At 53.8% G+C, this 70,630-nt stretch overlaps 1 protein-coding gene across 1 annotated transcript; it reads right to left on the reverse strand.

Annotated features, from left to right (window-relative positions):
* Nucleotides 1-7,115: 7,115 nt before the first annotated feature.
* On the reverse strand, nucleotides 7,116-44,986 carry AJAP1 (adherens junctions associated protein 1). Its single transcript, XM_063417187.1, has 6 exons — nucleotides 44,686-44,986; nucleotides 27,836-28,509; nucleotides 20,592-20,679; nucleotides 17,624-17,866; nucleotides 16,341-16,471; nucleotides 7,116-11,760 (listed from the first exon to the last, which is right to left on the reverse strand). Exons 1-5 carry the CDS (start codon nucleotides 44,712-44,714, stop codon nucleotides 16,399-16,401), a joined length of 1,107 nt encoding a protein of 368 aa, XP_063273257.1. The 5' UTR covers nucleotides 44,715-44,986; the 3' UTR covers nucleotides 7,116-11,760; nucleotides 16,341-16,398.
* Nucleotides 44,987-70,630: the final 25,644 nt, after the last annotated feature.

The following is a 70,630-nucleotide window of genomic DNA, read 5'->3' on the forward strand; positions in this document are numbered from 1 at the left end:
CCTCAGTGTTTGCATCTTACTGAGCATTGGGAAACTTCTGCGCCTCCTCGAGCTGTGCCAGAAAAACCTGACATTCCTCCTAATGATTCACCTGCCTCCACACTGCATCAAAGACATCAAATGGGTCTCATAGCAACTGCCAGATTAGCACTTCTCCCTAAGCCAGGCTTATCACCACGAGCGGGAGGGCTGGAAGGGAATGTGTGTGATGCCAGCTGGGGAACAGGAGCAATTCCCCCTGACTGCCACATACCTGCAAGGGATGAGCTGCCACCGGGCCCCTAGAAAGGACAAGCAGGGGCTGAGCTCCAGGCAGCACTGGCTCCTTAAATAACCTCTCCCCTGGCCTAATCAAGCCTGGGAGGCTCCTGCCCCACAGGCAGTTTCCTTCCTGTGTGCCTGTCTGTGAGAGGAGCTGACTTTCAGAGCTCTGCTTTGGCTCAGCTGTCTCCAGCTGTAGCCTCTGGCACATCCCTGTGTGCCATGTTCAGGATTCCCTCGGCTTCCCACGGTCCATGTGAGCAGGGAGAGGGTCTGCAGCAGCTTCCTGTGCCTGTGCCCATGCTCCATGTGCACTTGTGTCTGACGTGGGAGTGCTGACAGCGGATGTCAGCCCCGTCCAGCTGCAGGAAGGATTTAGAACCACAGAATTGCAGCCTGGTTTGGGTTGGGAGGGACCTTGAGGTTCATCTTGTTCCAACTCCTTGCCATGGGCAGGGACACCTTCCACTAAACCAGGTTGTTCCATGGCTCCTTTTACTCCAAGGGTCCTGCTGGAACAGCCCCAGCCCAGGCTGGCTGGCTGGAAGTGCTGGTGGGAGAGGGAGGCCAGCTGTGCTAAGCGCTCCTGGCAGTGAACACGGGGGTGGACAAGCACATCCAACTCCACTCCAAATCCATTTTAGATCAAAGGCATTTGACTCTGCCTTATTTCAAAGAGCCATCCCACCTCCCCAGTCCAACTGCAGGGCTTCCCAGGCACAGCTCTAATCCTGCTGCTGCCCCAGCACGGAGTGTGGGTCTGCCTGGGGGTGCCATGGGTCCCATCTCCTTGGCAGTACTGTGGCAAGAGGGGACAAGTCCAGAGCAGTCCAGACAGTTTCTGTGGCTTTTTTGGAAAGGGCTGTGGAAATCCTGTTCTTTGGGTCTCCCTGCTGCTGCTTTCCAGAGCATTTCCAGCCTCTCCTTCATCTCTGGGATTTACCCTGCACTCTACACCACTGATCAGGGAGTGTGGCAGGACCTTGTGACCCCAAGTCTATCGTGCCACAGCTCTGTGGATTTTGCTTGCCAGGGCAGCTGGATACAGAGACATCTCCAACGGGAGCGTTTAACAGCTCCTCACAACAGATTACTGAAGGGTGCTTTAAACCCCAGGGCCATTATCTGAGCCTAATTTTCCGTTCCAGCCCCTAACATTTCAATTTCCCCGTTCACTGATCTCTGGCTTTAATGGCCCTCCCAAACTTTCCTCAAGTTGAGAAGTCCCCATTTGGTACCGTTCCTGCTGCATCCTACCAATGCCTCATCTTCTTTCTCCTACCCCTTTCCCTTTTCTCATCCTTTTCACCTTGAAAACACAACCTCAATGTCCTCACTTCCCTGGGAATTGCAGCACTGGCCCTGCCCCTGCAGAGGATGCTGCATTCCCCCTCTTGGCTTCCTCACATGGGGCTGCAGCTGGACCCTGGGAAGGAATTTCATGGAGCTTGGGAACCTTCCCTTCCCCTTTTCTTTGCAAGCCAGGCTGGAGCTGACACTCTGGGTCTCTCTGGCGGGACTGAGGGCATTTCTTGGCCACCAAACCACTCCAAATCCATTCAGTGGGGCCCAGCAGCACTCGGTGGTCTCCAGTGGCTCGGGGGGCTCCTTTCCCCCTGCTTTGTCTGCTCTGTCCATGTGCCCAGGGCTTTTGGTTGGCTGCCACCAGTGAGGCTGCACTGTCCGGTCTCTTCCCAGCCCCCTGGGGGTAGGATGCCCCCGGGCTTTGGCAGCTGCTGCTTGGTGTCACTCAGTGTCACTGCCTTTGTCACTGCCAGCAGGCTGTCTCCTGGGAGAGGGGCTTTCTCACCCTCTCCCAGTCTCCCCGGCACTAAGCAGATCTGTGGGCTCTGTAGAGAGGTTTTTTTGGGCTCGTGGCTGCTTCTTTTCCCATCCTGCAGAGTTGTTCCTCAGGCAGAGCCAGCTCTGGGGTACGTGCATAGCCCAGCACCGCTCTGCCCTCTGCTCAAGGAGAGGTGACCTCAGTGCCTTTGGGAGTCAATTATTCAAAGCCAGACAATTCTAAAACCTGCCAACACTCAGGGTGAGGGTTTTATTGGCATTTAAACTATTAGTCCTGGCACCTGGTTTTCAGCCACGCTCTCTGTGGGACTTGGAAAAATTCTGGTGGGACAAGGGACACTGAGCCAGCTTCTGCTGGGACACGCAGCCACAGCAAAGCTGCAGCATGCCAGACTCTGCCCAGGAGGGACAGATTTTGAAGGTTCCCGTCTCCTTAACCCCTGGGAAAACGCCAGGGCAAATATACCAGCCCAAACATTAACGCCATCCATGGGTGCAGAATGGTTTTGGCTAAGAGGCTCTCGGGGCTGATTGAAAGCAAATTGGTGAATGTGGGGCTCTTTCTCTCCCAGGGGCTGAGCATGCCTAACTGCTCGGATGGACAGCTTTATGGACTGTTACATGGATATGGCTCTTCCCATGGCTTCACAGACCCATTTCACAAATGGTGCTGGCTGCAATCCACTGCTCTGTGCCGAGCTGCTGGTTGGGACATCGTCGCGGAGGCTGAAGCGATGAGAAGGAAAACACGGATGAGAAATAGATAGGGAAAAACAAATGTCAAGCTGTGCTTTTTATAGTGCCAGGGCAGAGTACTGGCTGGGCTTTTAAGAAGAGAAGGATGTGCTGGTAATTGGAAAGGCACTGGGGGGAGGGTGGCAGCCTGGCTCCTGTACCTGCAAGCACTCAGGACCCCTGGCCAGCCAGCCCACTCTGACTGCCCACATGGAGCCTGGCTGAGAACAAAGGCACTGTGTCCCTCACAGTGCAGCCCAGGCATGGGCCAGGCCTGATCAACCGAGTCCTGGAAGGTTAGAGAGAGGAGACTCAGAGGAAAGGACCGAGCTGGACCCCAGTTTTCAGGCAGGGTTGGCCCTGTTGTCATCACAAGCAGAGAAGCCCTCTGGGTTAGCAGAGAGCTTGGAAACACTCACTGGCTGCCAGAGGCTGAATTGGAGTCACTTAACTGTGGCTTTTTCTGGGAAACTAAACCCCCAAGGCCACACGTGGCCGTACCTGTTAGTGCTGTCCATGGGACACATCAGGCGATGTGCTCCTGCCAGTGAATCCTGTGACCTATTCCTAAACACAGTGTTATCGAAGGCCAGAATGAGTATCAGGCAGAGAAATCAACTGTTCCCTGATCTAAGCCGACTGGAATCAATTGCTGCAGGGGGAAAGTGTGGTCAGCCACCTCGGAGCCCTCTGACAGGTCAATAAATACACCTGGGAGGACACGCTCGCCTGCAGAGGTGGATGTGTTTCCCCTGGCATTGCTGCTTGAGTGATGCCCTGCTGTGCTCTGCTGCTGCTGAGCTGGGTGTCACATGGGCTTCACACAGGGCTTCACACTGGGGTGTCACCTTGCCCCCAAGTGCCACCAGGGATTTTGCTCCTACTCCTTCTGTGCTGGTCCTGCTGTGGCAGAGGCAAGGAGCTGGCTCCCAGGACACCCACCTCCAGCTCCCGCCTCCGTTCTCTGCGCCAGTCACAGCACTTATTCACGCTTGAAAATTTGCAAGAGAAAGATAATAAACCCCCCAAGAAGTCTGTCCCCGTTTTGGCCTGACAAGGGACTAAGATAAATGTCAGTTTTCAGTTAAAATCATGCTTGGAAGATGAGCAGGAACAACGGGGATTTCATTCTGCTACTTTTATTAAACACATAGAGACATGTCACTGCTGGCAGAGCCAAGCAGGTCCCACAGCCCTGGGGCTCAGTCCCTACCAGCATCAGAAATACCCAAGATTAGATCCAACACGAGCCTGACATTTGAAACCTGGGAGCTGCATCTCCATGTGCTTCCTGAGCCCTTAGGAGAAGTCCCACTGGAAAGCCAGTCCACAGCACAAGTCACGGGTGGGTGGAGACTGTGAGCTGAGCCCACTCTGGACCGAGCCCACCACGGACAAGCCCCACCGCAGACCGAGCCCACCGTGGGCTGTGCCAACAGAGCCACGCAGGTCTCCTCCACTGCGGCATCCTCAGGGCTCTTCCTCTCCAAGCCCTCCTGCCATAACTCATCTCTGCTGGGAGGCATCGCTGCCTGGAACTGCTTATTAGCACAAATTGCCTGGCAGATACAAACTGCTCTCTCAGCGCTCGTCACTCACCGAGCGCGGTGACGGAGCCGGGCGCGTCGGCAGCTCGCTCTGCCGTGGGGCACCGCGGGGCTCGGCACGGCCCACGGGCTGCTTCAGCCACGAGAGCAGTGATAAACCCTCCCTGCTGCAGCAGAACTTACTGATGGGTCACTTAATTCCAATTCTAGTAAGAGGTTTTGTCCAGACGTGCTTGGGCCACGCTGTCTGCCAGGAGCTGGACACGGGCTGGGGGCTGGTACCTGTCTGGGGAGGGGGAGGCAGTGAGTAGGGATGAGCTGCTGGACAACCTTATCCATCTGTGTTCCCTCTGCTTTGCCACAGAGGCACTCTGCCTGCCACCACGGGCACCTACCTGTGGCCTCACATTGCTGTCCCCCATCCCCTTGAGGACCTAAGGGCACTCAGAGGGGTGCAGAGCACGGAGATCTTGGCTGTGAGATCCATCAGCTGGGATGATGTACTCACACTTTTAATAAGAAATAGCACTTGATATAGAAGTGTTGCAGCATTTATTGAACCGAAGTGCCTTCCGCTGCTTCAGTGCAGAGCCCTGAAGCCTGTCCTGGATGATTTAAGAATGATCCATCTGGAAAATGATGCGGACAATTTGTTACATCCAGCCAGAGAGCCATAGAAACCACCATAACAAGCTTAAATGATTTCAGCATCACTACATCATCCAGCCTCAGCCAATCTTCCTCACAGCCACTGCTGAGCTGGGGTTGCCCATCCTGCATGTCTCCTCTTCCTGAAGCTGATGCTGCTCCTGCAGCCCATCCTGTTGCTGGATCCAGACTTCTAGTCAATGCCTTGTGGGACATGAGGGACCCCTTTCCACCTTTCCACTGCTTGTATCAGCCCCCACCATCCCAAATCCCTGTTTTAAGACAAGAAGCTCCAAGCAGCTCACCAACCCTCCCGGTGGGCTCCTCTGGCTGCCAGCAGCACGGGTGCTTGTTGATGGTTACCACCTCACCCCGAGTAAATCAGGGCTTCGCTTTTCAAAATAGCGTGTTGATTGAAGCTTAAAATATCCCCAGCAATTACTTCGCCCCGGTATAATTATAATAATTAAACTTGGATAATGCTTAGTCCTACTTTTTATCAGAACTGTGTGCTGCGGCACCAGTGTGTGGTGTTTTGTTTCCAGCCTCATTTTCCAGCCTCGCCCCGCTGAGCAGCGCTGGAAGGGACATGAGCTGGCAGTCTCCAGTGGTGACAAGGGGATGGTGACCCTGTCACGGCCCCTCCAGCCCAAGGGACCACTCGTGGCACCGTTTAACCCAGGGTGTGTGGTGGCCATGCCCTGGCCCTTGCTGCACAGCAGGATGAGTGGCAGGAGGGGATGCTCCCAGCTCCATGCTGGGGCAATGGGTGCTGGATGGAGTAGGGATGCTGGTTCTTCCCTTTGCCTGCTTTCCTCGTCCCACCCCAATCCCTCTCCCACAGCTCAGCACAATATTTCTCCTCCACGCTCCCAGCAGCGACGTTTGGAACAGCTCAGGCTGGTGAGTACGTTTCCGGCTGTGATAAATAGCAGGGAAAGGAATGAGAACCTAACACTGTATTTCATGCCCTGAAATCCCACTTGCATCTGGAAATGAACAGAGTTCTCCAGCTGATATATGCAGCTCTGAGGCCATTCGCATCCTGTTCGCTTGTACACATTGTCTCGGTGATTTAAGCTGGCAATTTGGCCCTAAAATGAAGAGCAGCTCAATTTGTCCCTCCCCATTTTTCTATATATTTTCCTGCAAAATGAAGCTTTTGGAGATTTGGCTGGGCTGGGCATCATCTCTGATCTTGATTTTGTGCTGGCCTGGCACGGAGAGTTGTGGAGGGTCCTGGCACTGCCCAAAAGCTGCTGGGAATGCAAGTGGCAGGTGGCTGTGCTGGTCTCTGTCTTCCCAGCCCACCTCTCTTCAAAGCCACCAGGACACCAGTGAAGGCTTTTCCCGTTTCTTTCCAGGTCAGATGGCATTGTGAGGATGACAGCCGTGCTGTCCCACAGTGCCCTGGGGAAGGGGGATGCTGTGGGAGCAAGGGGGGCTAGGGGAGCTGTCCCTGCTGCCTGGCAAGAGCCCTCCTTGTGCTGCTCAGTCCCCACATCTGTCTGTCCATCTGTCTGTCCATCTGTTGAGCAGCACTGCAGCAGGGCTGGCCTGATTGTGACCCATTGTCACCCGCTCCACACCCAGTGTGCAAACCAGAGCCACCACTTACCAGGGGCCTGCTCACGGCCAGGACTCCTCCTTGGGTAAAACACATAGCTGGGTGAAATGATTTCGTAGCAGAGCTGTTTAAGGCATCATTAGTGATGTTTAATTAACCCTCCAACAGTCTTATTCAATGGCTTCCTTCTTCCAAGCAGCTGTCCCAAGGCACACAGGGTCCACAGTGTGCCAAATGTCCCCAGGCAGCTGTCCCAAAGCCCTGGGGGACACTGGGTGAGCCTGGGGACCTGGCACCCTCCTGCCTGTGCCACAGGGTGTGGAGGTGGTGCTGCTGTGGCGGGGGCTCCAAGGGGATGCACAAGACCCAGGATGAAGGCAGGGCTATTTCCCCGCTGCTCACCCGAGGTGTGCACAGCTGGGAACAGCAGGATTTCCCCAGGGAAGCCTCTAGACTCCTTGCTGAGACATGGATCCCCCTGGACACCAAACCAACGCCGTCCCCTCGCCGTGGCTGCCCGCGGAGGAACCCAGTCACCACCGGCTGCGCGGTTCTCATATCAGTTTTAATAGCAACATCAGAGTACTAAATATACAGAGGGCAAAGGGGACAGGGTGGCATTTACAGTGCTTCCAAATACACGGCTTCCACGGACAGAGACAAATTAAAAACCGCTCGGGAAGAAAAGGTCCTTTTGGCACTGCCCCACCTCGTGGGCAGGGCAGCCACAATGCCAAAAGGCGACGGTGCTTCCACTGGATGCCTCCTGGAGCAGGGTTTTCCCAGGAAAAGAAAGAAGTACTCAGTGATGTAAAACCGGTTACAAAGTAAAACTGTCTCATGTTAGAAAACGGGTTTTGGCAAAATAAAAATAAAGTGTAAACTTCACTGTACATGTCCTATCAAACAAAAAAATAAACCCCTTGGAACCTAAAATAGAAGTATCTGGGTCAGAAATCTGTGCCCTTAGTGTACATTTTTGTGCAACATATACTTTTTTCAAAGTAAATATTATCTCCACTCGTGACACTATTAAAAATGTACCTACAAATGCCGAGAGTAATTCTTAAAAATGGGTGAGAAGCGTTAGATGAGCTCGGGAGACCAAACCCACAGACTTGGAAATGGCAAGGGATTTCTTGCTGGTTTTGAAAAAACTCGCGTACAGATTTAATATCTGGTTGAACAAAAATTCCAACCACATTCATCCTGAAATGGGCGGGCTGAGATAGGATAGATATATTTTTTGTTCTATTTTATTTTTTAGGTTTTTTTTTTTACAAAATATATATTATGTGTAGAATATCTACTATTTAACTACCGTTTCAGCTGAACTACCTTCCTTCGCGACAAGCTGCCAGTGGAGAAGAGGTAACCTGAAATCCGTCCCCGCGCCAGCTCTGCTGTGGCTACGGTGACCTCCTGGCAGGCTCGGTGCCCTTGACCCCACGGAGCACTGGTGCCCTGTGGAGCACTGGTGTTCTCTGGAGCACGGCTCCTGCCACCACCACCGGCCGCCCTTTCTCCAGCTGGGAAGACAGAGTGAAGGTAAACGATCGGATCTGGAGAGATGGGCGGCTGCCCAGGACCGGCTCTGCCTGGGTTGCTGTGGGGTGAAGCCGCCCTCGGGGGACCCCGGCTTCCAAAGGCCGGGGATTGAGGACCAAACTCTGCCCGCCCTACCTGTTGGTGCCATGACATGGGAGCTCGGATCTGGAGCCTCTGGAGCTCAGTTTGGTGCAGGATAAAGCCCACTGGTGCTGGTGGCAGCAGTGGCACCCACAGCCACACATCCTGTGCCTCCTGCTCAGGGTTTGCAAGGGATGTGGAGGGAGGAGAGTCTTGGATGGCCCTGGGAAGCCTGGGCTTGCTGCAGAGCCCAAGCAGAGCCAACCTCTCCTTGCCGTGGGTGGCTTGTCCTACACCACTTTCTCTAGGACAGAGCCACACACAGACACTCCATGACATGTCTGGGGAATGTGGCAGCCTCTTGGCTGCCATGGTGTGTTTCCCAGGAACTATTCAGGGGCTAAGGAGTCTGGAAAATGAACTGAAAAGAAACAAGCAGCAGTGGGCTGAGGGCTTACAGCAAAGCAAGGAGCAAAACTTTTCTTTTGTCAAGCTTCCAGGACCTCGGGGTGAGATGATGTGCCCAAAACATGACAAAGCTCCCACGGGAGCATGTCTGAGAACACCATGCTTGCCTACTTTTCCACGGTGGGAAGATCTACTCAATAGACTATGCCATGGAAATGTGACTTTCTATTTTCATTTCTTTCTTGTTTTTTGGCTTTCATCAATAGGAGGGAATGAAATCACCACACTTCATTGCTCTTCACTGTGCAAAACCTAGGGATGCCTGGATCCTGCTTTGTACATCATTGCATCAGCGGCTCCATCCCAGCCCTTCCTCCTCCTCCTCTCCCTCCACCAGTGGCCCAGCAGGGATGGGGGGAGGCTTCCTCTGATAAAGTGCAAGTGCTGTTGGTCCTTATAAATAAGGGAAGATTGTGCATCTACTTTTGTTCCCTGGTTCACCGCTCAGCTCTGGGGAGACCAGGACATGTCCTGCTGCAGATTGGGGGGGAAGCTCATGCAAGTCCTGCCTTCTGAAACCTGTGCCCATCCTCGGGGTCACAGTGATTCACCTTCCTTCTCTCTCTCTCTCTCTCTCTCTCTCTCTCACACACACACACACACACACACACGCATGCTTTCCCCTCCTCTCTCCCAGCTCCACAGGGAATTTCCTGTGAGCCAGGTGCCTCTCCATCACCACCGCCATCATCACCACTGCTTGCACCAGTGCTGCCCGTGCTGCCCTAGCATCTCCCAGCCCTGCCTGACAACTTCCCTGCAGGGAAGGGCAGCAGGTTCCATCCATGCAGAAACACAGAATGCTGCTTCAGATGCCCTGCAATGAGGGGGCTGAGACATATTTCTTATACTGCTACCGCGATTACACTGGAATACCTGTGGGAATGAAATAAATAGGAAGATTAAGGGGAGAAGCACAAGAAACATGGCTCAAAGCTGGTGCGGATGGATTCCCAGGAAGTCACAAAAGGAGGAGAGCCTGTGGGCAGGGGCTGCACCACTGACACCAGCATCACAGGAAAGCCCCGGGACACTGAGATGATCCTGGAGCAGTTGCTTAAACTCCACGCTTCCCAAGGACAGACACTCATCATGTTTCCCAGGGACAGCTAAAGCTTTGGGGGCCACTGCTCTAGCAAGACACTGTCTCCTCTCCTCCCTGGAGGCATCCAATGATCTGGAGAGCCACCCAGGAGATACTGCTCTGCCCAGGGAATGGTTGGCTCAAGTCCGCAGGTAATTGTCAGGGCTGGCAAGGAAGACTTCTGTCTGAGGCAGCGTCCAAAAAATTCAGGACAAATAATCCAGACTGTGCAATTCCATGGGAAAAGGACAGAAAAGGACACGGGAACAAGAGACCGCACGCGTGGCTATGCGCAACACCACAGGGTTCTACTTTTTTTTTGTTGTTTTTAAACTGCACGTTCATTATCATAAAGAAAAGGAGCTGAGTAATCAGTGAGGGAGTAGAAACGTGGATCTGGACAATTCTAAAAAACCACTAGTATTTACCAAGGGCAGTTTACAAAAAGAACTGGAGGACTTTGGTCTGATCTCTGCTGTCGTTTCCACCCATTTAACATTGAAGGGACCCGGGCGAGACCCATCCCAGCGTCTGACGTGCAGCACGGTGTGGCAGCACCTGACTCCATGGAAAGACTTGGACAGAGGGTTTAGGGTCAGCACCCACGAACACCACCCACCCCAGAAGGAGCTGGACGGGCATGGACTTGTTTCTAGAGCAACACACCAAGCCAGAGCCTGCAGAATCGTGCTTCCCTGCCAAAATTTCCCTTTAAACACTGTTAAGAGATCTCCAGGATTGTGGACAGTCGGCTGTGTCTTCTCCTGCTGCAGCAGAGACAGCTAAAACCAGGAGAACAAAGGGAGAGGCTCTCTCAATTCCACAGCCCCAGGCTGGGGCAGGAGGCAATGAGCCCCTTCCTCTTGTTTCTCACAGAGGGCTGAGTAAGCTTTGGTTCTGTGGCCAATTTAGAAGCCATTTTCCAAAAACCTTCCCACACCCCACTCCTAAATTTTTTTTCTGTGCCAAGAGAGGCCCATCTTTTGGGAGTCCATCCCTAAGGTCTGCCCCGTCCAGCTCCGAGGTGTCATGCCTAGCACGGTGGAGATCACAGCTCTGTGGACACGGGGCAGGCCCAGGTTTTCCGGCTTCTTTCCATCGACCTTGATGGTGTATCAGGGTACAGAAGCCTGGAAATACCTTCAGCACTGCCTTGAACTGTGCTCTGGATGGTTTTGGGAAGCTTTTCCTCTGCTTCCCGCTGGCAGCACAGCCCCAGCCGTCTCACACCACGGTCACGTTGCAACGCTGGAAAAGCATTTCCAAAAAGAACCAAAATTATATCTATATATATGTATACATACATATATATGTCTATACATACACACACACACGTATATATATGTATATATGTCTACCTATATATACACATATAGGTTGACAGGCAAGCTGCCAAAGTAGAAAACACCAGATCACCCAGTTTGCATGATGCATGTTAAAGAAATGAGACTTTTAGCCCATGACATCTTCTTTAAAAATGAGTATTTAGGATCTTCAAAAATTGCTACAGTACAAAAAGTGTTTGTGTGTGTATATATATATATATATTTTTTTTTTTTTCCCTCTACGTATACCGTATGTATGTACGCGTATGGACGGGAATGGATGATCCCACCAGAAGAGATGCCCCACTCGTCCTCCACAACATTTCCAGGCGTTATTGACTCGGCTCTTTGCAAAGTCTTTGCATCAGTTCATGGCACATAATGGTATTATTGGCACAGGTTCAGAGTCACCGTCCATGGCCGGGCTCCAGGCGCTCATCCTTCCCTTTCCATCCCTTGCTGGCTCCTCCTCCTCCTCCTCCTCCACGGGATTCTTTGCTGGCACACTTTCCTTTCTCTCCTCCCAAAAACGTGCTCCTTGACAACGCAGTTACCTATAGGCGTGTTCATTTTTATAAAAATATATTTGGCCCATAGAACGCTGCTCTTTGAGTCTCCTACTGGTAAACAGAAATGGTAGGTACAGGTAACCCATTATTTTTTTATATTTTTTACAGGTTCACCAATGGAATCCTGTTGAGGACGAGAAGAAAAAGAAAGATTAAGTCATGACAGGGAATTTGCACCATGTCCTGTATCACTGCTTGGATGATCCCCCACAGCCTGGAGGTTTCCTCCTCCTTCCCCCTGGCTGTGGAGCTGCAGGATGCTTGGGGGAGCAGAGCATGGAGGGAGCAGGGTATCAGTGACTTCCTCCTCCTTCTCCGCAGCTGCTGTCTGTGCTGGGGATTGGGGCCACTGCTTCTCTCTCCTCGGGGCCTTTTCCAGAGCGGGATCATCCCTGCGTTCTGCAGCTTCTCACGCTCGGCCCTTGAGCAGTGAGTGCTCTGGCAGACGAGCAGACGATGACAAGCACTAACAAGATTTTCTAAAGTTAAATCTAAAGAATCAATAGGGAATTGCTTAAGCACCAAACCAGAGATCCTATCAAAGTCCTTAAGCTATTTATTTACCATCTACTGGAAGATGTCTGCCTATGCAATCCTGGACCCTCGATGTGATGACAATCACTCCTCATCACTGGCGTGTGGCCACTTGTTCTACATGTCTGTGACATTCCATGAGCTGTAGCACAGCAGGGTGTGCCAAAGGCAGCTTCCAGCAGGTACCTACACCCCGTACAGCAGTGCTCAGAACACACATTCCTAATCCACACATCCCTAATCTGTGCCCTCTGCCTGGCTGGGATCAGCATCCAGAATGCAATGTGCTTTTTGTCCCAGCATTCTTTCTCTAGAAAAAACATCATTTTTAAGCAAGATGCTCAATATACCATCTCCAAGAACAACCCTGAAGTCTTAATTAGCGAGACAGATTTTCCAGAGTCCTTAATCTCCTGTGCTGGGGCTGTGCTGGGACTGCTGCTAACTCCTCCGAAGACAAGCCGGGATCTTTTATGATGACTCATTATCTGTTAATGTTAACACAAACCATTTGCTGTTGTTAGGCAGAACGCGGCCAGCACAGCAGCTGCTGCCGTGTTGGAGCGTGGCATCACCACACAGCACTGTCAGCTCTCACCACCCTGTGCCAGGGCAGGGTCAGGCCAGTGTCACCAAACCAGCACAGCTGCTGTGTCCCAAAGTGTCCCCTCCCTGCCAGCGGTGCCGAGCATCCCGTGGCTCCGGGCCAACACTGGTTAATGCAGGATGTACAATTGGTATTGTATCCCAAATAGCCTCTTTGTGCAAAGTAGGTCAGCACTTGATCAACCTTACAGATTTTTGTATAATCTCATTCCATGGGGTTTTTCAGTCAAAGAGAGTGGGATTAAGGACGAGAATAATGCGGAATCTCAAACTTCATTTCAGAAAGCCCCAAAGCCAGGATGAAATCCATGCCAAACCAGCCACCCTGTGCTGTGGTGCCTGAACAAAGCCACTCAAATCTTTGGGACATATCCTCTGCTGGTCTGCAGAGCAGCGCTGCTCCTGCCTCTATCTGGGTGCTCCTCCAGCACCACTGGCACCAGGCAAGAGAAGTTTTCCTTTTCATTCCTCCCTTCAGGTAACTCCTGAGAGCTTCCTCTGACTGCTCCAGTCCTCTCATACCCAGCCCAGGGCCACACTGAGGCTGCACTGCCACACCAGGCTGCTGCAGACAGACTGACTCCTCTGCCTGCAGGAGTAGCTGCCGGCAGCCACTGCTGGGGTGTGACATCCACCGAGGTGTGACACCTACCAAGGAGCTGGTGCTCCAGTGGGGCCTGGCAATCTGCTGGAAAGCTCCACCAGCTGCTTGCCACGGGCAGCATCACCTGCTGTGGGGAGGGACAGAGTCCTGGCGGGGACCACGCCTGCAGCACAGGAACTCTCCCCACGGCTCGTGCTGGCGCAGGAGGAATCTAACCCCAGGAAATAGCTTCAACATCTGCTGCCCGTGTATCTAGATGAATTTCACCAGGTTTCCTGACACAATCACGGCGCTGCCTGCAGCTCTCGGGGCTGGAGATGCTCTGCAGTGCTGTCCCTGTTATCTGCTGCCTCAATTGCTCAGCCCAGCCTGATGATGCTGCCGGCATCACCCAAGGCCAGGGTGCCAGCTGGGCAGCACTGTGGTCAGTCCTCACACTAGGCTGATGGACTGTCAGATGTGAAGTTCACATTAAATTCCATCTTGACTCCCAGTGGTCATCTTGACAAAACATCTGCAGCACCTCTGTCCTGCCATCCCTGTCCTGGGACATGCCACCTGCCTTGTGCCTCCCCCTCTGGCCCCACACCATCAGGAGCACTGATGTGCCAACGAGACAGCTCAGAGCTGTGAAGAACTGTCAATTAAAATTTGTAAAACACTAGGAGAAAGGGGCTGCGAGGAGAAAGCTGCATGTAGCCCCTCCAGCCAAAAAGCTGCACATGCTCCAGAGCATCCCTATCCTCTGCTGTGGTGCAGTGGGTCAACAGCAACTGTCCCCTTCAGGTGACCTTGCTGTGGCTGTGGATGCCAGCCAGGAAACACTCATTCCCTCGGAAGCGGTGCAGCCCAAGCAGCTGCATCTCCTTTTCCAGCAGCCTCTCCCCTAGAAACAAGAGCTGGAGAGGCATCTTCCATGCCTCCACTCTGCTTCCCTCCATCCCACTGCTCCTGTGGCACTTGGCAGCTGGTGACAGCACAAGGCAACCACGGTGGCAGGGACAGCCTAGCAGGGAGCTCATCTCAGTGCCATCTGCACCTTACACAGTGACACACGAAACCTGGGATGCTCATTTCACCTGAGGGATTTCCCACTGGCACCTGGTTTCGTCTGGGACACACCACTGATGCAAGTGTGTCCCAGAAACACTCTGGTGCAAACACACCTATGCAGAGTAAACGTGCAGAGAACAGGTAGAGCAGGTTTGGGATCAATCTCATTTTGTTATCGTTAATGAAACCAAACAGCAGCTTCCAGAATTGCATCTGTAATTGAAGTGCCATTACAGAGCTAATGCTCCAGGTACGAGCCCGATAGATTTTTCCAGAGCGCATCAATGTGCGTTTTATGGATTCCATGAAAACGGGTCAATGAGAATTTCAAGGATTTAATAAGGCGTAATGGAATGGCTTCAGGCCATTTGAAGAAATCTATGGAGGTGACCAGGGCACAGTCTTTGGCCCAGGGTTTCACATGACCTGGGGCAGGACCAGTGGGATCCACACAGGATTCCTACAGTGCTTCAAGCTGCTCCTTCCTTCCTTCTATGCGAGGCATGGAGAGCAGTAGATGGCATCGAGTGTAGCTGACTTGCTTTATGTGTTATTTCGTTTAAATTCACTTTAAGCCAATGGAAAGTTGTCCCAAACTACAAAACTGAGGGTGGAAAAGGCCCAGTGGGTTACTGCTGAGGCTGATGTTCCATGCAGACCCCCCATGCTCACTCTCCTGCTGCCCTCACTCCTGGAACCAGCTCCTGACTGGTTTCCTTCGCCCTCTGTCCTCTGAGACAGTGACCACAGCAACAGAGAGAAAAAACATGAGCATATCAGTGGATGGGGAGTGAGAGTCTTTCACCTTCACCAGTGAAGCTGCTGCAGGCAAAAGAGGCTCTGGGGGGGCAGTGGGGCCATGCCAGATGAATCCCTGCTCTCTGACCCACTGTGCTGGCACACACCTCACCTGCCCTGTCTAGACACCGCCAGCCCCAGCACGGCCGAGACCATTAACTTTTTATTCCCTTCAATTCTAATCTAATTATATTTCTGTGTTCAATAGCTGTGCATAATGTTAAACAGGCTATTCCAAGCGAGCTGCAGCCAGGGAAGGCTGGAAATTTCATTTACACTGAATATATGATTCATTACAGCAGGGACTTGAGACAGAGCAATTAATTCACCTGAGCACGTGGCTTGAGCGGGCACCACTGCCCAGACTGAGCTGGCACAGATTTTTCCTGACACTATTGGCTGTGCCACCTTCAAAAGTGACACAAGGAGGTGGAAATGGCTCAGGCCAACTTGACAAAAGAGAAGAAAATCCCCAAAAATTGTACTCTTGCAACCAGAACAACATCACTGCACTCCTTCAGTCACAGCAACAACCCAGCTGCTGGGGACTGTGCTCAAAGGGTTGGCTTTGCAGAGCAGCAGGAGGAGGAGGAAGAAGAGGAGGAAGAGGAGGAGGAAGAGGAGGAGGACCCCAGCACCCTTGCAGTGAGCATGGAAGTGTTCATGACAGCAAATATCACCAAATGAGCTTTCAGATACTGGTGGAGTGTGCATGCTGGACGTGTGGTGCTCGGACGAGGCGGGCTGTCCATCATGCCACCAGAGGTTAATTACAGATCAGGCCATTTCCCAGCACGGAAATTACTGTGGCTTGTTGAGGTTTTAGAGGTGGGCTTGAACCATGGGATCAGGCTGAAGTTCAAGGCTGCCCCAGGGACCCTTTGCTTTTGAGTCCTTGTCCATTCCAGCATCTGCCTGTTGGCTTGGGCCTGTCTGCAATTAACCTCCCTGGAAAAGATGTTTGGCTCCCAGTGCCCCGTCCATGGCATGAAATATGTCCAGTCACACTGGAAGGAGTGCAGACAGGGGGATGGCACCAGGCAGGGTGCGAGGGGCACAGCAGGGGCACAGGATGGGTGCGGGGTGGACGCAGGGAGCGCGGTACGTACCAGGAAACAGCCCGCTGGCGTCTGCCCTGCCCCCAGAAGTCAAACAGGCTTCGGCCAGTCAGCAGGAGATTTCAAACCATTTCTCAGACACAAAGGCCACGGGAATAAGATGCCGGTCAGAAGAAGAGGGTCTGCAGTGAGCAGAAAGAGGGGCTTGTACACACTGGTACGTAACACACATGGTGCAAGCCAGGGTGGCCTGCTGCACAATCAGCTTTTTTACATCTCTCTAGAGTGATGCTTTGAGTGGGCCTGGGTTCACCAGGCTGCCTGGAGGTGCTCTGGGATAGAGGGTCCTAGACAGCATCCCTGGGTAGTGGAAAAGCGGTGATCCCTGCCAGCCAGAACACAGGCACTCTCTGTCATCTAGCTGGAGTTCATATCAAACCAAAGCTTGTGGACATCCAACAAAATGGTGTGACAATCCCTGCCAGTTCTCCACCTTCCGAGATGTGAAGGAGCCCCGGAAAATGCAGTTGAGCAGAGCCCCACACACACACAAGAGATGCTGATTGAAAAGACATCAGTGAAGTTGGCTCCAGGCCTGTCCTTGGGGCAGGCAGACATGGGCTGTGACTGCCACAGATGCTGTGGTTCCTTGAGGCTGCCTGGGGCATCAGCTTTCTCATTTCTCTCAAAACTCTCTGTCTGGCTTCCCCTCTACCTTTGATGGGGACACACATTTACCATATGGTGAAACCACACCAGCACCCAGTGAAAGCACTCTGGAGACAGCCTGTGGTGTGGGAAACATCGCTCCCAGCCCCACCGCTCCTGATCCCCTCCCTCTGGGCAGGCAAGGGGCTGGCAGAGCATGGCCACATCCCTTGGCTGCCAGTGATGCTCCTTGTTAACGCTCCGCCGTTATTTCACAGCAGCCAAACGCTTCATTTGGCTCTTGCTGCCTGCTCCTCCATTAATCACCCACTTGTTTGCTGCCCGGCAGCTTTGCCGATGCCACTGAGGAGACAGCACAGGCACTGGAAAAATGGATCCAGTGGCATTTTATGTGCTGGCAGGAGCAGCAGCAGCTGGGAACTGAACACCGTGTGGTGCTGAGCTCACTCAGCCCTGCATGACCAAGGGCTGCTGAGGCACTCACCCAGCCTCACCTCACTGGGGGTCAGGGGGCTGGTCCCACACTGAAATAAGAGTGGGTGAGCACCCGAGAGGAAGGTGGCTCTGCCAAATGCTGCCAGAACATTACCCCCGAGCACCAGGGCCCCCTCACCACAGCGGGACGGCGCTGCCCACCCACCGGGAAGCCACGGCGCCCACCTCACCTGTTTCCATTGAAGGTGGTTTTATAATCCCCGGGCGAGTGCAACGTGTCCTCTGCATAGACGGGCACGGGGGTCCGGACGCACTCGTGGGAGCACTGCAGCGTCTCGTTGTAGGCGGTGAAGATGTCGAGGGCGCTGGGCACGCGGGCGGGGGCGAAGTCAGTCAGGTTCTGGCAGCTCTCCTCCTGCTGGTCCAGCTTGCGTTGGTGGCTGTTGCGCCGCGGGCGCCCGCTCTGCGCGCAGCTGGGACGGGGGGAGAGAGAATCAGACAATCATGGGGTGGTCTGGGTTGGAAGGGACCTTGAAAACCTTCCAGTTCCATCCCCCTGCTACAGACAGAGATGCCTTCCACTGGATCAGGTTGTTTCAAGCCCTGTTCAACCTGGCCTTGGGCGCTTCCAGGGATGGGGCAGCCACAGCTTCTCTGGGCAGCCTGTGCAAGAGCTTCACCACCCTCACAGGGAAGAAATTTCCCCTAAGATCTAATTTCCTTTAGTTGAAAACAGTTCCCCTTGTCCCATCCCACTGTCTGTCTGTATAAAAAGTTGCCCTCCGTTTTTTATAAGTCTGTTACCGCCTGAAAGGCCAAAGCAGAAGGCATGGGAGGCACAGTGTATCCTTGAAACTTGGCAGGGGAACTCACCTGATCGACCAGTCATTACAGATTGCTCAGTACTAGACTGGAATTCAGAAATTCTAATTCCGATACAGAATTGGAAAGATCAGCCACAAGCAGTCATTTGGCACGGTGCTTTTTTTTTAAGAATCAGATTTACATTTTAGACACAAGCTTTTTCTCATCAGAGGAATGACTTAATGAGTCACACATTTGTACCTGCAGGAAGCAAAAGCCTTTTCTTAAGTGAAAATATGTAGGTGAGAACAATGAAGTGAAACCCTTTCCATTTGGGAGACACCAACAGGTTGGAAGTTCTCAGGATAAATGAGCTCAGGACCTGGTGTGACACAGCAGAGGGATGGCTGGCAGGGCAGCCCTGCTCTCCGGGGGCTCCTCCAGCTCCGGAGGCTTCATCAGGATCTCGTGGCTGCACAACACTTCTGGCTCAGTACGTCAGAGACAAGGAGAACCCCAGCTCGCAGGAGCCGCCCTCAATCAGCCTGGTCCTATTTCAGGGTCTAGTCACTGATTTAATTAAGATGCCACTTTTTCCAGATGGGATTGACAGCGCCTTGCAGAACGCTGGAGTTTTTGGGAGGTGGCAGCTCCGAGGGCGGCGGGAGCTGGGGATGCCAGCGCTGTCTGTGGAGGGGCACCCCTGGGGACAGGAGCGTGGGGCTCTGCTGGGAGCAGCACTGGCTGGGGTGGCAACATCTGCCAGCAGCGAGGCACTGCTGGCTCCGCTCCGGTTGATGCAACTGAAAGAGACAGCCCTGAACCAACTGCTGTCTCCCCACGACACGTGTGCAGGAGGAGCAGTGACAAGAAGGACGCTGGCTTGGCACGCAGCCATCGCTCACCCGTCCTGCTCGAGGGGGACAAACGCCAGCCAAAGGACGGGGACGGCGACTGTGTCCCCGCTGGGGACGGGGCCAGAGCGTGTGATGTGGGTCAGCCCTGCCATGGAGCACTTGCGGGCTGCCCAGGGACACCCAGTGAACCGAGGCAGCTTGGTTAGAGTTGAGCAAACTCCCAGGTACTGTTTCTTCACTTGGGTGCTGCCCACGCTCCCCTGCTGAGGATTTTCTCTGGTGATTTCTCAATTTCACTTACTGTAAAGCATTTCTATTCTACGCCGATCACTGGATTTATTTTTTCCCCTTTCTGGCTTCAGCAGCAGTTACTGAGCTGTTCTACCAAGCTGTGGTCAGCCGGATCAATGACTCGTACCGCTCACTGCTGCGACTGGAGACAAATCCCACAAGTGTTTTATGAACTATTTTCCCTGCTCCTTCACTGAAACACTGCGGCAACCAGGGGAATTTAGTGAATTAAATCCCACTTGAGCTACAGGAGGCAGTGTCACTGCCTGCTCCCCAAAGCAAGTTCAGCTGTGGGGCCAGAACCTCAGCACTTTTGGTCGGATGCTGCGCCACATAACTGCTTTGCCAAGATGAGGATGCCTCCACAGCCCTGCAAAGGGCTTCTCCTCTCATCCCAGTCAGCCAGCAGGCTCCTCATCAACCTGGTGTTGTAATTGCCTCCTGGCTGCAGGAATTGATTTGCTGCAGCACCCACGCAGAGCTCGGCCAGGCCAGAGGGGAGAGCCACCAGCAGGGTTGCACGGCCGCTCTCCCCCCGGCCCCGTGCTGCAGCCGTGTCGCTACGCCAGCAACGCTGACCTCAAAGTAGGCCAGTTTCCCTGGGAAAATAGGTAAAGTGAGGAGTGCCTGGAGCGAAAGCTAACCTATTTTGCCATACGCCCAGCCATGCTGAGAGAATAAACGGGAGCAAATGAAGCTGGAGGAGCATGGCAGCACCCTGGGTGTTGGGGCATGCTTCAAACCATGGCACCTGAGGGGCTTCGAAGGTGCCCTTCCAACCCTGGGGTCCCAGGGAAGGGCAGGAGATGTGGCTGCTTCTTGCCAAGCCAGGCTGGGGATGTTAGGAGCGGTATCAAAGCTCTTTAGGGAAGGCAGTGGAGGAGCTGCTGCTGGCACCGGGCAGGTCCTGGGAACACCCGCTGTGGCCCAACACATGGCTCCGACCTCTCCAGGCAATGCACACATGTCTCATGACCCTTGTCCACCCAACCCCGGCCACATGCTGCTCCCCAAAGCCACAGGCTAGGCGGTGTGAGGTGGGGAAGCTGCGGGGGAGAACCCTGATGCACCAACCTCCTTTGGGGGTTTTGGTGTAAACCCCCCATTTTCTCCTGCAATGCCTTTCCAAAATTATCCTGGTAGGTGCCACGGGCTTTGGCACCTGCAGCAGGATGGGCATCTCCACCCCCACCGTGTCCTCATCCCACACCACCCCTCAAGCCAAGCAGAGCAGGAGGGACCTTACCAATTTTTTAAGACAAGAGTTGTTATCAGCGCAGCTATGACCATGATGAGTGACACGGTAATAGTGATTATCTGATGAACTGCCAGACCTGCAGACAGAAGAAAAGAGACAGTGGGGGTGGGAGCTGAGGGGGACCTCGGCAGCATCCCCCTCCCCACAGAGCCCCCCACCACCCCCTCCCAGCCCTTCCCAGCGTGGGGCCACACACAGCCCCCGGCAGCGGTGCCGCAATCCTCTCTCCTGCCTCACACAAAATAATCTGTAAGCCAGGCTCCTCATTTCCTATCCTCTCAAGTATGTTCCTTGTCAGCCCGAATTAGGCACGAAGAACGGAAGAGAAGTGAAGACGTCTCCCCTCTGGGACAGAAAGGGAGATGAGTGCAGCCTTGCACCGGGTGCGGGATTCACCAGGGATAATAATTACGGCACTGACGGCTGCTCGCTTTGCAGGTCGGGTGGGCTCATTTCCCCCTCTTCACCTTCCATGGGGTATCATTTTGGCTCGTGGATCATTCCTAATGAGCAGTTTGGAAACAAAAGCAGCTCGCTGTACACTATGTTTGTGATTTTGTGCTGCCTTACAGTTGCAATTTCATAATGAAATGATTTTTCCTGGCTGCAGCCCAAGGATGTGCTATTTTTCACAAACAGATGTTGCAGCTCCTGATGGATGGTAGTTTTAATAAATAAATAAGTCTTAGAATGACAGGAAAATAAGCAGTTTTATATATATATCCGTATGTGTCTGTGGCAAGGACGGCGTCAGTGCCAGGGCCACGGCTCAGCTGGAGCTGGGGGTGCCTGGGGGGCCCCTGGGCAGCACTGGGGGAGCCACTGCTCGTGGGGAAGGATTCACTCGTGGCCCCCGTGCTGGCAGGGTGGGCAGCAGCCAATTCCAGCCAGAGCCAGAGCTCACCCCTCGGCTGCTTCACCTCTGGGATTCATCTCCCATGGGAATTCACAGGGAAAATGCCACAGTGGGAGGCTCCCCACCTCCCACTGGCACCCCACCTCCTGAAGGTGAGGCCCAGAGAAAGAGTTCTGGCCCCACGCCATGAGTTCCCGGGGGGTGGTGACGATGGGAGCGTGTCCCGAGGGGCCCAAGGAGCGCGGTGGCAGCTCGTGCCCACGCGTGCCAGGTCAGCTGTGACGCCCACCCTGGCAGCAGCCAGCCCGGCCGCATCCTGCACGGCAGTCTTGGAGCAGCTCCCAGTGGGACGCTGCTGGAAAAGATAAAAGGAAAGGCTCTAAAAATAAAATCAAACCAGCCCAGTGCCCGGTTCCTTTGAAAACAGAAGCGGAGTCGGGGACGAGACCTTCTGCAACACTGAGAGCTGAGGCAGTGGTGGCAGGGCCACGGGAGAACCTAATGATGCAATTAGTCCTTGCATTTACGTAATGGGAAAGGCACAGGCAGAACAGATTGCAGGTGGCTGAGCACTGGGAAGGATGGCAGCTCCTCAGAGCAGGACACATGGATTTAAGAAAGGCTGGATAATTTTAGACTCCATCACACACATAAGTTGCCATATGTACCGGCACAGCAAAGTTCCTTTGCATCATGTATTAATTCTGCACCAGAAGCCAGGGGGATTTCAAGGGGACAGGAGATCTTTGACTCAATTGTGGTGATGAGAAGGGGAAGGGACTTGACAGGTGGCCCTCGATAGTGCCCTGGGAAGGGAAGCCCTATAGCAATACCTGCTGCAATAAACACTACCAGGCCTTTTTTCCTAATTTACAAATATATCAAATCTTTTCCTCTAAGCCCTCAAAGAATGTGGGGCTGTAGGGAGCAAGATCAAGCAAATACCCAGTCTGTGAGGGGTGGGGTTAATGGGTGGGGCACCTTTTGAGAGGGGAACACCCAGTAAGGGACATAAAGCAGCCTGAGGGTGAGATGAGATGGGGAGAGGTGCTGCCAAGGGCAAAGCAGTATTTTAGACACAGCCTTCGAAGCCCAACTGCATGGGGGAAGGGGCTTGGAAGATATAATCAATAGCTCATAGAGAAAAATCCTCCTCCTCCTCCAGTGTAGGGAGCTGCCTGGCACAGGCATAACTCCCTGTGAGAGCCTGTGCCCCCAGAGAGAGACCCTGGGAGCAGGGATTGCAGCGCCTGCGTTTTGTTTGCACATCTCTATGGCAAAAGCTCCGATCCCAGCGGGTCACGGAACCCGGCGGCCACGTAATTACACGTTATTAGCAGTGGAAACGGGGAGCTGCAGGGAGGGCACGGGAGAGCAGGGAGGGACACCCGGCCCCTGCACCTGCATCGCCTCGGCCCTGCAAGGGCCCGGCGAGGGCTCCCCCTGCCAAGGCTTTTACCAGGCAATTTGACGCAGTGACCATTTAACTGGAGGGTAATTACAGGAGAAGTATTTAATGGAGCCGAAAGTGTGTCCAAGCCTCTGCGCTTCTGCTAGTGCAGCAGAATTCCGCGTGCCGCCTGCCAGGAGGGAAAGCTCTTCAAAGGCGCTCTCTGAACCCTCGGATATGCTGAAATATCTCTGGGTTTTTCCACTCTCGTGCCATCCGATTCTGCTCTTACTGGGGCCTCTAATCTCCCCAGTGGGGGGAGAGGGGCCACAACACAAAATCCCAGCAGGCAGCACAACCCAGGTCCCGATTCTCCACATTCCGGGCAAACCCCCAATCTTCTCAAAGCAAGCCAATGCCAGGGCTTTTTTTTTATCTGTTATTTTAAAGACCACATATTTGCTGCTGAGATGAAAGTGCTGAGGTTTGGCCTTTCTGGCCACCTTTTGAAACGGCTCCCGGACAGCTCTGCATCAATGGAATTAATTCCATGAGAAAATCCATTTGAGACTAATGTCTTGCTACTGCAGGAGCGCGCAATGGCAGCGAACAGGAGATATAAGCTCTTAATTAAAAACAAAGAGAACCTCTATCCCCCAAGGCCTTTATTTCAACAGCTCTGGTTAGGGAGCCTGTATTTTTCATTTTCCCAATAAAAACAGCTACGAGCTGCAACTCTTTGAAGACCCTCGTCAAGGCCTCGAAGCTGCATAAAATTAGAAAAAAGAGAAAACAGCTCTATTTCATTTGAAAGGGAGAAAACTGGAGTTACTTTTATGGGCCAGATATGGCTACCCCCAGTCTCTTCCCACACATGCTGTGTGGATCTCCCTCTCCTCAGCATCCCATCCTCATCCCTGCCACCAGTCTCCTTCCTCTGTTCTCACATGCCCTGAGCACCAGGATGCCAATACCTCCTCCTGAGCATTGTGGAAAAGCTGGGGAAAAGCAGCTGGACTCAAGAGGCTTTACGACTTCCCCAGCCATCAGAAATCACATCTGAGCCCCAAAAGCCTCATCCCCTGATAAAGCTGCTTGTGGACAGAACAATTCAATCAGGAGCGTGGTGTGGCCTCCCTGCTGCCACCGCTGGCCTTTCCCAGGGGGGATCAGCCAGATTTGGCCGTAACATGAACCTACTGCTGGTTAATAGCTTGTAAGGAAAATAATTTACAAAAGCCACAAGGGTCTGACATAGGGGAAGAGACACAGCAGAAGCTGTCTTGAAAAGCCTTGTTACAGTGCACAGCCTGTTCCTCTGCTGCCCAATCCACCGCACCACAAACCGCCTCGGGTCTGCTCTTCCCAACACCTTCTTGCTGGCAAAGCTGGGGTCAGCAAAGCTGTTTGGTTTTCCCCCTGGTAAATCAGTGATTTCTCTGAAACCCAGCCCAGGGAGTGTTAGTCATCCCGAGGTGAAAACACAGCTTTTCAGCAAAATACCCACCAAGGTTCCTGGTAACTTCCTGGTATTTTGAGCTGGACTGATGAAAGAAGCCGCTACAGCTGCGAAACGTTCTTGCCAAGAAGGAAGATCCTGGAGGCTTATGCTAAAGACACTAGGACTTATCTTCTCAGGTGTTACAGCAAATATCACGGAGCAATAAATACTTGGAGAGCAGCAGAGGAGAGTTTCTGGCTCACTGAGGCGCATGTGGGAGGATGTGCACAGGCACGTTCACCATCCGTGCATCCCCGGGAGTGTCCCATCTCCCTCACAGGGACAGCTCAGCTGGTGGCCACACTCCTTCCTTGTTTCCACCATCATCCTCCACCCTTCAGGAGAACTGCAGCTGATGCACGGCCCTACAAGGGATCCTTTGGACCGCTCCCAGGAAGGGTAACTGGTGCTGCCAGCCCAGGAGACACCATCCAGCTCCTTCACCTCCTCTCCGTCCCCCCGCTGCGGCACCTCCCCGCGCCTCGGCACGGTGGATCAAAAAGGCGGCTCCATCCTCACTGCCCAGGGTTTTCTTTTAAACACATTTTATCTTTAATTAATTCTTTTGAAGCCTTTTGCACCTACTATCTCCTCGCCTCCAGCACCCCGCTACTGCACCCTCTTTCCAGAGACAGGGTCATCGCCAGCGGGAAGCAACACCTCTATTATTATTTAATCCTGACATGCTGCTGGCTGGCAGAGGGGAGGGGGCAGTGAGTGGCCTGAGGCCACCACCAGCTCAGATCCAGCTGCCAACACCCACATGGCCCCCACCTTTCCCCCAGGAGAACCCCAGCCCTGGTGAAGGGGTGTCCCTGAGCACCAGCTCTGCCACAAGCACACAGAGCGTGGTGCCAAATGCGCCGCGACTGCCCATCAAATACCACTAAGAGCAGCAGACAGCACACGGAGTTTTCTGCCTTATAAAGCACTTAAAGGTTTAATTAAAGACGGCTTTATCCTAAAGCTCCTGAAAGGAGCCTCCAACAAACCAGCGAGTGCAATTCCTGCCTTGCTGTGACAGCTCTGATTCATTCCACTCCTCTCTGCTTTGGCTGAGGCTGCGGGACCTGGGGATGCTCTGCCTTGGTGGAGGAGCCCAGCCCACGTGGAGAGTGCCCGGTGAAAGCTCCTCACAGCCCTTCCCACTTCCAGCATGCTGGAATTTTAATTATTCCTCTCTTTCCCTGCTCCAGAGTAAAATGATTATGACAGCCCTGAAGAAGGAAGCACATTTTTGAAAAGCACAAGCATAAACTACGCCTGGGTGAACATTTTGCATGCCCAGCTGATGCCAGCAGTGCTGTGCCGTGCGGCAGGGGTGGCACCGGGACAGGAACACCTGAGCTGCAGGTCACCTGAACCCCCACGGCAGCACCCACTGGGCCAGGGCACGCACGAGCCTCTGCTCTCATCCCAAGCATTACCTGCCATCACTCCTCTCCTGCCTGTGAGCCGACTAATTCCTATTCCAAGGGAATTTTTTTAAGCTTGTTTTTGCTGTCAGCGGCTCACGGAGGCATTGTTTCTGGCTTTTTTTCTCTCGCTTCTCAGCGAGGAGGAAGGGGGGCGAGAGGAAGATCTGACAGAGCAGAGCTGCTCCCATTGCTCATCTCGGTGAGCACTGCTGCCTCTGCTGAAGTGAAGTGGTTGTTTTTAACACCCTGTGAGCACCCCAAGGAGCCTGTGGTCCCACAAGAATCACCAGGGACCCAGAGGCAAAGGAGGGATATAAGGACACAGCACAGGAGGGGCACGGGGGCAGCAGCACAACAGCAGCCTCCTGCTCTGACGGAATCGAGTGCGGGGGATCTGCGTGGCTCCAGGAGCCCTGGGACAGCTCTGCCAGCTCCTGGGGTGACCCCAGCTCCTCTGGGTGCCACACACAGGTGGTTTCACCCTGACCCCCCAGGCATGTGCTGGGGACAGCTGAGGGACCACAGGCAGTGAGAGCAGTTCTGCATCTGCCACGGGCTCCCGTCAAGGCGCCTCACCGGACAGGGACTGGCAATGCTCGCTGAGGCAAATAAAACGTACAGGCGAGTTACCTCATCCTCATTTGTAGCCATATGTTTTTCCCAGCAGAGAACAAACACTTCCAGCCGCTACAGCTTATATAACAGAGCGGAGCAGGGCTGGGAAGCTGCATGGCTTCGCACAGGCGCCGCACCAGCAAAACTGGCACGGGCATGGACCCTGCTTTGAGACAGTGTCTGCTGCTCGCTCCCAAAACGCTGTCCCGAGGCACAGCAGGGGCATGGAGCTCCCACTGGGAGCATGCTGAGAGCTCTCCTGGGTGCTCAGCCCCAGCAGTTGAGGGAAAAGCGGATCTGGAGCTCAGAAGCTTTTCAAACTGAGGGTGGACGAGCTGGGATCAAACAGGGCCTTTAGACCCAGGAAGGAGTTTATCGCATTCACCGCTTGAAGAGAAGTTAATTAGCAAAAAATTCCGATCCTGGAGAAAGCCTCTAATGAGAGCTAAAGCCTGCAGATTAAAGCAGCTGGCCCCCTGGGAGCTGCCAGGGCTGCAGCTCCCCTTGTTCTGTGGCCACGCAGGACAGCAGTGGTGGCACTGGCGGGTGGGTGGCATCACTGTCAGCTCGACTTTGCTAAACAAGGCAGCCCACTCCATGAAGTCCCAGAGCGCCAGCACATGCCAGGAGCCATCCTCCCACAGCTGGTGCAGGCAGAGCGGTTCCTGCAGCTGGCTGATGGCAACAAGTCCACCGGACCCCACCCTCCTGGATGGGATGATGCCACTGAGGCCAGAGGCACTGACCACAGCACGTCTGGGGAGAGCAGGCTGATGCTCATCATGCAGAGAGCAGCAAAAGCCGCAGCCCTTATCGATACTCCCTTGCTGATCTAACCAGCCAATTCCAGCCTTTCGCAAAAGGTGTGTAGGCTGGGAGTTCTTTTCCAGCTATAAATAACTCCTTAAAGTCAGGAACAACATCCTGGTTGCATCGTCTCTTTCTGCCAAGCAGGGCAGGCTGGATAAATTAATTGGGATTAAGATTAGGCCATAAAATTCCTTTTCATTTCGACTAGAAAATCGCAGTGGGCTCAAAGCAGTTGATGCACAGTGAGTAAATTCTGTAAACTATCCACCGGTATCCCACGGTTTAATATCAGCAATAACAAATATAATTTGCAATAAATGGGAAGCAGCTTTCCCATCCATGTCCACGCAGCAGCCAGCGCTGGGGGAAGGCATTGCTGTGCCGAGCGTAGCGATTACGGGAGATGGGCTGTGGATGGAGACTGTAATGGGAAAACACAGCGAGTGGCTGGAAAACGCCTTGGATAAAAGCGATAATCAGCACTGCCGTTCTCCTCCCAGCGCTCGTTTAATGTCACGCTAACTCCTGTCCCAGGCGGCGCTGCCACCGGGACACCCATGCAGCGGTGAACGCTCTGCTCCAGGACCCGCCAGCCCTCCTGATGTCCCCGCCACCCCCCGGCCCCCGGCAGCCCATCCCTACCTGTGCTGTCTCCCAGCCCACGGGGCGGGCGAGCATCCTTGCCTCCGCTGCTGTGGCCGGCGGCCGGCTCGGCGGTGCCGGTGCGGCCGGGGCTGCTGCGGGACGCGTCCCCGCCGGGTGCGGGCGCCGCGGTGCTGGGGGGCACACGGGGCGGCGTGGCGGCCGTGACAGGAGTGGCAGCGGCGGCAGTGGTGGCGGCGGTGGTGGCGGCGGCGGCGGTGGTGGTGGTGGTGGCGAAGGCGCTGGGCAGCGTGCTGCTCTCCAGGGAGTCCTCCTCGCCCGTGGGGCCCCAGACGATGACCTCGGGCAGCGCCGTGGGCCGCCCGTCCCGAGCGGCGAAGCCACGGCCGCGCAGGTGCCGCCGGCCCCTCCGGGAGCGCGGCCGGCGCAGGGGGCGGCCGGAGGGCAGTGGGGCAGCGGGGGGCGGCCGGCGGGAGCGGGGTCTCTGCAGAGGGGGCGCGGGGGCGCAGGTCCAGGGGGGGCCGGGGCGTTGCAGCTCCTCCCCGCTCCCCGTGCCCCACAGCGAGCCACGGGACAGTCTGTGCCGGAGCGCCGGCCGCGGCGAGAGCCTCCCCGCAGCGCCGGTGGCTGGGGGCTGGCAGCTGGCAAGGTCCATGGCTAGGTGGAACATGGCTATTAAAATCCAAGCATGGCTTCCGAGCGGGCAACCTGACCTGTGGACAGACAGGGACCGTGTTAGAAGGGCGGTGGGGCAATCCTGCTCTCCCTCTCAGCATGGCACACCCTAGAGGTCTGAGCCCAGCCACCCAAAACACCCCCCAGCTCCACGGGTATTATTGTCCTCCCTTGTTCTCCCTCAAAACAGCATCGTAGGGCACGCTGCACCTCTCCCTCTGAAATCTATCACCACAAACATGGCAGGCTGAGCATCCCCATTCACAACTGTGACTTTTCAGTTGGTCAGGGAATGTTGGGAATAACCTGAGGATGGGTTTTACCAGGAAACACCTGAAGGAGAGACCAGTGCCTGCTTTGCCCAAACTCAGCCTTTCTGGGTGAATTATCCAAAGCAGACAGACCAGCAGAGCTCCAGCAGCAGGAGCTTTCACTCCAGGGACACTGAGATGCAGGGGTATCAGAGAGCCCATCCCTTGCTACCCAAGCCCACAGGCAGCATGATGAATCCCTCAAAGGGCTGGAGCAGACAAGTCCGTGGGCTCTTGTGTTCGCACGTGTCACCCATCTCCCACTGTGGCAGTCACCCACGCCGCAGCAGGAGCATCCTTCCATGGAGCACGGCACATCCCCTCCCATGGCGTGGGGCACCTAAGCTGAACATGACCCTGCAGCACAGGAAGGGCAGGAGGAGCAGCCCCTTTTGCTGCCCTTTCTGCCACAGAGCAGCTGGAACACCCCTGAGCTGCTGGCAGTTACAATTTTGCTTTCATGTCACCATCACATCACATCATGTCACAGCCCTCTCCTTCAGTGGCACCGCACTGAGGCTCTGCTCCCCTCATGTCTCCTCTACAATGATGCTCCACGTAAAGTGGCAAGAAAATCTCTGATAGGCAAATTTTTGTTTTTTCCACCCCCCCCACCCTGCAAAAAAACCCACAAAGCCCCAAAATCTTCACTCCATTTTACTCAGCTTTTACACGAGAAAGACTTTTGTCGAACTCAGCAGGAGTTAATGAGAGCTTTACATGGCTAAACGGGCTAATCCTCTGCAGCGGCGCCCGCACAGTCCTTGGGAGCACGACAGAATGTGCATCTGGTTGACAGAAGCATTTGTACACTCCCTCTGTGCGTGAGCAAGCGAAGCTAAAGGAGCTGACCTGGATACTCCCAGGCACAGGCTTTTTCTGCTCAGAGGATCTCTGCTTTTTTCCTAATTGGGTATTTTTTCAAAGCGTAACAACATTTATTTTGGGGAGGGAGAAGGCAACGCAAGGAAAGAGCGCAGAAGGAGAAAGGGAAGAGCCAGAAACAGACAACAGAAACCAAAATAGTTCAGGCTGGGGGAGGAAGGATTTCAAGGCTTCAAAAAACCACAAACCACCCAAACTGTCGTGGTGGTGGTAGGTTTTTTTAGAGGCCGACAGAGTGGTGGCAGCACGAAGAGTGTCCCCCACGTGCTGTAGGTAATGCCGTGCTTCCACTGGTGAGGAGCCACAAGCTCATGCTCCACCCGGATCATCAAGCACAGACTCACCTTTGCAATGCTCAGGATCACTCTTGCTACATGTCAGGCTTGATTTCAGCCTCTGCCCAACTCCCCAGCATCACCTGAAACATCTCCTTGCAAGGAAGGAAACGTGCTGGGCACCTCCTGACATGTCACTCACCCTGGTGCCATCTTTCACACCATCTGTGCCCACCCCCAGACCTCACCCCCTTTCCCAGCTCTCTGTGTTGCTCACACTCAGGGCTTTTATGAACAGCTGCTGAAAAGAACAAGGGAAGATGTGCCCAGCCCAAACTTGCTGCTCGCTGCATCCCAGCCTCTGCCTGAAAACTTCTGAAAGACAAAATGCTGGTCCTTAGTGCTTAGGATTGGCAGCTGAAAGGATAAAGAGATATTCCCCCCTGCTTCCATCTCCTCCTGTCTCCTTGTGACATTTCAGGCAGCAGCGATGGCAGCACGAATTTACAGGGGCTTGCTCCTGCAGAACCTGCCCGACACAGCTGCAGCATTCTGCAGCATCAGGAGGATGTGTGGGCAGAGGCAACATCCAGCCCTTGTGTTCCCCTGGGTCATGCTGGAAAGTTGTGTCCCAGCATGCCCAGGCAGTGCTGGTGACACCCAGCACCAGGGTGTCCCTCACTGCTGGCACTGCTCCCCAGGGCAGAGGCTCTGGGATGGACACAGTAAGGGACACCCAGATGGGGCAGATCCCAGTCTGCCCTGAGGACAGCTTGGGTCACCCCCTCACCAACGTCCCATCAAGCGATGCCACCCCAGGGGCTGTCACCCCAGGAGTGTCCTCCTAGCCACCATGCTGGCTGGCATGTCCCCAGGAGACGGCTTCAGGGACAGAAGCAGCGAGTCCGGTTACCTCGGAGGAATTTTGCGTGGCATGCGATCTTCTGAGGGCTTTGCAACAACAGATAAGAGCAAGTGTCCTTCAGAATAAATAGCAGCGTGTAGGAGTTGCCGTTGTCCTGGCAACGCAGCGTGATGTGCCCGGCGCGGCGGCGGCGATGGATGCGGCAGCGCGTGGCGCGGCCAGAGGCAGGACCACCCTGCCCTCCCCTGCCACCCCCGCACCTGCACCCTGCCCAGGCTGCCAGAGAGAGCTGCACATCCCGAAGGACACCCAGCGAGCGGGGCTACATCCCACCTAGATCTCCTGCCACCTTGTCCTTGCCCCAGAAAACCCGGGCTGCCCCAGGAGAGCGCGCTGCGGCTGGCACAGCACGGCCCGGCACAGCACGGCCCGGCACAGCGCCCCGGGAGTCCCCGCGCCTCCGCCTCCCTGTCACCCGAGCAGGCAGGAGAGCACCGCGCGCCTCTCGGGAGCGCCAGCACAAAGTCACCGCTGCTCGGAGGCCGGGAGGGCGTTTCTGCTTTGCCGAGACATCAAACAGCTCAAACGCCTCTCCAACGGCACGAGCCGCTCCTCAGGGACGGCAGAGCGGAGGCAGAGGACCCTGGGCTGCTCCCAGTGCATGGGATAACTCCCTGAGTGCACTCAAAGGGGGGCTCTGGCATAGGGAAGGGAACACATCATCCAGATCCACTCATTGCATCCATCTGCCTTGGTTTGGGGGCACGGAGCCAGCCCTGGCTAGAGGTACAGTGGGCCAGAGGGATGCATTGGGCAGGGCTGTGGTTACGCTCCTCACTCGGGAATCGGGGCTTTGGTTATTCCTCACCCCCCTGCAAGCACACACAACCTATTTTGCAAGGAAATTTGTGGAGTGTGGGCAATTTTCACATTACTTCTTTTCCCATCTTGAAGGTGAATGGGAACGTTATCCCAAAATACTGTTCAAACTCCAGGAAAAACTCAATAAAACTCTGAAACTGGGTTAGATAAAGAAAGGCAGAGCGGATGTATTTGAGAAAATGAAATCCTGTCCTTGATCTCCTCATCCGAGGCCTTGGCTCCCACCAGTCATAAATCCGCTCCCTTCGCTCTGGGGATGGTGGGGCGGCCGCGCTCGCATGCAGGAAATGGAACTCCTACAAATATTTACCTGCAAGGAGCATGAGAGCAGATTTCAAGGAGGTAATTAGCTAATGCTGGGCTAATGATATGGAGCAGGCACACACACCAGATGTTCCAGGACTATTTCCTGAGCCCACCTGAGCCCATCCTGGTTCCAAAGGTGAAGGAACAGTGGGTGTTGCGCTGGAGCCACCACAGCCTCTGTGCCAAACGTGCCTCTCAGAGTCCTCCCCTGTGTGAAACCCCCTCCTGAATCTTTCCAGGTGCAGCCGTGTGCTTTGAAGAGGAGGACAGTTGGCACTTGAGAGAGAGATTAATTTCAAGGATGCTGGAGGACGTGAGCTCACTGTGGTCCTTGGCAGTGGGGAAGAGGCTGCCGTGGAACTTGGCTGCTCCCACCACTGAGCACACGGTACCAACCTCCACGTGCAGGGAGGGAAAGCAGGAACATCCAGCATGGAGCAGGACAGAACAACCCCTGCCCCATGACCTGGGAACCCTCAGGGGTGGCAGCACCTCAGGCAACCCTGATACTGCAGACAGGACATGGATTAATCCAGCGCACCCGCTGTGCTCCCAGAACCCCCTGGCTCTGGTAATGTGTCTGAAAATTAACTGGGATCACAGCTCTGACAATCATCAAAACACCACCCGTCAGCACTAACCCACTTCCCCAAAGCCTCAAAGGCTCACTTGAGTGCAGTCCCTTTCATAAGGTCCTTTTTTGCTCTCCAGCATCAGCCCCTTTCTCCCGTGCCTGTGGAGACACTTCACAGGAGCATTAACTGTAGAATAGGCTGATTTTTAATGCAGAATTTTACAAATGGAGCCATTCTTCCATTTCATGCCTCCTGTTAGGTAATCTATCGGTATTGCACAGGGAATCAAGGTTATGTCCTTGTTGGGGTGATTTACAAACTCTGAGCATTTCATATCTCCAAACACCAAGCGAGGCAGGGACAGAAATATTCCTGTGAATGCCTGGAGCAGGAGCCGTGGTCAGAGAGTTGGGGTGATGCTTTCTTGACCCAGGCAAGACAAGGCAGGACAGCAGGCACCACACTCTAGGAAAAGCATCCTTGGCAGCGCAGCTGCGTGTCCTACAAAGGCATTGGGAGCGGGGCAGGTTATGAGAGTATGTGCAGGAACTCAGTGGCTCCATACGGAATAGAACGAGGCTGCTGCATCCCAGCGGGTGACTTTCACACTGGAGCAGGGAGAAGAGGGGAAAACTTCAGTGGCAGATACTTGGCCCATGATTGTGTGTCCTCGCTGAGGTGGGGACTGCAGCCGCCGCCGCAGCCGCTCTCCTCTCCATCCTGCTGTCCTGTGTGATGATCCCTGCAGTGCAGCGACTGTCCTTTGTTGTCACACTACCAACCATCACCATGGAAATGGAGCATCGCCATTCTGCACTCTGGGCTGGACCAGGACTCTCCCCAGGGCTTCCGGGAGGGGAGATGCTCCATCCCATGTGAGTGACAAAAGGCAAGTTATGACATAGGATCAGCAGGTGACCTTGTGGACCACTCCCACATGGCATCTCCCACCCCACACCCCAGGCATCAGCATGGAGACCTCTCTCCTGAGCCACGTTCTGCTATGGGATGAGTTTTTCTGATCCCAGACCCAATGGGAACCGGAAACATACAACCCACTGTGCCATCTATAGCCCCAACTTCTTCCCAGATAATTATAAATTTGTGAAAATATGGCTGCCAAGCTCTTTAAAGCCAGGCCTGGGACTTAAGGCACAAAGGCTGACACACAGTAGCACGTAAGTAAATTAAATGTGCCACATCACTACCTATCTATATTACAGTCCTGAGCTTCAGGATTACCTGCTAATAAAAGTGATATTTAAAACAAGTCCTAAGTTCCTCCGCTGCCCCCTTCTCCCCACAAGTAATTAAAGTGATGCCGCTTCCCGCAGCGGAGGGGATGGGATTTATCATGGAGGGAAATCAGCAGAGGGTGAAATAGGTTCAATCCTCCCTGCCACGCTGCTGCGGCCAGGCAGACAGCAAACACCCACTTCCCTGGGAAAACGGGGCAGAAAGGGGTTGGGTAGGGCTGGGAAGCCACGGGTCCCCCAGGCTGGAAATGCTGAGATGGAGGCAGCTGGATCCATCCCTGGCTGAGCTTGGGGAGCCGTGAGAGTGGGGCAGGAGGGCGGCCGTGGCAGGGGGGAGCCACTCGCTCTTCTGCCTCTGCCTTGAGCTCACCCAGCTGCAAATAAACAATTTTACCATTTGAATAGCCGCGAGTGCGGAAGGCATAATTAATACCCAGCGGTACCATCAGCCAACGTGCTGATGCGGGAGGTGCAGCCCCTGCCAACGCTGTCAGCACGCAGCTTTGGCTCCACAGCACACGGCCCTGGCTGCTCTGGCCTCCAGGCCCGTCCTTTGCCAGAGGCAGAGGAAGGGCAAAGCCCCAGTGCAGGCACCAGGGGCTGGTGCTGGAGCCCACCAATGCAGGGACTCTCCGAAGCATCCCACACCCACCCCATGGGAAGAGTCAGGATCTGGCAGAGCAATGTGGGGAAGAGTGAAAAGGAGCGGGCAGAGAGCAGGCACACGTGGCACAACTGCGAAGGCAAGAGCTGTGCCTAGCTGCTGCCAAAGTTGAGCTGATCTTTTAACCCTGAGTTTCAAGTTCAGTTCCCGTTTTCAAATATTTTAAAGACACTGACAGGACAAAAGGCCCAGTGCCTCCAGCCAGCCTGAGGATGAGTGTGAGAGATAACACAGGGAGCTGTGCCCACACTGCCCATTATGGTCAACCCCGCTTAGCTTGCTCTAGAGAGGGCAGAGACTGCTTGAGAGAGCTTTCCTTGGTCTTGATGGATTATTTCAGACAGGATTTGAAAAGTGCCAGGGTGGGAAGCCAGAAGTTTGCATGCATCTTCAGACAAAAACATGTCTCTTGCAAATTTCTGTGCAAATCCTTGGTAATTTACCTGTCACCACTCTGGCAGCAGGCACTCTGAGCCCAGTCTGGCTCCCCTGGGAAGACTCAGAGTGCTGCAGGTTCATCTGCCAGCGTGGCGAGACAGGTCCCAGCCAAGCCGGGGGATGAACTGCCTCGAGTGCTCTCCGAGGGGGTCAACACAGTGGCAGTATCAGGCAGCATCCCAGGGCACTGCTGGAGCATCCCTCCTGGCAAGACAGAGTGTGGGTGCTCCCGGAGCATCCCTCCCAGTGGGCGTGGGGCAAGTACCACTGGAATATCTTCCCCCAGCAGCACAGCCTGGGTACTGCTTGAGCATTCCCCACAGTGGGCATAGCTTGGATACCACTGGAGCATCCCCTGTAACAGGCACAGCCTGGGTAGCACCAGAGCATCCCCTGTGTGAGCACAGCCAGATACCACTGGAGCATCCACCCAGCAAACACAGAGTGGGTACCACTGGAGCATCCCTCCCAGCAAACACAGGGTGGGTACCACCAGAGCATCCCCCTTAGCACACACAGTGTGAGTACCACCAAACTACACATCCCAGCAAATAGGGGGTGGTTACCACTGGAGCATCCCTCCCAGCAAACACAGTGAGGGTACCACTGGAGCATCCCTCCCAGCAAGCACAGTGAGGGTACTGCTGGAGCATCCCCCTCAGCGGGCACAGCACGACTCCCCCAGCGCCGCCCGGTCGCCCCAGCCAGCAAACACTGCGTGCATTTAGCGTGGCAGGGCCGGACAGTGGGGTGTTTCATCAACCCAGCAGCGATAACACTCGGCTTTTGTCCCTCCTGGATAAAGGGGGTTTGTGAGCACTGGCTTTCCAGCCCAAACTGGCACCTGTCGCCAACTTACCCCACTCGTCCCCCCCCCTCGAGCTACGCGCCAGCGCTGGGGGCCAGGCAGCAGCAAGAGCTCCAGCTCAGACTGAACTTGCTGGGAACTTTCAGATTTCCAGATCCACCAAAATCTTGTTGGAGATCAACAGTATCAAGCTTTGCTCTTGCTGATATTAAAAACAATCCATGAATCAAAAGACATCAGGGCTTTCCCCCCTCACTTTAGCTTCTACTAAACCTCCTTGTGTATTCCACCTCCTCATGCTCACCACAGAATCACTGCCCAGGATTTATGTGCTGACAGCAACCAAGAAGGTCCTGGCACACGAGAGGGTGCTGCCTTCTCCCATCCCCATCACAGCAGCAGGAAACACTCCCCCATGTACCAAAATCAGTCTGCTGAGGGAACAGGACTGCAACATACGTAGGGGCACATTCAAACCAGAGCTTAGAGATCATCCCTGGTGTTGGTTAATGCTGCCCACAATAAATAAGGCCAGCGGCTGAGCTGAGCAGCTCCCTGCTGTGGACACAGGCACAGGCAGGACAGCGCACTTCCCACAGCCACCATCTGAGGAATTGCTGCTTTCCCTGACTTGCTCATGATTTTTCTTCCGTTGCCACACATCTGCCTCCTGTACAATCACCTGCACGAGGATCAGGCCTCCCCCCTGGATAAAAGGACTGCATTGGTGTTTCCTAACAGGGTGCAATGCCCAGCACTGTTGGATGGGATGGAATGGGATGCTGTGGCACAAGTGAGGCTCTCCCCACTGGCATGGCAATAGTCCTGCCAGATCCCAGACCGGAGCTGGAGCCTTATCAGGGGGTTAGTTCCTCTGAATACATATCCACGAAGTGATTCCAAATGATAGCAACTAACCCAGCCCTGAAGGACCTACAGAGAGGAAAACCATGGCACAAAGCTACGGCTTATGCTGCCCTTTAACCCCACTGCTTTCCAGATAAATAACCCAGTGCTGATCGTATTTTCTAAATGAACACGCTCAAGCGTGTCATTACAATGAATGCAGAAAATGCTTTGATCTAAGAAAAATAAGTTGGCTCAGTACATCTAAAGTAGCGGCTTAACAAGCTTTAAAACAAAACAATTAAAAGAGGTCTGTGGTGTCTTTGTAGCACAATGTGTCTTCACGGGAGCTGCGCATCAGAGCCCACTGTGGTGTCAACGGGAAACGTCTCCAACCTTGGAACACACCCAGGGAGAAAATACCTCATAATGGGATTTTAAATTATGACCTCCCAAAGTGCTCCGCTTTCCCAGGAGCAAAGACAAGCATTGACCTGCTAGAAGCATCTGGATGACCAGCACAGGGCCCAGCCAGCCCTTCCCCATAGCAAAGGCTGGATGATCACACAGGGAAATCCAACTAACTCAGGTCTTCACTCCAGCACCATGGAGTCTCTGGGTGGAGCTGCTCTCAATTTGCCCTGCAGTGACTGAGATCCAAACCTGTCTTTCTCCTGGGAAGTCCCTGGCAGCTCAGAGATGCATAGCCTGCCTGGAAACCTCAGCAGCCATCCTCAGGAATGAACACAGGGAACACGTCAATAATGTCAAAAGCTCCATAAACTCTAACAGAAATGGAGAAGATGAGAGGAATGAAGACTCTGAAAGCAGAAAGAGGAACAGATGGCTTTTATGGAGCAAGAAATACAATAGGAAAAAATGGAGCAGCAGAGCTCTCTTTGAAGGTGTGAAACGTCAGTAGGGAAGCCTGGAGAAAGCCAAGGCCCAGGAACTGGGAGCTCAGTGCAGGGCACTGCATTGCCAGCCAAGGCTCTGACTGGTGGTCCTGGGGAGCTCCTGGACCCCCTGGCTCCTGAGACAGCTCCGGCTCTGCCCAGCCCCACCACAGGGACATCCCACTGCCAGAGAAGGGTCAGCGTGACACACAGCATGGAGAAAGAACAGCCCGAAAAGATGATGAAAAAGCCAAGCTAAAATAGAAAGAAAGGCAGCGGGAATGAACTCCAGGGCAAAGACTCTTGATCCTGTCACAGAGAGTTTTAAATCCCTTTTAGCACCAAGCAATTTCTTTTCCATGGAGAAGAGCCATTCTCCCTGCCATGGCCATCTCACTGTGCATACAGCAACCAGGCAGCTCACAGGCTCTCCCACTGCAGCCGTGGTAAAATCCTGATGGATCAAAGTGATGATGAGAATTTTTCTCCAGGACCTCAAGAACACTGTGCCATTGTGGGCACAGCCCCTTGGAGCCTAACTGCCAGTGTGTCAGGGATCACTGTGCTCTGCATCTCATTATAAAAACCCAATAATCCCCTTTGCGGGAGAGATTAAACTTTTGCAGCATTACCTCCAATGGGTTGGCAGCAGGGGATGACCTCCTGCATCCTTCAGTATCTCAGCTTCCTTCAAAGGCACCTGTGCCAGCAGCCTTACTTCCATCCTCATCCATCAAAATTAGCAAAATTGATTTTGCCACAGAATATGTCACTTTGACAGGAACCCAGAGTAAGTCCTGAGCGTGTCATGTCAGATGATGCCAAAGCAGAGCCTCTTACAACGACAAGAAACAAGAAGATGAATAACTCATCCTTATCCTTGCCATGAAAAACTTCGTAAGAAAACCCATGAATGACAGGTACTTGTAGAGAAAAGGTTGATTCATTTTGGGAGCTCTTTCTAAAATAACACTTGCCGGCATGTGGAACGGTCACACTTTCCCTACATAAACGCCCCGGCGCTGCGGACTCAGCCAAGCTTTGGCTCTGGCCAGGAAGAGGCAGAGCCAACCACACTCCCGGCGAGATGCGCGGCTTCATCTCCTGGCATTCATCACCCCCGTTCCGGTGGGTCCTTAACTGGATGTCCTCGTCCATGTCAATTAACTGATGCTTCATCACTCGAGTCCTGCAAAGGGAGCAGAGATGCTATCGCAGGCTCGGGGAGCAGGGCTGGGGTCACGCGAGGGATTCAGGCAATTACGGAGCTGGTCCCCGAGGAAGCCGCGTGTGCTTGTGCTTGCTAGGCAGGCAATTCCCAGGGGGGACAACGCGGGCTGCCCCCGACCTTGTCACAATCTTCAACCTGAATGGCGTGCAGTCAAGTGGCAACATCAATTAGCAGCGTGTGCTCTCACCGGCGCCTCGAACGCTGCTGCTGAGCAGCGAGTCCCCAGCCTTCCCATGCCGAGCACAGCAGCTCTGCACAGCTCCTCAGCAGGCACCACGCAGCCACATTCCCCATCTACAGGGCTGTAAAACATAGCTGGAGTTTCTCCTGACCATCCAGGATGCTGCAGAAGAGGCACGGCCAATACTCTCATGGACAGGAGCCATCAGTGCTCACCAAGCTGTAGCTGAAAGCCGCAAATCCGCTCTCCTGTGTGGCACAGCGTGGTCCCTCACATGGTGTGTGCTGTGCTGCTGCTGTCCTGCAACACACAGTCACCCCTGTGCCAGCACATCCCCATCTCCACGCTTCTCTTGAGCTAGGGCACATGCCCTCTGGTGAGCTCCAGTTTTTCCACCTCAAGCATCCAGACTTGAAGGAAGCGCCTCGCCGCTCCCAGGCTACGTGTTGTTTTTGAAGCAGCTTCTGCTCAGCCTTTATTTGGAAGTCAGTGGAGCTGGCAGCCCTGGCATCGCAGCCAGGCCAGCAAAGCTTCACCGCTCCCGCCTCGCCACAGCTAAACCTCATCCCATGGATGCTTCAGCCAGAGTCTGGAGCAGCTCTGCAGCCAAGATGCTGCTTCTCCTCCCTGCCAGCTTCTGCAGCAGGAGCTGGAGAGTCCTTTCCATACCCACAGAGACGCCGTGCCAGGGAACAGCTTCTGCTCCCAAAGGCTCTGGCTCGTGGGGACACAGCAGCCACTGGCAGCGGGGACACAGTGCCTCTGGGATGCTCCAGCATTGCCAGGAAAGCGAAGCTGCCGAGAAAGACCTTCAGAGCAAACTTCAACAAAAATCGTCGCATGTCAAAGCACATCTCCTGCCTACGCATCAGTTCCAATCACAAGGAGACATTTTGCAGATCGGAGTTGGAAATGAGCACTTTGTGAATGACTGGCTTTATTTATTTTTATAAGTCCTCAGGCAAGTCCCAGCGGGTGCTTTGGCCTCCTGTACCAGGCACTCAGCGCCTGCTGACCCCACCCCTGGCTCATCTCCACGGAGCTGCTCATCCACCTCCAACCAAGCTGGGCTGTTCCTCCTTTTCCCAGTGTTGCTTGGGACCATAAATGCCAAATCTCTCAGCACTGAAGAGAAGACACTCCCACGCAACTGCACTTGGGGCAGGTCTCCACCCTGCTCCCAGAACATCACACTCAGCATCCCTGGCCCCACATTAGCACCCCCTACACAGCACCCAGCCCTGCCACCACTCCACAGGCAGTGTGGGCGCTTTGCCTCCAGCTTGGGCAGAGTTTAAGGAGCACTGGGGGGTGATGGAGCCAAAATGTCCATCGGTCCCCACCGTGTCCCCAGTGAAGGAGCTCAGCACTGCACTGAACAGAGGCTTTAGCACAGCTTCGCCTTGCAGAGCCACCGAGGCCAGAGAAAGCAACTGATAAACTCAGAAAGCAGAAGAGATTCAGCAGCAGACAAAACCTCATTTCACAAGGAATCCTCATAAAACCAAATTAATGTTGAAGGATGAAGGCAGGTAAACCTCCCACAGTTAAGTTCAGGCCACTGAGACTCAGTTTAAATCTCTCAGCAGTTGTGATTTAATCAATGCATTTCCAAGTGAAATTAGATGAAGTACATCTCCATCACAGGAAATTATATAAGCTATCAAAGTCTGTAGGTGCAAGTCCCAGTAAGAAGAGCCACAGGAAATATTCATATCAACTCAAATTCCATTTTTAAGGAGTCACTTCAGGTCCAGAGTTTAACATTCTTTTAGTGAAAAAAAAACCACTCTGATGAAAATAGTGAGCCAAGGCAAGAGGGGCCAAGCAGCAGGTTCAGGAACAACCCTGCAAAACCCACAGTGACTGCTGGGATGTTTGCCTTGGCCAGGAACCCCCTCCCAGCAGCACCACCCAACGTGGGAGGGAAGATGGAAGGCAGGAAGGATAGAAGGAAGAGCAGAAGTAAAACCGCTTTGTTTTAAAGGAGGGGGTGAAAGCACCAAGAACGTCACACCATCCACTGATCCCACCCAACACAGCCTCCAGGAATTATCCCGCTAGAAAAGTGTTGCTGTCAAACCCAAACTCTGTTGGGCTTGAACTGCTGTTGCCCATTTGGTCACCACCAGCCCTCAAGGAGAACAACAGGCACCACAGCCCAGAGCAGAGCAGCTCCTGCTGCTCCTGCTCAGCACACTGAGGTTCCGGTAATCTTGGTAATCTTTCCTGCCAGTCCTTCTCCCATTAGCTATATTTAAAGGCTTAGGCATGCATATATTTTCATAATGAACTTCAGACTTGCTGGAAGTCCCGTGGCTTCTTCTCCACCCTGTGGAGCTGCCCTTGGGAGCAGCCTGCAGCGCTCACCACTGCCCTGTATCCATACATACCTCCAGACACTGAGGTAAATAAGGCAGGGAGAGCCTGAGTACCAGGGTGGGTGAGGGAAGGTGGGAACAAGGTTGGACAGCTGTCCCTGCTACAGGCTGGCCTATGAAGGAACATTAGCAACTCCTTCTTTCCAGCAGATGACCATTACACATGGCAGGGCCAAGCTGTGGTGCTCCAGCCCTGGGAGCAGCCCGGCAGCTCACCTGTCCCGTGTCCTGCCTGCCGAAGGCTGGCACAGCAGCTGGCACAGGGGGCAGCCCCCAGGCATCCTGGCCAAGTGGCAGCACCATGACAGCTCCCACCTGCCACCCCACTGGGGACACCACAACGACAAGGCGGTGGCTCTGGTGTTATTACAACAATTATTCACGCTCAGGGAAGTGGCTGCGGAGCCCCGCGCTGCTCCCGCGCCTCATCTGGGAAATTGCTGCCAGCACGGAGGTACGAACTGCTGCATAAAAGTACAGTTTATTCAAGCATTATTGTGGCCGTTAAGTATCATAGCCAGTGACACCAGATGAATTTCTGTGGCAATCAATCCACCCGGGAGCAGCCAGCTCAGCCCCTGTGTGGATGCAGGATGAGTAAGGACTCCTCAGTGGAGGCCATTAACTCCCACTGCTTACTGCTCTCATTAATTCCCAGACTGCAAGGCTTGCATCTTTGACGAGCGACTGAATCTACATTTGACAGTGTGAACCTGATGAGTGAAATTCATGGAAAATGTTTGCTTTGGCAGTAACTACAAGGCCCATAAAGTTTCCACGGAACCAATGTGCAGGGATGTATGCTTTTAATGAGTTGTTTTATACAATCGCCGAGAAATTGCAAACGGTGGTTTTTACTCCTACTGCAAATCACTCCAGAGCTCAATGCTGTAAAAACCGTGGCATATTGTTTAAAACATTATATTCGTAGCTGTGGAGGGGAAGTCCTCGGCAGCGCTGGAAGCCTGGCACGCTGCAGAAAGCTGCCGTGCCCTCGCAGGCGGGCGCAGGCACTGACGCAGGCGTGTGCACGCACACGTATGTCTGTGCACACTCAGGGAGTGACAGAGCCGCTGCCACCTCCCCAAAGAACAGATTTTGCCCCGCAGCACCCACACCTGCCAAGAGCAGAGTGGGGCTGGAGCACGCCTGGGACCTGGCAGGGGCTTTCAGGGCAGCGCTGCCAGCTCAGCCCCGCTCCGAACCAGGGAGCGGCAGCTCCCCTTCACGGGAATCGAATAAATCTGAACAATGCAGTTGAACAGGTCCTGCCCTCCCCGGCGGAGGAGCACAGCTCACCGCGAGGTCAGGCGCTGCTGCCGCCCCGGGCAAGAGGGATCCATCCGACTTGAAAGGAGCAGCACGGTACCATCTCCCCGCCGCAGGCAGCCGCTCCAGGCAGAGGCTGCGCGGGGTGAAACGGGCGCTGCAAAGCTCCACTGCTTCTCCTGGAGCTATTTTTCTAGTAGTCTTCGAGAAAATGAGGAGAAATGACATGGGAAATGTCAGAAATAAAGCCAGAAGCAATTAGAGTAAGAGAGAAGGGAGAGCAGCAAGGCAAGGTTAGCAGTAAAGTTATCTCTTATTAAAAATAAAACACGGAGGGACTGGCAGCTGATGAGGTGGCAGAAAGGACCGCCTGGTGCTGGGGATCCAGGATACACAGCACAGAAATTCGCAAGGCGAATGAATCGAGGAGGGAAGCAAGCAGAGGGCTCCTGTTTCCATTGCTAAACTCTCCTCAAAAATAACAAAGCAGAGGGCGTCCTCTGTTCCCAGGATTACAGCCTTCTGCCGCGCCAGCCTTGGGAAACGGCCCTCCAGCTCCACGGGGCTTTCACCTGACACGAAATAAATCCAAACGCGTGGCACCCTGAGAAAACGCTCGGGTGCTTTCGCCGGGAGGAATTCCTAAGGTCACTACATCACCACAGACTGTCCTTCCCACACGCAGCATCCTCGGCTGACGGACGGACAGGGGTCTCCGGCGGCAGCGGGAAGGTGCTGGTGTGCCCGGGCTCTGGGGTGCAGCAGCCAGAGGCACGGGACAAGGACGGGGGGCATTGGAAGCCGGCTCGCCACGTGCCTCTGGAATATGCGGCGCGGCACGGGAGTGTAAAAGAGAGGCCAAGGGCCTCCCCCAGCTGCACAGCACAGACAAAACCTCAGTTCAGGTTGCACCCTCCAGGACTCCATCCACAGCCCGGGCAGAGGGACAAAGCCTCCAGCGATTCCCACGGGTGGCGGACAAAGGCTTCTCGCATCACCACTCGCTGTCCGTGGATTCGGGGGGCTCTGCCTGCCTCCCTCCGTGCCCCCGAGCTGCAGCCGTGTTCTGCCAGAGCGCAGGGGCGCGGGGGGCGGCGCGGGCTGATGGGCTCCCCGAGGTGCTGCGTGGGGTAGGGCGGGCTACACCCACCCATCCGCTCACCCCGCAGCTCCCCTGCCCACCCGGTCCTGCTCCCCCGGGAGCAGCCACAGGGCCCGCTGCGAGCTGCTGGAGCGGGGTGGCCGCTCGGGACTCCTCGCCTTGGGACCCCTCTCCCCAGCAGCAGGTGATGTGCCGGAACCACCGGCCCGCTCGGTGGAGGGACGTTTGGGATTTGACCCCTGCCCAACAAAACCGCTCAAACCCAGGACTTTCCAAATACAAAACCGGGTTGGGGAGAACGAAACACATCGCGGATTTCACTTTTCCTTAGGGTCTCACTTGTTTAACCCGCTGCTGCTTTCACTCGATGCCACTGAGATGGGCTCAAACCACCTAAACCCAGGTACTACTGGGGCTCCGGGGCTGCACACAGGCAGGGGCCGGGGCCAGGGCTTTCCAGCCACAGCACCATGGAAATAACAAGATTTCGGCTCAGATGACTTCGCAGCGGTAATGAAAATGTGTTACGTAACACTTTGCCTCCGTCTCCTCTGCTTTGCAATTCTCGATTAATCTCCCAAACACATCCATCCATCTATCCGTCCATCCATTGATCCATCCACCCGTCTGTCTATCCATCCATCTGCCCGCGCCCCGGACGCCCCCCCAGCCCCTTCCCCCAAGCGGCCCCGGCCGGGGCGGCCAGGGGGGAGCGAGCAGCCAGCGAGGGGACGCTGACCGCTGATCCATCTCCTGGGCAGGGCGGGCGAGCGGGGCGGGGGAAAGCGGGTGGGGGGAGCCCGGCACGGCGCGGAGCGCGGACCGGCCGCCTCCTCGGGCGCCGGCAGCCGCCGGCTGCACCGAGCGCTGTCCGCTCCGCTCCCCACCGCGCTCCCCATCCCGCACCCCGCTCCGCTCCCCTCTCCCCTCTCCCCACTCCCCACTCCAAGTTCATAATTTAACTCCGCCGCTCCCGGAGCGCGCCCGGCGGCGGGATGCCCCAAGCGCTGCCCGGCTGGGCCACCGCTGCTCCCCGGTCCTACCTGCTTCCCGGGAGCCGTCGCATCCACATCGTCACGTCTCGGCCCGGCCCGGCCCGGCCCGGCGGGGCTCAGCGCCTCAGCGCTCCATCCGGGCGCGCCGCCCCGCGCCCGCGGCGGCGCTCAGCGGCGGGGCAGGCGGCGGCCGGCGGGGCGGGCATGCCCGGCGGCGGCGGCGGCGGCGAGGACGGGGGTCTGTGCTCCGGTGCTCCGGCCCCTCAGCGCCGGCGGGGCAGCTGCGCGCCCGCGGAGGCTGCGCGCCCCATGCGCGGCTTGGCTCGGCTTGGCTCGGCTCGGCTCGGCGCGGTGCGGTTCACCGGGGCTCGGCTCGGCTCGGCGCGGCGGGGCTGGGCGCGCGCGCGTCTCTGCGCGCACCCGCGGGGCGGGGGCGGGGGGCCGCGGCGCGGGGAAGTTGCGCGGGGCGGAGGCGGGGGCGGAGCGCGGCCCCTCCGCGCCGCGGCCGAGCGGGGGTGGACCCGGCTTGGCACCCGCACCCAGACCCGGTTGCGACTCCGTCTCCGTCTCCGTGGGGATCGCCGGGCAGAGCCGGGACCCCGCCGGGGAACGGCCCGTCCCTCCCCGGGACGCCGACTCCGGCAGCTCTGGGGAGCTCCTTTCCCCGGACCCCGCGAGCAGCCGCTCGCCGGCGGCCCCGGGGAGCGAAGCCCCCTCTCCGCCGGTGGGCACTGACCCAGCAGCTCCGGGACCGCGGTGTTGCCGCGCGGAGCCCCGGTGTCCCGTACAGCCCGTCCCCGCCCAGCGGGCAGCGGGGGCGTGCGGGTTCAATCCGTGCTTTGCGGGCAGGGCCAGGGGTCCCCCGCAGTTCGGCAGCCCCGGGGAGCCCCGGCCCGGGGGCCGGCGGAGCGGGCCCGGCTGCTTCTGCAGCGGGCTCCACCAGCCGGCCGAGCGGGCGTGCTGCTCCCGAGCCAACCCCGGGAGAGTTTCCATCCCGATCTGCACAGCTGGCCCGCAGGTACAATGCCGGGCCAGCGGGAGCGCGGATCCGCCACCGCCGCCTCGGGCCCCCGCACCGAGAGATACGCAGCCAGCACCGAATTCCCTTCGGCTGGAAGTGCCTTTGGTGCTCCGTGCTCGCCCAAAGACAGCCGAGCACAAAGGGGAGCGTGCGGGGAGAGGCGCTGGTTATTTTGGGATGTGTTTCATCAGAGCCTGATGCGTTTTCTCTCTTTCCGGGGGTGCTGCCAGTAAGGAGCGACATTATTCTTGGTGTACTGTAAGAAAAGTGTGTCTCTCAAAAACCGAGCTGCTTTTCTGTTCAGCTGCTGCAATAAAATAAGTTTTTGTATGCATTTGGAGATAGGTTCTTCAAAGCTGCTGCTGGCTACAGGCGAGGAGCAGAACTGTGGTGCACAGAGCCAGCACTGCCGTGTGTCCCTTCACAGGGACATACCACCTGCAAGGAAGGGGCACTTCAGTGACCACGGCTTGCTTGACTCTGAACAGCCAGAGCAGAAAGCAAGGCTTGTGTAGAGATGAGTCTCTCTGGTGCCTTTCTGACTCACTGGGTTTCTTTTCTGCCTCCTGGGAAACTTATTCCGCAGAGAGGAGAAACCTCCTGTGAGCAGGATGGAAGGTCAGTGCTGTCCCTTGGACACCTTGCCAGCCGCTGCTCCTCACAGGAGCTCCTGCTGGATCAGCTCCAGCTGCTGCCAGAAGTGCTGCAGTTCAGCATCCCAATCCCCACTTTCCTTGGAGCTGGATTCCTGAAGGAACCTCGTGTGGGAAGGATGAAATGTCAGGGGCTGAACTGTGGACCAGCTTATCCCGGGAGGTGGCAGCTGCCTGGGGAACAGATGTCTCCCATCCCAGGCAGAACCAAGGCTACAGAAGTACCTAAATAACGGCCAGGCTGTGTTTGGTTTTCACTAACCACGATCCTCACCTCTTGGGGTGGTTAGGGCTTGGTTCCCTCACAGCCTCTGGTGAATCCCACCTTCAGCAGTGCCTCAAAGCCCTCTGTCCCTCTTCACCTCCTGGAGCGAGGCCAGTTACAAACTGGAGATGGCTCTGTCAAGTCTGCCTTGGGGAGGGAAGGAGCCTCGAGCCCCAGGGCGTTCATTACAAAAAAATCCCGTGATCACAATGGTCACAGCTGCTGGTTAAGGCAGCTTTGGCACAGAGAGGTAAGAGGACCCCGGGTTCACCTGGGCACATCTTCTGGGGGCTGCTTGTGCAGGGACTTGAAAGAGAAAGCTCAGCTTTACTGCAAGCCCATGGACTTTATCAGCCATTAAACCCAGCTCACTAACATGAAAGATCTTGAGAGAGAGGAAGGGAAGAGCGTGCTATTGTCTCTTAAGAGGCCGAGAGAGATACTGGAACGCAGTTAAGTAAAAGACAATCAATTAAGGTTTAAATAAACCCAAACGAGCAAACGTTAATGAGAGCTATCTTGTATCTCAAACAAATCCTCTTAACTCAGCTCCACTTAAAAAAATATTATTTCCCCATTTGTGCCAAATGTGTGGAACTGGTGGGGGATTGCAGGGAGGACCATGCTGGGGATCTGGGGCCTGGCAGTGCGGGCTGAGCTTCTGAATTTTTTGCTATAAATTTCTGTTATTGTCTGTACACCTTGTTCAGGCAAGTGACTGCAAGCATGGAAAGGCCCCATGCCCTCATCATCAGCCTTCCTCTGGCCCTGAGCCTCTTCTCAAGCGTCTGGCTTCAATCCCACATTGCATCGTCACCAGCCAGAAGCTTCCAGAAACAAAAGAGATCAAAGGAGAGCTGAGGTTTTCGGCAGTACCAAAGCAAGTGTGCAGGCAAAGCTTTTATATGCAGGCCATTATTTTGGGTTCGGGGCTAGTTTGGGATGCTTGGAGCAGAAACCTCACAGGGATGGAGATACCTGGCCAGAGTTGTGCATCCTCGCTGCCCTCCAGAGAGCCCTGCCTGTCACCGGCTCAGCCACACGTGCAGCAATCCCTCTGTGCCTCCCTAAAGCAGCCAGCACAGCGTTTTTCATTTTTCGTGGTGTTTGAAAAGGCGGGCAGTGCCACTCTGCAATCTTGGCCCCCTTTGTCTCGCTCATCTCCTCAGGGCTGCCTGCCACGGGCAGGCAATGGAGCAGCCCGCTGCTGCGGGAGCAGGAACCGTGAATTATCCCCCATTTAAGTAGGAGGGAAGGAAGTCATTAGCGAATTCATTTGTCTAACTTGTTCTTTTCAGAGTCATCGCTCCAAGAGAGTAAAGTTCCTGATGCTGGTGCAAAGCTGCAGGCGCTGACTGGGGCTGGCTGCAGTGCTGGGGGGCACAGATGCTCACACAGAGCTGTGTTTTGGGGAGAAAAGAGGGTTTTTCCTTGCAATCGGGTCTGCATTTCCCAGGTTGTCCATAACAGCCCCTGTGTGTTCACCCACCCACCGTGAGCTGGGCCAGGTGTGGGCACCCCAAGGGTGCTGTGAACCACAGCAGGGGGATGTTGCCAGCTGTGCTGCACTTCATCCACGGTGTTCTGAGCCAAAATCTGTTAATTTGCCTCTGAGTGGAGAGAAAGACACTGCCCCAGCTACACTTGCCAACGGGGAGTGCAAATTGTCTCTTCAGTAGAAGTAGGTTGTCATTACCCATTTTCCTTTCATACAGGAGAAGCAGAAGTGTTACTTGGAGCTTGTGAAGCACAGAGGAGTATAATGCAATTTCTGCCTCCTTGTAGCATCGTCCTCTCATTTTTCAGACCAGTGCTGACAGGGAATAGGTCACCCCGGGGATTTTATACACTGAGCAGCTCTCTTGAGACTTGCATTGCCTTCAGAGAGCATCCCCCACAGCCCCAAACTCCTCAAATGGTCTAAAACAGATTGTCTAGCAAAGCACAGCTCCAACCTGGCATGCTGGACCCCTGCACAGAGAATCATGAGGGAAAAGAGCAGGAGGGGAGGGCTGAGATGGGATTTCATGGGCCCATTCTGCAAGCCCAGAAGAGTCATCCAAAGCCCCAGAGCCTCCCAGCTGTGGGGATTGCCTGCCTGGAGGTGTCACAGCTCACTTTTCCGGGGAGGTGTGATGCTTCTGTCCCCAGAGTCCTTCCCCAAGGAGGGGAGGCAGAGCCCAGCTCACACCCCCAGCTCCAGGAGCCCAGTGCTCTCAGGCAGTCCTGGGGCCCAGGGAGGGAGGGAGGGAGCTGAAAATGGGGTAACAGGTTGTTAATAGGCCCCTTGGGGCAAATCAGAGGGAAATGACACTGAATGACCAGAGTTTTTATATGTATATGAGTATGAGAGGTTTATTTTAAAACAGTTGGGTTGCAATGGAAAGGGGATATGAAACCATTTTGGTTCTCATTAACAAAAATATAGCAATATAAAAGTATAAAGATATCACTTAAGAAAATATACAAAGAAAAGAAAGAGACAGAAAGAAGGGATGAGAGCAGATAGTGGAAAGATCTCAGCACTTGGGGATCCAGGGACAAGACCTGATAGTTGCAATTTAGATGTCTGTTGTTCAAAGTGATGGTCTCAGTCTTGATCTGTTGGGGTGGGGAAAGCCCACAAATCCCAGAGCTCAATGTATTAATTTAGGCTCAGGTTCAGGTGGGAATGCCCAGGTACCTCCCCTGATGGAAGTTTTACAGTGAGCCTTGCAAGACTGTGGGGCTTGCGCAGTCCTCTGCTGGAAGGCCCCAGGGATGAGTCTGTGGGGACTTTGGGGACCTCTGATGATTTATTACCCTTTTTAGGACATGACAGCTGCTTCTCATGCACCTGTAGCTAAGCTCCCTTACCAGGGATGAAAACCCTCAGGCCTATGTGTGAATGTCCTGATGCCTTCCCGGGGGAGGCAGAATTCTACACCTGAGCTGGCTGTGCAAGAGAGGACACTGCCCTGATAAAAAAGCATTATTCCACCTCAAAGGATCTGCTTCTTACCAGCCTTTTCCTTTGTCTGGCTCCAAACCCAGCTTGTTGCCAAACAAAGGTTGGTTTGGCGTGGTCACTGCCCAGTGGTGGGTGCTCACCCCCCTCTGAACCTGGGCTGCTCTTACACAAATCAAAAGTTTAGCTACCACACCCCCAAAACCTTTCCTTCTTCCCTTTGGCTGTGGGCTGCAAACCTGGCACCTGATGCTTTGAGAGTGGTGCATTATTTGAATCAACAACCTTCAATATTTCAGTCTCTCACAGAACTGCTCCCCAAAGCTCTCATCTTGTGTAGTATTTGTCTGGCCAGGCTGCTCTCATGCAGTTTCTTCCCTTTTCAAACTAAACATCGCTAATCAGCTTCTTCAAGCTCCAACATATGTCCTATAAATATCCCTTGTGGAAGCAAAATCTGTCTCGCGTGTGTATGCAAGACAAAAGAAAAAATTAGAAAGCGTGAAGCCCTGACTTAGCAGCCCGGCAGCAGAACTGCGCTAAAGCCTCGGATCTTAATGAAAGCAGGGAACATGCCTGCCCCCTCCACAGCCCTCCTCCAGCCCCAGAGTGAGCCAAAGCCCTGAAATCTTCATCCCTGACAGCCCCAGACCTTGCCCAGATTCTGGTCCTCACCCTTAACTGCCTGCAGGTCCCTTAGGAGCCACGCACAGGCTACTGCAGACGGGATGGGGATGCAGCTGGGGAATGCTTTGTCCTTGGAGCTGAGCAGGGAGCTCAGTGCTTCCTCTTCTTCTTGGTATGCAGGAGCAGCCCTGAGGTTTGCCTACACCTCTTATTTCCAGCTCTGGCTTAAGAAATTTATGAGCCCCTGGCTGAGCTGAGGGTAGTGTGGGATGCCACGATGCTCAGCACGCCTGTGTGTGGGGTGGGATGGGGACACGCTCCTCGTGTGGGATATCTCCAGGTACAGGAATCCTGAAGGCAGGACCAGGACTGTGTCGATGAAACTGCTCTGGGTCTGCCACTCTTCCAGCATGGATGATAGGAGCAAGGTCTGATAGGAGTGAGGGCTGATAGGAATGAGCTCAAATCAATCATCTGTCACTCACTGGCTTCCCTGGCCAGGCTGCAAAGCCTTGACTGAAGCAGGACCCCAGGGACAGATGAGTGAGCATCTTAATCACCTTCAGCACAGGCAGCAGCAATCCAGCTGCCCACCCTGGGAGTTGTCCTCAGGTGACTTTTGTTTGGATGGAGGCACAGGCAGCGCTCGGCTGGGTTCATCTCTGGCACGTGGGCATCTCTGGCAGAGCCAGGGTTGTCAGGCAGGGAGCTGAGAGCCCAGGAGAGCCAAGCAGGGTCTGGAGAGCCCAGGAGGATGAGACAGGGGATGGAGACACTAATAGCACTGTCTGGGGTCAAAAGCAAGAGCCTAAGAAACAGCACTTGCAGGAGCCTGAGAAGGGTGCATTCAGCAGGAGAGGTACCTGCTTTTGTTACCTCTTCTGAGAAATCCTTGGCATCATTAGAAGGGTGACACTGGCCTCAGCATTGCCATGGTTTCCCCAGGTTTTCCACTGAGCTGCTGCAGGATGAAGAGAGGCGTCTCTCCTTCACAGTGGCTGTCAGCTAAGAGACGTTAACAACCCGGAGAAGTGAAGCTGAACCAAAGGTCTCCTTTGTCCTATGAAGGAGAGGAGCCATCACAGGCTCCTCACGGGAAAGGAAAGCTAATCCCATCCTGGTGTGCTACAGAAGGCGAAGTAAAGAAACCTACGGTATTTTCTAGGACCCTTATCTGTGCTGAGTTTTGGAGTTTCACCTAAATGGGGTGCACAGTTCTCTGTGAGCTGCTGAGCCCTGCAGTTCCCCTGCAAAGAGGTTTTTGTAAGAGCAGGGGTCTGACACCAAGCTCGGCTTATCTCCAACTCCATCAGCAATGTCCTCATCCTGCATCCCTGGCTGATGAACTTTCCCAGCTCCCCTTTGCTGGGAGGTGACTCGGAGGGGGATGAAATTCCAGCACTGGGTTTCATGAACATTGTGTGGCTCTTAAACCCTGCAAGCATCTCTAGCAGGGCTGTTACAGATTCCCTTTGCTTTGGCTGTATTTGTCTCATCAATCTCAGTGATGTTGACAATTGGGCACGGTTTAATTCTGCAAATCTGAGGAATGATCAGGCCAATTTAGTTCACATTTAAAGCGTTTGTGTTCACATGCTGGAAAGCCTTTTTTCTTCCTTGCTCCTTGCCCAAGGCCCTTATTATCTGCTGGTGCTATTTATCAATGCACAGCAGGTATATTACAAGAAGGTCTCTTTCGTAAAGCGATACAAAATAATCATTCCTGTTCCTCATCTGCTCAGCAAGAAAAGTGAGCCTGGCTCTCCCGCCTGTCAGCATTCCCGAGCCGCAGCATTTTTATATTACTGCAGGAGAAGTGATTTAACTCAATAAGCTTCCCTCATAAATAGCAATAGTTTGATGAAATAAAAGGAGCGTGTCAATGAACACGGTGTTCCCCATCAGCTGAGTGGCTTTGCATCCTGCCCTGTGTGTGGGACACTGCAGGACACCCCAGCAGGGACAGAACTCAGCCCCTCTCCAGCTCTGAGCTTGCAGTGGGATGCACCTGGGACTGGGAAACCTTCTGTCTGGCAGGAGATGTCTTATTGGGGCAGAAAACTTCCATTTTTGCTCCTGAAATGCATGAGATGGAGGATCAGTCTTTAATAACGGCTCATGCTTCTGAAAAAAATCCTCCTGCTCTCCCCCCCACATACTGTGGCTGCTCATCCCCTTCCCAGTACCGGTTTGTCTGGGTTTAGCTGGTTTTATCCCATTTCACTGACACAATTGCACAGATTTGCACTGGATGCTGCCTCTTCACAGCGTCTGGAGCTGTCTGATCTGGGTGCTTCTTCCTCTGGCATGTAATTAAATCCCTGGTGAAGTGGCTGGGAACACCTGGAAAGCACCATGGAAAGCAGAGTTAAGAAGGAAGATCAGGTGGTCCTGGGAGCTGGAGAGAAGAAAATTATGTGGAGAGTGAAGAAAGCCAACCTGTGAGCCCTGGAGTGAAGCAAATTATGTGGAAAGTGAAGAAAGCCAAGCTGTGAGCCCTGGAGCCAGGCTGGCTCCTCAGGATGGGGTCTGTGGGAAACCTGGAGGAGGCAGAGCCCAAGCTCTGCCCTTGGAACGACAGCCTCTGCAGAGCAAAGGGGTGATTTAACATGCTGCCATTCCTTGAGCACCGGGACCGTGTGTTTGTTTGGCTTTCTCCTCCCCCAGGGACTCAGGTGTAATATCACCTTCCCATTAATTTATATGAGAACATTTCCAAATAGTAAACTGCCAATAAATTAGTAATGCTGATCTATAAAAGGGAAAAAATGGCCTGTTGTGAGTTTATAGCCCTGTGGAAGAGACATTAAACAGAAGCTTCCTAAGCATGAGCACTGGGAGGAGCTGGGGGGAGAACTCTGGGCCAAGACCTGCCTGGACGTGTTTTGTCTGGCTGGTTTTTAAACTTGCTCCCTGCAGCATCCCTTTGTGAGAGCCAGGCAGGGAAAAAAACACTAAAAGATTCCCAATGACCAATCCAAAGGTGATGAAAAATGAATGAGAGGATGATGCAGCCTGGAGAGAACAAACAAACTACCTGGAGCAAATAGTTTATTTTAAGATGCTAACAAATTTGCTTCAGAGGCCTGTGGAAAAAAGTCTGGTACCACACAGCCAACCTTTCCCTTATTTATAGAATAATTGTGATGATTGATTAGCTGGGATCAGAACTATATTTACGGCATGGAAGTTTTCAGCAATATTTCAAGTAATTTACCTCCTCACACAACTCCCTGGCGCTGTCATCCCAGCTTCACTTTTTCTCCCTGTGAAGCCTGCTTGCGCCAGGATTTATGGCTTTGTTTGTGGGAAGAGAAGGTGCCTTGCTCCAGAGAACAGCAGCAAAACAAGAGCTCAAGGGTAAAACCCTGGTGCTGCAGCCCCCCAGCAGCTCCCTGTGCTGGTGAGGGTGGCCCTGCCTGGCTCCCACGGTGGCAATGTCCCTTGGCGTGTCACCACTTCTGCTGGCACTGTCCTCTGGCAGGAGGACACAGCTTCTCCTCAGTCCCCTGCTGCTCTCCCCAGAGCACCCTGAGGTGCTGGGTGATCCAGCAGCATCCTGACCATCCCACCAGGCTCCCGGGCTCCTTTGCCCCTACACCCACTGGGCAGTGTGGATTGAGAGGTGACAGCCAATGTCCCACCCTCCACAGGGCTCTGGGGAACCTGGCTCGCTGTCTCCAAAACAGCCAGGGAAAACCTCTGCACATCCTCCTGCCCCTCATCCTGCTGCTGGATACACTGGCTGATTTCAAAGCAGGGAGGAAGGAAACACTCCCAGGATAATAGCAGATGAAACAAGTTTGGGAGAAAAGCCTAAATATTAGGGCTATTCCACAAAAAATAGCACTAAAGTCTTTGTTTGGGTGGTTGTTTGGGTTTTTTTTTTTGTGCCACAACTGCAGCTTTTTTCCAGGTGAGCAGCAACGAGGGAAGGAAAGCAGTGGGGAGGACAGGGCAGGGCAGGGGGTTCGGGTTCCCCGTGTTTGTCCCCAAAGGGATGCCAGCTTGCTCCTGGAATCAGTGCCAGAGGCTGTGAGGTGCTGGCCAGCATGGGCTGAGGCTGCAGACAGACAGACAGACAGACAGATAGATGGTCTGAGGATCTGTTCACCAGCCTGAAGATGCCCATGGCATCTCCTGCCTGTTCCCTGCTGCTTCCCACTGCCTCCAGCCTGAGCCGCGCAGTTTTATTTAAGCCCTTCTCCACTCCCGCCTTGTCTCCATTTCTTTATCTCACAATAAAAGTAAGCTGTTATTTCCCTTGTGTTCCAACTGCCCTCATTCATCCCCCGGTACCCGCAGGGCCAGCAGGCAGAGGCTGTGCCAGCACTTGAATACTGAGGGGAAGAAAAGACATCCTACAGGCTGGAGGCCCTTAGAAGTGAGGGAAGCTCGATGCTGCTGGAAATAGAAGCTGCTGCAGCCAAGGTCCTGCTGCAAACCAACTGATCCCCATTAGGTCATTTGCTTCCCTGCATGGCTTATGGCACAAACATCCTCTCCTGCTGCCTGGCTTCTCTGGGCTTTTCTCCCAGCCAGGACCTGCCATGACCTATCTAGGGAGGTTTAACGCTGCTTTTAAAAGGCAGTGGCATTTCACCACCTGAAACACTGGATTTACTACAAAGCTGGGATCTCAAACTTCATAAAAGGGGATTAACCCACCCCTCCAGCAGCTCAGGCACCGCAGGGCAATGTCAGCTCCCTCCTTCTGAGGGCATGGACCTGGGCAAGGAGGCAAGAGGCAATTAGCCATCGTTAATTGGCTGTTGAGCCCCTCTCCTGCCCCTTAAAAACCGGCTGTGGGAAACTGCTTCAGAGAGGTTTTACTTGGCACCTTCTTAAAGGAACATGAATTTCGTGTGCCGAGGACCAGACACAGAGGCTGACACAGCCAGCATTAGTGATCCAGGACCAGGAACAGCTCCATTACGGTTTGGGAATGAGATGTACCTGGGAGCAGCCAGAATATCACTTGGCTCATTTGTTAACACAACATCTATAAACAGAAGCCTCAAGCAAGCCCGTTCTCAGGGTCCCAGAAGACAGAAAGAAGGATGGCCCTTGTGCCAGCAGCATTTGTTTTCATTAAGTGGGTGGAAGGGCCCTGATGGAACCAGGGATCTTGATTGTTGGGTGACCTTGCTGACTCTGGAGAAGTCAGAAGCTTTCAAACTGGAATTAGCAAACCACTGGATTAAACAGAAATAAACCCCAACCCAAGTCTACACTTCCACGTGCCTCAGCATCTGTCCAAACTCTGGATTTCCCCCCAAACCATAGAAGAAGTGTTGGTGTTGTGTGAAAAAGGCCTTGCCAAACCAGGGAACTTTTGGAAGTCCTTGCACAGCTGGAGACCTGGACACCGGAATTTCCTTCATAAAGGGCAACCCATGGAGAGAAATGTTTAATTCCTTAGACTTCTTTGTTTTGTGTTTGGTCCCAAGGCACCAAAATAAAAGGAATTTACTCAAAATTATTTGGAAACTTATGACTTTTTGTATGATGCTTTCCCACAGCATTTCCTCAACATCCATCTTTCCCTCTGCTTTTCCCAGAAGCAGAACCTTCCCAGTCTCTTTCTGGAGTTACACGTCTTTCCCCAGCCCTAAACCACCCAGAAAGGTTTGCTGCACAGACACCAGTCCTGCAAAGGGAATTGCTGGATGCTCCTTGGCAGGCTGATGGGGAACCCTCAGGAGCTGTTTGGGATCCGAATGTCCATCCCTGGTTGGTGGCAGGAGCAGCCTGAGGAGTGGGGCTGGGGGTGGGTGCAGCAGATGTGGCCTTGCTGCCAGCCCACTGCGCTCCTCACTCACTCACCTCTGCCAGAGTTTGTCAGCACAGCCTCCAAAACTCCTTGGCAATGAAGTTGTTCAAGGCAGTTAAAATCACTTTTCAGAATAGGTCAAGCAGCCCCCAGCCCTTTTGCCTCCTTGTTGTCAGTTCTCTTTCCTGATGCCTTCAAGGTCGTGGCTCCTGTCCCCCTGTCCCCATTAGACCTGTCTAATTATGACTCCAAGCTTATGTGCTCTTTGACTAGTCTGGCTTATCCACCCATGCCTGCTCTGCCATGGCTCCTAATCCTCACCTCAAGTGGCTCCTGGAGGAGCCTGGAATGCCCTGCTGTGGTTGCAGGCAGGATCCTCATCCAGGCAGGAGACAGGGAGCAGGGAGAAGCTTTTCTTAGAACTAGAGAAGCATTTAAGTTGGAAAAGACCTCTGAGGATCATTGAATCCGCCAGGTTTTGCTAAGGCTGAGGGGATGTGCATGGTGCAGAGGGATGAGTGACCTCCAAAGGATCAGCATGCAGAGTGATGAGAGCACAGAGCCTGCTGCTTGTCCCCTCCCTCTGTCTCTGGGACACTTCTCTCCTTCTCTCTGTGGGAAAATCACTGAGAAACATTCTCTTTTCCCCATTTCTTTGGGTCCAGGCTGCAGCCCTGACCATCCTCTTAGAGTGGCTGCTCCTCCTGCTCTGGCTCTGTGGGATCCATCCCCTTTGTCACAGGCACCAGCAGCCCATGAAAGTGGCCCTGAGCTGCTCAGAGCCCTGTCCTTCCTCACAGCAGCTCCAGGGCTGTGCACAGTGAGAGAAGATCCTCACTGGAGGCTCTGCCATCTCATCCCTCTGATGGTGGAGATCGTTTTGATAAGCTCCTTGTTTCCCAGGCACAGAGCACAGAACTATTTTTCTTGCACTGAGCAGACAAGATGTTGAAATGTTTTTTCCTGTGATAACTGAAAGTGGAAGGAATCCTGCCTGCGATTCTTGTCAAGTCGAGGGATCTCTTTGTAGTTCAGTGAATCATTTCATCCCCAATGTTAATTTAAAAGCAAACAAACAGAGCTGAATGCATTTGATAGTAGAATTATTTCCAGTACATTTCAGGTTTTGTTGCTGTGTGTTGTAAAACACCACGGCACGAGCACTGCGTGGTGGAACCAGGGGACTGGAGGCTGGGCTGTGCCCCACTGCACCCCACAGAGCCCCACAGAGCCCCACTGTGCCCCACTGCACCCCACAGAGCCCCACTGCACCCCACTGTGCCCCACTGCACCCCACAGAGCCCCACTGCACCCACATCATGCCCGTGCTGGGGGAGCAGAGCACCCACTGCCCCCCGGGACCATCCCAGTTGCATCCTCTGGGAAAAACTCTCATCCCAGGCACAGCCACAACAGCAAACCAGGAGTTAAAAACTCCCCTTGAAAACAGGAGCTGCAAAACATCAGCCTCGTTCCACCTCAAAAGAGCAAGAATGAATCGGAAAAGGGCAAAGTGCGTGAAAGGCTGAATTGTAATAAAAACGGTGTTTAAATGTGCCACCGAGAATTAATCGCTCCTTTCTTTGGACCTTCCCCTTTGAGGGCTATTCCTGGGAATTTGTGGGAGGAAGCAGGAACAAGGAATCAGTTTTATTTTGCATGTGGGCTATATCAGGTGTGGAACTGCCCTGGTTTAGAGGCAGGGGAGCAGGCAGGGTGCTCAGCTCTGCTCCCCCCACTTGGGGACTCTCGGATGGGACAGGTAGTCCTGGAGGGGAATTTTGGCTCTCCTGGGGGCTGGTGACTCCCTGGCAGTGATGGAGACTTTCCCATGTTTCGATGGTGGCAGGATCCAGGTCAGAAGTGCCCCAGCACTGGACAGCAGGAGGTGGCCGCAGTGCCAGCCCAGCACGGCGGGGACCCGGCTGCCCTCCAGGCTCAGTAACTGCCTGAAACTGGGAATGCTTATCCCTGTCGAGTCAAGGACCGGCAATAACGCTTCCCAGCCAGAGGCAAAGTGCTCCATCTGCTCCACGCATCTCAAAGGAGCCGCTGCTGGCTTTTTGGCTGCCTGGAGGAGCAGCTGGCACAGAGAGGCCCCGCGGTGCCACGCTGGGTCCCAGCCACCCCCTGGCAGAGCTGCAGGGTGGGCAGCGAGGTGGGCAACAGCAGAGAGCCCACGGATCTGATTTCCTCCTCCCCATCATTTCACCTCCTCTTTCCCACTCTGCTCCCTGAGTTTTCCACGGTGCCCACTGCCCACTGCTCTGCCTGGCAGTGACACACACGGGATCAGTGGGAGGATCAGCACCAGCAGAGCTTTGTCACCAAACCCCTGCTCCCTGCAAGCCCGGGGAGCGTCACCTTTTCAGACACACAAAATCAATGCTGTCCTACATCCCCAAACCTTTAAACATCAGACAGGCAATTTGTCTTTGCTGATGGTGGCTGAGCATTGAAAGGAGACCGGCCAGATTAAATAAACCAGCAATAGCAATTTGAGGTCATTTTCATCATATTAATGGGTTTCCTGCCTATGGTGAAAAGGGAGTCAAGGAGATGGGCTTGGATCAACTCCACAATGGCATTGCTTTCCTGTGGAGAAGTTGGTTTTGGTGCTCATTGCAACAGACTGGGAGTGATGGGAGAAGAGCTAGAGGTGGGTCTGGGCACACACAGCACCTTTGGGTCCTGCCAGGGATGGCACAGCTGGGTGGGGACATGATGTGGCCTCTGTGGGCTGCTCCTCTCCTCAGCCAAGGAGCCAATGGGAGGAGAAATATTTGATATTTAGCTTCCCCCCCTGTTTTAATCAAGAAGTAAACAGAGTCAGAGCTTTATGAGTCTGTTTGAGTGTTTCAGTGCCAAGATGCAGCTCAATATCTTCTGAGAGGTTTGGGTAAGGAATTCTGTGATTATGCACACAGCACACCTCCCTCCTCCTCCTCTGAACCGGGTGAGGGGAAAGGCGGGGAGGAGCTGAAAGTGTTTTCTGCGTATTCCTTAGAAACAGAAAGCAAATTTGAGATAACATGAAAAACATCATTTGACATATCTGAAAGCCTTTTGTAAGCACTTTCAGGAATATTTTACGGCCTCAGCTTCATTAGTAGCAGTACCTGCAGGAAGGCACCTCTCAGCGTGAGCGCTCAGCGTTCAGTGCTCGCAAATGTTGAATTACGGATTCCGTTGTAAAACACACAACGTGTGCAGTGAGATAACTCCCATCAAGAGTGGGAAGAACTGCGTGTGGCTTGTGGGATTCCCCAGCTTCGCCAGGCTGAGGAACCCCTCAAAACTCCCCGCCGAGGGCAGCCTCAGAGCTGGGTTTGCTTGCAGGAGGGTGTTGCTGTGGCTCTGCAGAGTGGCATTTGCATGGAGCAAAGGGTGGGAAAGGGCACCTGGGGGAGGAAAAGGTGCCCTCCTATGTGTCACCAACCCTGTGCATGCACATGGATCACAATGCTCCCTGCAGAAATTCCGAAATAACTGTGGGTCCATCTGATACCATGGCTGGCTTCTCACCAGTGATTCACGAAGACCAAGAGAAAGAAAACTCACTAAATACGTGACTGCTGGCAGAAGTTTAATTGAAGCCATGTACCAGCAGAGGCTGCCTGGGGCTGTGTGCCATGGCAGTGGGAGGCCAGTGCTCCCTCTGCCCAGTGATGATCCGGTCCCAGCCCTTCTCCAGCTCCCTGGGCAATTTGTCCTCAAAGTTTCCCTGCTTCAGCACAAAATGCCGAGAGAGACAGTGACAGATACAGGAGAAGAGCTCCACATAACCTCGATTACCCAAGGATAATGAGGCCCGGTGCACCCACATGCTATCAGTAATATTTGTATCTATTCAGCTTTTTCAGCGCTAAAGGTAACCATTTATATCCATTAAAAGCAGACAACTGGAGCTCAGCTCTGGCTGCCTCTTGATGGGCAGCATCTATCACACCTCGTGTCCTCAGAGATCTCCTCCACGGCTCCTGGTGGTGCTGGGCTCTGCCAATGTCCTGACACCCTGGAGAGCTGCTGTGACACTCCAGCACTGAGGCCACCCCACTCCCCTTTTGTGAGCATCCCTGTCCAGATCATGCCATGTGTGGTGCCCAGTGGAGACATCACTGTCCCACCTGGCTGGGATTTCTACACTTAATTCTCTTCCTCCCTCAACAGGCAATGCCAGGATGATCCCTGCCCAATGCCATCCACACGGTGGCCATCACTTCTCTGTCACCTCCTCCCAAGTGCTCCTCACCTCTCACTGTGGAGGCACAGCCAGATCCGTGGCCCTCACTGGGCCGTGTCCCCATGGATGCTGTGTGGTCCTGGTCCTGCTGAGCATCTTTCCAGCTCCTTCCCATGATGGTATTCCGAGTCAGAACCAGGAGATCCTTTCCTTTGCCTTCACAGTTTCTATCCCAGCACTATAACCTTTGATAACTCTACTTTTAATTAGAGGGGAAACATCACTAAGTCAGGTGATCTTCCCATCAAACTGCTGTTTGATGGCTGTACAACACTGAATTGGTTTGTAGTCAGACTCCTCCTCCTCCTGTGCAGAGTGGGCCTAGCTAGAAAAAAAAACTTGGATTTCGTCCCATATTCATTTAACTGAATGAAAAGTGACTTTTTTTTAGCCTACAAAAATAGAAAATTACAAGCGTTGGTGCCAATTCCTTTTGTTAATTGAAGGTGGTGTAAGAAATAATAAACAGAACCCAAACAATGCAGGATGCTGCAGTTTCCTCAACAAACAGAGAACTTGATGATGAAAACAGACCATGAAATCACCAGCCCAGGTACATGCTACCACTTTTGATTTTTCCTGGAGGTCACTGAGTGTTCAATCAGACTGTCCTTCAGATGCAATACACAACCCCACCCCAGGTAAATATTTGCCCAGTGGATGGGGTTATCTTCCCCTTATTAAGTCTCTTATCTGTCCCAGGGCAGCCCGAGCTGCTGGCTCCCTCATCCCACCGCGATTGCGATTCCACCGGTGGCAGCGCTGGCAGCGGCGGAGCTGGGGGGATGGCAATAACAGCCACATGCCTGAAAGTGATATTGCTTTCCTCCCGGAGAAGGTAATTGCTTCAGCAGGAGAAATTAAGCATCATAATGAAACGACCATAAAAAGAGGCCCCTCGCTCGCTCCCTGGATCACAAACATTGCAGATGTTGCACCCAGCCCAGCGGGGCACAAGCACAGAGACAGCAACTCTGCCAACACCGTTGTGGCTTCAGGTCACCCGTGGAGGGTTTGGGTGGAACCATGCCATAAACTTGCCCCTCTCTGCCTTCACAAGCGTCTCAGCTTTCTCCTAATTCCCAGTGTCTTGGCTGCCTTTTTCTTGGCTTTATTTCCATGCTTCGGAAGTGTGTGAGGGGCTCAGCAGCCCTGTGTGCAGCTTTGAAGCCTGTGCTGAGTCTCCCAAACCTGGGAAGGGAGGGGACATCCTGTTCTAGAGAAGCCACACGTACCTGAGCCTCAGTTTTGCAGTGCAGCAGGACAGATCACTTTACTGAAAGGGGCAAAAGCACAGAAGATGCATGAAGGCTGTTCTGTCAGCTGGAGCCTTGCAGCAATCTGAACTGGGACAGAGCTGGCTGTGGCTTCCTCTTTTCCCCTTTCTCTCTGAGGTGCAGAAAGTCCTGCCCAAAGCGTCTCCCTATTCTTCCCAGCCTGCATTTTCTTCCTCAACCTGTCACTCCTGCTGAGATGCTGCTGAAACCATTGCCAATGCATCAGACCCTCACCTCACCAGCTCTGAGGAAATGAGTTTTGTTCACTCCAGGGCGCCCTTGAGGAAGGCCCGGCAGCCCCTTCACCCCTGGGAATCCACTGGAGCAGCACCTCGCCCATTCATCATCTCCTTGGACATCACAAGTGAATCTGTCCGCTTAAAATAGGATTATTTCTGGGTGGCAAACTGCAAAGTTAATTTGGCTCTAATGCCTTTAAACAGAAGCAGTAATTGGAGGGATAATGACTCTCCTGGAGGGCTCCCCGTACCAGGGCATGGGAAGGTCTGTGGGCAGATGAGTCTGACCTCCTGCCTGGCAGGACAGCACAGGCACAGCACTGGAGAGGGCACCAGGATGAGCAAATCCACTCCACAAGGGGCCACAGAGCTGGGTCAGGACCCTCAGGCACCCCCAGAGCAGCGGGACCCTCTTGCCTGCCCTGTGTCCCTCGCCTCCTGCTTCCAGAGAAAGAGCCTGAGAATAAACAGCTTTAATCATACAATCCCCACTTCCTATTGCTAATAATATTATCATCATGATATTAAGCCAGTTAATTCTTTCTCTCAATTTATTTGCTTTTGTTTTTGTACTCCCATGTTGTAATTTTCAATTTAATTAGTTTCAGTGTTTCTGAGGGCAATAGGTCTTGGTTTATCTTTGCAGCTAATAGTCCTAATTGTTTACCCTTTCTTTGACAATATCTCATTAACTTTATGGGCCATCATTTCCATGGCACCTCCAGAATTAATTCCCTTACTCTTTGAACCATCTTCCTAAGATCTTCACGGCTTTTTGCTTCCCTAATCCTGCCTGACCTTGCTCACCCTTGCTGGCTGCTCTTGTGGCTCCTGCTCTGACCTTGGGCAGAGCCCTGCATCTGCCACCTGGTTACTGTGGTCAGCTCTCCTTTCTTTGTGTCCTCCCATAAGTGCTCCTGCTCCTCTAGACTGGTTTTGGCCATTGTTTTTATCTTTAAGTCTGGAGTCACTTATCCTGCTGATGGAGGGGTCTGGATATTCCACTCAGCCTCCATGACTGCTAAATTTCTTCCCTCTCTCAAGCAAAGGGGAAGCTGTTGGGAAACCAAGGCATTCCATCCCTCTGGTGCAGATTCATTAGCCCGCCAGTGGCCCCCCGAGCAAGCTCCATGTCGGGATTTGGGAGAGGTGGCCGTGCCACTGGGCACCCCTCGCTCTGGGCAGAGCTCACAGACACTTCCCTAGCTCAGCTCCTGCCTTCAGACCCTGTTAATCACACTCCTAATGACTCTGTGTTCACAGACCAGACTTTTTTGGCTTCAGGGGTGAGCCGCAGGTGATATTGTTCCACCTCGCTTGAACGATGTGTACCAGGAAATGGGTCTGGATTTTCAGCTCACATCATGCTTGGAGGGTGGGCTTAGAACCTGGAGGAGCCCATTTGGCTGTAATGATTGCAGTGCCATGGGAGTTTTTCTCTGGACATTCCCAGCCAGCTTCACCCTCGGGTCTGGTCTCCCTGCTGTCAGAGGGTGGCACTCCCTGAGCCTCCTCGCTGGAGGGACAGAGCAGCACAGGCTTGCCTGGCTGTGGGAGGATGCCAGGAATTTCCCTGGGTTACAGCTGCCTGCTCACCACTGGAACATGATTTCCCATTAAGCAGACAGGGAGGGATCTGCTGGTGGCTGCTGCAAGGGCACCTGAATTATTGATTGGAACACGGCTCCAGCCGAGGCACTGAAGGCAGCAAGAGCAGCTCCTTCCCCGTGAACCTCACCCAGCCTGTGGCAAATCCACTGACCAAGCCCCCCAGATGCTGCCTGTTCTGCTCAGCTTCACGGGGAGAGCTCACGGAGGGCAAAGGCCATGGCAGGGAGAAGACAGCTGGAATAGTCCCCAGCGGTCACTGGCGTTGGGATAAGTGGCTTTGAGGAGCAGTCAAGGGAAGGAGAGCATTCCTAAAGCTCCTCAGTCTGTTACAAAAGGATTTTGCTGGTGTGCAAAGTGCACGGGGGTGAACAAACACATGTTTGTGCAACATAAGGACGGACACACGCAAAGTACAAACCGGCCATATGGGCACACACTGCTGCCAAATTCACTTCTCCCATGCTTTCCTTTGGTTATTTTTCCTCTTCCATGGGCTGCTCAAAAAGTGCTGGGTCTCCATCCTGCAGATCCCAGGCCCAGCACTAACTCCCACCTCGCCTTCTGTAGGCCAATTGGAGCATTTTCTGGATGCTTCCATTCCTTAAATTTTGTTGTGTTTGCCTGCCAGCTTGCACAGGGTTTAAAAAAAGGCTTCTCCAGGGTTGGTAGGTGGGCAGGCAGATCTGATCCAAAGTGTGAGAGATGGCAGTGCTGGGTAGGCACGTGGAGAGCCAGCCAGATGTGGCAGAGGCTTCTGGAAGGGAGCCCACGGCAAGTGGCAGCATTTCTCTAACCCCATATTGACTTTGGCTTCTTGAATCAATTTTCTTTATTAGCTGATGAATCTGCTCAAAAGACTTTCTGTACTGAATCTAGATAAATTATTTAACCAGTAAATTCTTTCCGCTCTAGCACTGCTCCAGCGCTGGGATTTCATGGGGGAAAGTGGCAGAGAGGGTGAAGGGCCAAGGTCACTGCCAGCAGAACAGCACAGCAGGAACGGGTTTTGCTAATACGTGGCCAGCTGAGAGTGTCTGTAAAACAGGCTATTAATAAGAAACAGGTTTTCGACAAAATGCTGGGATTAGCAGTGAATACAAGGAGCAAGTCATGGGAGACTATAGCCTTAATTATTCATGCAAGCAAATTGCTGCGGATGGAGGGAGAGCACAGTGCTGATGTGGGCAGGAGCAGGCAGTGGACGTGAGGCAGGCTGTCACCTGCCCTGGCTGAGCTGCATCCATGGGAGGAGATGCTCCAGCCTCCATGGGGACACAGGGATGTGCAAGGTCCACGTGGTGTCAGGGGTGCTGCATGTGGGAGGAGGAGCTCCATGGATTTTGGGACCCTGGCTGCCCACTCGGGCGTTGTGGCTGTGGCACTGTGAGCACCTGGAAAATCACCTGGAGAGCACTGGCGTGGAAAGGGTGCTCCACCCTGCTGCCCTGCCTCCCCCAAGGCCTGCTGTGAGTGTCTCATTTGCTGTGTAAAATCGGGCTTCATGCGCTTGTCAGGGCTGGGCAGCTTCAAGGCCAACACTAACTGATGAGCCACAGAGCAAGAAATAATTCTGCCTCCAAGAATAAGGCTGGCTCATGAGGTCAGAGTATTCCAACATATTTATAGCCAGTAAAGAAAACGATTGTGTTAAACGGCAGCTGAAGTACACGGAGACCCAGCCAGAGCTGCTGCCTGTGGCCATTTGTTATCCCACTGGGAGCACAGTTATGCGGCTCGGGATTCGCATCCCGAGGACTTCACAGCAATCCCTCTCAGCAGCCACTTTGGGGATCAGAGGGTGAATGTGCCTTTCCTGCTGAATGAAGCTGCACGTCCCAGGCTGACCTGGGGCCTGTGAGGCATTGGCAGGGGCGAGGCAGTGGTGGAGCTGAGCAGAGGAGCAGCGGGGTCCTGCAGGTGTGTACCCCCCGTGTGCATCCCCTCATTTTCCACCACCAAGCTTAAACACAACCCCTGGGATGGGCAGAGGGACTCAGAGTTCCTCCCTGCCTGTCTCCTTGTGGAAACCACAGCCAGATGAGTTCGACCTGGTTCCAATAATCAGCTATAAATAGCAAGCTCAATTAAGGCAACCAAACAAAGGCGATGATGGATACCTGCTCAGGAGGCCCCGGGGGACGGGGGGCAGGGAGCCTGGGTTTTGCTTGTGCAAACACCGTGTTTTTATGTAAAGCTACCAGCAGTGGGTTAGGCACAGGCCGAGGACAGAAGGACACACTCCAACCACACACCCACACAAAGCAAAGTGCAAAACATCCATCCCAACCGGGATAAAGTGCTGCAATGCCTGGCCCTGAGCATCACCCACTGGGTCACAGCCTAGCTCCAGATCCTCTTCCAAAGCCCCTCTCTCACCACTGGCAGTGGCTGCTGTCCCAGCCTGTGGATCACCTGGGATCAGAGCTTTGCTGTCTGGGTAAGCAGCCTGGCAGCCCAGGTAAGAGCACACAGGTACCAGCTCTTTGACCTTGGTCTGCAGCCACAGTGGTGCGTGCTTGGCTGGGTCCTTCTCATCCCACCAACACGCCCTGGCCTCTCTTTAGGGAGCTCATCAGTGTTCCCATTATCCCCACAGCAGCCGGGGTTTGAAAGCACCAGGAGCAGAGCAGATAAATTTGAAGTACACACAACTCACAGTGTGTACATCAACCCCAATTTATTCAGAATGAGCGGCTCAGACACGCTTGTAGCAGCTTCGAGAGCATGTTTATCAGCCAGGCTACTTGGGAGATCATTGCTATTGATTGCCATGTCATTGTCACTCCTGGGACACAGCGGGAGGCCGGGGGAGTGACATGACATTGTCGGCAGGAGCCAGCGAGGTGGGGAGCTGGTGTTTCCTGGGAGGGCAGGTGTGCCCGGGTCAGGCAGAGCTGTGATGCTCCCTGGTGCTCTGAGCTGCCTCGTAGAGAATGCAGACCCCCAAAATTTCTGACCTCTGGAGACCCAGAAATGACAGCTTGCCTGGCCAAAAGTATTTGTTTTTTGTTGCTATTTATGTATGGATTGCTGTAGCGCCAGCTGCGAGGAGAACACAGGGGGATTTAATAAGGAGAGAAGAAAATCCCACCTGATGGCAGCAGAAACAGAGCAAACGCTCTGCAGAAAGGAGGCAGGCAAAGGTGAGCTGAGGACTGGAAAAATCTCTCTCCCAAAGGAATTAAAGAGCTCAGTCTGTTGAGCTTATTAGAAAGAGCAGGAGGGACAAATGGCCCCCTGGCATGGAAGTCACAGCCCTGCAGGGCTGCCAGGGGCAGGAGAGCATGAAGAGACCCAAAGGATGGACTCCTCAATTCAAAACAAGGCCTTTTCTTCCAACAGCACCAACAGGCTGTTAATGATGCCGAGAGGAATGATGGCAGTCCCAGCCCGAGGAGGACTCTTTCAGCTCTCCTGACAGCGGGGCTGGGAGGGAGGGCTCAGCCAGGAAGCAGGGAAGGCACTGATGAGAACAAGAGGCTGCGGGTGCTGCTTATAGCCAGAAAGGATCAGCCACTAAAAGCCCAGAGCCCTTTAATCTTTACTCAGACTCCTCATTCCTAATCCCGACCTTCTGGGTGCAGCTGTGGATCAGCAGATCTCCAAGGACTGGATCACATAGGTCACTCTTGCTGTCCCCTTTTTGGGAGACCAGCAGGTTGAAGGCAGTGCTCAGCTGTCCAAAAATTAGGCTCTGAATAACCTGGCTGGCAGGGACATGGGGGAGGCAGGATATCACGACCTGAGTGGGATTGTGGCCAGGGCAGCCTGGCAGAAATTCCTCGCTGGTGGAGCAGCAGGAGGAGAGACTCCTGGAAAACGAATGGAGCCGCAATTCCTCTTGGTGAAACTCGCACCAAAATGCCTCGGTTTGTAGTCACCGTGGGCTCTGGCTTGTTTGCCTGTTTGCTCTCTGCTCATCGCATTTCCAGCTGCTCTTGTGTGTATTTGCACTTCTCAGGCTTTAATTGGGATGGCTGAGCAAAGCCCGTCCGCAGCCGGCGACGCCGCGGTGATAAGTAACAGGAGGCACAAATTAGAACAAATAAATCTGAGTCCAATTCAATTCCTTGTGCAATCAGGAAGATCAACACGTCAAATTGCAGGCCCTATAAATTAAAGGCCGCCAAGGAGACAGTGGAAGGCGCTGCCTGGCTGCTGTGGCTGGCGTTCAAAAGGCTTTTCTTCCTCGCAGAGGGAGCGAGAGCCTGTGAGACGAGCAGCGGGATCTCCCCTCTTCTGCCAGGAAGGTTTTTCACCACCAGAAAATTTCTTTCAGCAGATATGAAAAGCCTCTGCTGCAGGTCGCAGCGAAGGGGGGTCTGTGCTGCTGAGGGAGGCCCAGAGTGGGCTGTGTGGGGTGAGCGTGGCTGAGTCATCACTGGCTGGTTTTATTCCCTTCTCCTTGCAATAAACAGGTGTGCACAGGTCAGCTCTGCTGTGGAGCTCCAGAGGTCGTTGATGTTCCCCCGAGCATCTCATCCTAGGGCCTCCTGCACAGGGAGGGGGAATCTCACCCGTGATTCAGAAATTAAGGCTTCTCTGGTAGATTAGTGCACTTCAAAGAGAGAAAATGTTCCAAAATACCGTGGGAAAAAAGATTTCAAATCAGTGTATTGCAAAGGACACACAGGCAGATAAACACCCAGGAGGTTCATGGGCACGCCCGGTACCACGGCATTTTTCATGTCCCTGTGGCTGTTACCTGGCTCTGTTTGATCTATGAAACTGTCTCTGCTGCAGGGCCAAAAACAAGTGGCTCATGGGGAGGAGGGGTAGAACACACCTGGAGGATAAGCAGAGCTGTCACCTGCTGAGAGCTGTGCCCACCTCCAAGCTATGAGCATTTCCCACAGTTGCTTCGCCATGTGCCGTTGGCTTTTTCACCTCTCAGCTGCCATATGAGTTTTAGTGGATTCTCGTGTTTAAAATTACAAGCAGGTCCTTGGAATTGGCATTGGCTGTTTTAAAGATGTGCTGCATCTTCGCGTCACGCCAGCACGAGCCAAGCACATTAGAAGCTGCTGGATAATAGGCAATTACTGCTCTTAAACAGGCGAGGCATTCACAAGCGGAATGGGCTGCATCTTAAATCATCCATAAATCTTCTAATAGTGCTTCTATTAATACCTGGTTTCTGGCACTTTCCTAATGATTGCATTCCTTATCAAAGCACTGCTTTTCCTTGGCTTGTGGGGAGAGCAGGTGAAGGCAGGAGCCAGCGTGGAGCTCTGTGAGAGAAGCCCAGGCAGCCCAGGCGGGTTTTGGCTGCATCATCACAGGCAGCATCACAACTGTGCCACACTGGAGGGGTGCCCCCAGCCCAGGGGGCTGCAGGAGTGGCCAGGCGGGGTGAGGGAAGCTCTGCCTCCACCCCACAGGCATCATCCTCCTTCCACAGCACTGCTGGAGTCTCCCCTTCACCAGGCTCTCTGATGTAGGGCACCTCCGCTCTGGCTTCCCCATGGTGCCATTGCACAGGCAGCACCTTCTGGAAGGGGGTGAGGCTTTAGAGCCTCACCAGAATCTCCCTGGTGCTCTGGCTGGCGTCAGAGGAGCTGAGAAGGGCACTCTGAAGTTTGGGTTCTCTGTGGACACAGCTGCGCTCGGCGCGCGGGGCCGGTTGTAAACCGCGCTCGTGCTTCCCCGCTGAACCATTACACACTCCAGAGGACGAGCGCGTGCAATTCACGTCTCATTAAAGTTTTTTGAAATATTATCCTTTTCTTCTTCCCTGCGTTTTCCCCCTATTAAGCTGAAATCGTGCTTCCTTTGGAGAATACGAGTCATTTGTTACCATAACAACTCTCCATCCTGAGCGTGGCAACGCTCCCCTCCCTCAAAAACACATTGGCCCTGGTGCAGGCAGGACCCCTGGCGTGGGCAGAACCCCCAGCTCTGCTGTGGTTCCATGGTTGCCAGGCTTCCACATGCTCATTTATGACCTGGCTCTGAGTTTTGGAGGATTTGAGCTGCCCCTGGCATTGCTGGCACAGAGGCAGCATGTCCTTGGCAGGAGCAGGTCAACATCTTCACCTGCCAGCTCTGCCCCAACCACTGTGACCCCGTGGCATGGGACTCTTCATTTCTGGTGGTTTAAATTCTTTCTTCCCTTGCCCCAAAAACTGACCTGACCCCAAAGGAAAAGCACGGCTCCAAGAACCTCCTTGTCCAGGTACTGCCTTTTGGAAATTCCCCATCCCGTTCCTGGATCTTTGCTGTGCCAGGTAATAACTCTGCCATGTTCATGTGAAAATTAAACATGAGTGATGAAGCTGCTAAACTGAATTCACTTCCATACATCAAAATAGCCCCTGGAAGCTCAGTCTGTGGAAAAAGTGGGATTTTTCAGAAATGAGAGTGAGGCACAGTGTTAATGCCCCACCTTTCTGAATCTCCCTGACACCACTCGGCTTTACTAGGTCCATAAAAGAAATTAAAATACAGTTAAAATGGATTTCTTAAATGGGCTTGTAAAAGCTTTTGATGGAAGAACCACTTTATCCTTCTAACTTTTTTATGACATCTATTCCCACTTTTCCTTTCACTATGAACTTTTAATGACTTGGGATTTTTTTTTTACAAACCGACTCATTTGTAATTCCCTGCAGACACCTTTACACTGTGGTGTAAATCCTGTGTAAAGCCAGACCTCAGAGACACAGTTAGGACAGATCCCTCGTGATCCTGTGTCAGGGTGTCCAGGGTCTGGCTCTTCAGGCTGCTCCTGCCAGGTGAGCTTGGGACCACCAGACCCAAGCCCTCAAAAGTGCTAAATGTTGTTATTATGATATTACCAAACTACACCAAGTGTTGCTAAATTTATCTTAATGTTGATATGACAATGGTGATGATGATGATGATGATGATGATGATGATGATGATGATGATGATGATGATGGGATGTTGGCCATTGCCTCTCTCCAGCTGTGCCTGGGCAGAGCATCAAGGTCCTCAGTGGTGCCAGGGGACAGGAAGGGTTCAGGGCTGTGGTGCCACCCATCATCTCTCCCGTCCAGGCAGGAGACACAGTCCAGCTGCTCAATGCCACAGTGCTGAAATAAAGATGATTAAGGAGATATTCCAGCCTCTTCTTTTCTCCCTCTCCTCAGTAAATGTCATGCTTCAGGGGAGTATAGCCAAGAAAAGTTCAAAGTAATAATATCAGAAATCTGCTTCTCTTTTCCTTTTGACATTTTATTGTGATATGAAATAGCAGGGGATAAAAGCTCTAATGGGGATATTTGGTTCTTTCTTTCGGAGAGCATTTGAAGCGCTGGCTGGTTATGACTCACATGGATTATGATATATGCAAATCTTTAAGGGCCTCATTCACA

The sequence above is a fragment of the Prinia subflava genome, chromosome 21 (genome assembly GCF_021018805.1).
Source record: "Prinia subflava isolate CZ2003 ecotype Zambia chromosome 21, Cam_Psub_1.2, whole genome shotgun sequence".
Classification (NCBI taxonomy): domain Eukaryota; kingdom Metazoa; phylum Chordata; class Aves; order Passeriformes; family Cisticolidae; genus Prinia; species Prinia subflava.

Coding starts and splice junctions, on each gene's coding strand:
- AJAP1 (XM_063417187.1), bottom strand. CDS start 44,714: ATGTGGATGCGACGGCTCCCGGGAAGCAG. Junction 28,510..44,685: donor CGACGGCTCCCGGGAAGCAG/GTAGGACCGGGG, acceptor GTCTGTCCACAG/GTCAGGTTGCCCGCTCGGAA. Junction 16,472..17,623: donor ACCACCTTCAATGGAAACAG/GTGAGGTGGGCG, acceptor TGCTCACTGCAG/ACCCTCTTCTTCTGACCGGC.